Raw genomic sequence first — 72,089 nt, 5'->3', positions numbered from 1 at the left:
CATGCTTAAATTTGATTGGATGTAGACTGGTTGTATTGTAAAACCTTGTTGTTAGGTTGATAATCAAAAAAGTGTATTCCATGTTGGACTATTTTGTCTTGCTTCAAATATGTTCCCTATATCACAAAAAACCTGCACCACAAATTTAAATATTTTAAATTTTGATAGATATAAAGTTACCTAGATATATATAAATTCATATATGTATGTGGACATGTATGTATAATACCTAAGGGGAACAACATCTCATCATATTCATCAGGATCATATAACTTTGTCCTCTCTATAATACATCACAATAAATAATAACTGACACCTTCATGATTTCTAGGCTCAATAATCACTGCAAAGACATCTCCTACAGAAAAAGTATACATGTATGTACAATATATACGACAACTCATTGATAATTAAATAACAAGTTGAGATTAATTTTATGATACTTACCCACTTTTACCAATCTAGAGATATGATTATAATCATCAAAAATTTTATCATCTTTATAAAATGTATCGGTAACATTAATTGGTACCAAAATCCATCCACCTGTATACCCACGTGTTTGATTGATGTATTCTTGATAGTCTTCATCAATACAACTGTCACAAAAACATGAGTATTATCTTGTCTTCAATGTCCAACTGTGATTATTTGTACTCATGACCAATTGTAAGGAATGTGTCTTTTCTATCCTCTTGCAACCATGCATGTTTTTTCTCTTAATACCTCAAAGTTCATTACCAAAACATGGACAAAGTAAATTTAAACTTCAACAAATCAAGATAAATTTTAAAACTTAATTGCATAAAATTTAAACAAATGTACACATCCATACCTGTTATCTCCCAAAAGACTCTATATGGTATATGTTGACTCGTTCTTGATGATGTCCCAATCTCATCTGATGCAAAATGTGTCTTAAACCATTCAACAACATCATGTACACTATTTATATGAACTCCCTTATATCATTCATTTGATACTTTTGTAGAGTATGTTTGATGCAAGCTCCAACACCACCTTTTTCATGCCTAGTCTTGAAGAAACTCCAAATGTGTTTTATATTCTCATCACGGTGATATCTACATAATGTATAAAATGGTCTAGATGATTTGAATTATGTGACACATCCATCAGACCAAACATAATGTTTATCAACATTTATGTCTCTTTATTTTAAATAAGAAAAAAACATATTCAAGCAATGTTCTACATAGTGAATCATGTTCGTTATCATCACTTATATAAAAGTGATATTCCTTTTTAATGACTTGTGCTTCAAGTGTACTCTGAACATCATCCGAATCTAATTGTGCATGTCTATAAAAAATGTGTACCATAATAGTGACCTGATTAGAAAAGAAATAATCGGATTATATTTCTTTCTAATGAACAAATGAATAGTTCTCTACAAAATCAATGACTAATAAATTTGTTCCAAATGTGAAGTTATCTCTCAAAGTTTGAAACTATTGTTCTTGCAACTTTGCAAAAAATGCGTGACGAATATAAGGTTGAATCAAATTCTGAAATATGTCCATAAATGTTACAATAGGTAACTCCTCTTCAACATATTCCAAACTTTTAGTCTCTTTCCCCAATTCATTCTTCACATACTTGTAACTCTTGCAATTCACCTTTTTTGTTACATCGATATTTTTAATTTTCAAAGGAAATAGAGCCAATTCACCACATGTTTCACATATTCCTTTAATGCAATTTATTTGACCAACTAGATCATCTATTTTATCACATAAACTCACTTCACCTACTAGAAGGAGCAATGTGGAAATCATATGTGTCTTCTACAAAGTTTCAAAATACCTGATAGTGGAGATCAAACTCAATATCATGATGACAACAACATGTTTCAAATACTTTGTTTGACATCACAAAATATGGCTTCAATATTTCAAACAACATTTGCCCAATTTTTACATTAGGATGTTCACTACAAAATGTCACATATAACTCATGATGTGTTGTGTCCAACCAATGTTTTGTATGATGTTCATTTTGACCGAATGCAATCCTATGCCTAATAACATCTCTACTATTTGATGAAGGATGAGTTTTATCAATCCAAAATAATATGACTAAATTTTTGAATCCCTCATCAATCCTATTAGAATGAGGTGCTCTACACATGATTTCTCAATTTCCTTCCATAGCACTGTCATCCAAAATTAATCTTCTCTTAACATATTCTCTCACTGTTTTCTTACTAAAACCCATTTCCGACAAAATTGAAGATATTTGTCTATTTTGGGTCATATTCTTATTTACAACAAACATCAACATCACTTTTCTTGCCATGGACTTATCTTTAGTTTGAGACTACTTTCCTATGTTTCTCAAACCTCATTTAACATTTTCAATCACATCAGTTTGCATGTTAGAAAATCTTCTCTTCTTTGATGTTGTGTCTACACCTAACAATTTCAATGCCTCTTGCAACTTCTTTTGTGTAAGCAAAAGTAAAAGCAACTGAGCTTGTTCAAGTATTTCAATGTTATCAAATTTAGTCATTAGTTCTCTTATCATCTTATTCATTGACCTTTTCTTAGACAAAATTAAGGGTTGAATAGTAGCTACAAGTATTCTCAGTTTATTCATATCCATTTTAAGTAAATGATCTAAATTTTTATGAGAAATTCCATTCTTTATAGATTGAGAAATATTTATGAGTTCATCCATACTAGTTCTTGTATCAGTTCTTGCACATGATCCCAACCCTTCTCTGACTTCTATTATTTGAATTTCTATAGGAAAAAATCTTGAGCCTTCTCCAATATTCATTGTTTGAGATTGTGTAGGCAAATATTTTGACCCTTCTCTGACTTTTGTTACTTGAACTTCTGTAGGAAGTGATCTTGAACCATTGTCAACATTCATTGTTTGAGATTCTATTGGGAGTGATCTTGACCCTTCTCCATATGCACTTCTTCTACTTCTGTTGAGCCTCGATCAACATTTTCTTCACCTTCACCTTGTTGATTGTCTACAACATGTTTATAAGTGAATCAAATTCGATAAAAAATAAGATTGATACATAATTAAATTAAAGACCATGAAAATAAATAAATTACACAAACACACACACACACACACACACACACACACACACACACACACACACACCTTGTCTATTTTGATGATAACATGTCAAATTTTTTTGAAGATCTCTTTGTTCTACTCACGAGATGTCTTCCTTGCATGTTTTTTTTGTCTTTTTTTCTTGTTTCCCATCAAAGAATTTAAAAAAAATACAAAATTTTTCATTGCCTTAAAAAAAACACATTTACTTTATAAAATTATGCTTCACTTTCAAACATTTGTCCTCAATGCTTAGTTGACGAAATCAAATGATCTTGAACCTTCTCCATATGTCTCCATATGCACTTCTTCTACTGATGTTGAGCCCCCTTCAACATTTTCTTCACCTTCACCTTGTTGATTTTCTGCAACATGTTTATAAGTGAATCAAATTTGATAAAAGATAAGATTGATACATAATTAAATTCAAGACCATGAAAATAAATAAATTATATATATATATATATATATATATATATATATATATATATATATATATATATATATATATATATACCTTGTTTGTTTTGATGATAACATGTCAAATTTTTCTGAAGATTTCTTTGTTTTGCTTCACGAGATCTCTTCCTTGCATGTTTGTTTTATCTTCCTTTCTTGTTTCCTATCAAAGAATTAAAAAAAATAAAAAAATTGCTGTCACCTTAAAAATTTCACATTTACTTTATAAAATTCAGCTTCACTTAAAAAAAATTTGTCCTCAATGCTCAGTTGACATCATCAAATAATTTTTAAAGCATGTTCACCCAAACCCAATGTTTTCTATATGTTCATGTAAACACATTAAAATAAATTTTGGATCACTAGATTGTTCCGGCTCATGTGTTCATGCAAACATATTCAACATGTTCATGCGAAAATAGTGTTTGTGTGAACATATGATTTTACAATTTTTTTTGCTATTTTCTTACATAATTTTTTTCTTATGTTTTGACTTTAAAAGTTGAGATCAAATGATCTCCTACTGCAAATGAAAAAATGTTAATTTGTGTTGCTCGGAACAAGCTTTCCAAAAGCTATAATTTTAATACATATTATATTTATTAAGACTTTCAAATATGAGTTCAACTCATTATAGGTTGATTAATGATTGAACATCAACTGACTTCAACACTTCAGGAAAAATTGTAAATTAGGTGAATGTTTTCTTTTCGAAAAATAGCTAGGAAATAGGTTACTGAGATAGCTTTCTATTAAAAAAAGTAAAATTTGATTTATGATAAATTGAGTTCAAGTTATCCCTATCAAAATGAACGTATGTCTGAATTATGATTGATATCACTTCAAAACTTCATAAACTAGATACAATATTCAACCAAATTGAATCAAACCAAATGCATCCTCTAGATATTGATGTTACAAATCCAACACTGGAAGAATTACCTTATTATCATTTCTATATATATATATATATATATTCTTGTCAAAATGATTGTCACTCTTTAAAATATTGGTTTTTCATATGTACCCCTTTTCAGGGGAGAAGAAAATTTTGTCTTAAATAATTTATTTTTAAATTAAAAAATATGGTTACAAAGTAGGAATAGAGTACTAGAAATCACTAATTTACGCCATCTTTAAATTATTCATAGTTCTAGAGATATAGTCACTTGAATGTGAGTTTTGTTTCAAAAATATTGATTTCAATGTCAAAATTAGTCAAAAAGTGGCACCCACTATTATGGGATCACCCACCTCAAAACAGTGCATTGTCCCTACTACCTCAAAATAGTACATTGTCCAATTCCATGACCGAGGTCTCAAATTTGCCTCTATCCTTCATGAGGAGTAGGGTAAATTAATAAACTTATTAGCATCAAGGACATTCATAGCATTATAAAGAAAGCCATAGCAATCCATAGATCTTTATTTGATATCGTATGTGATGAAATGAAAGGGCTTATATAAATTGTTATATTTTATGTTTGGATGTCTTTTTGGCCACTTCATTTACATTCAAGTTGCGCTTCTTGTATACTTGCAAAATCTTTAACTCTGCAAACTTTTATATTAACTACAAATCAAAGTTAGCTACCTATGTTTCAATCATATATTTTATTTTTTGACGATTGGCATTGATTATAATAATCTTCAAGATGTATGAAGTTTGTTTTGATTTTTTAATTACATTTAAGTCTAAAAGAAACATTATAGAGTTATGCATTATGATTTGTAATCTCCTTAACAAATTCTATTTTTTGTACTAAAAATCTTCTATTATGATCTTGTTATAACATTCAATGTGACTAGACCCTAGATTACATCTTAAAGCACTATATTTTTTTAAGACAACTCTCCTACAAATTTTACCAACACCTAAAATTGATAAAGAGAAGTAAACCTTTATAACTTCAATGACAAAAGATTATCAAATTGAATTAATATATTTAATAGTCTGCAAGTTTTTTTACATTTATAAAATGTAAAACTTAACAAAAATTAACATAGTAATATACTTTTGTCCTCACTACAAGACCACTTCCGAGGATATTGCTTCCTTGTACCCATTAATATTCATGCTTCTAGAGAAAGTCATCGGAAAATATCAAAAAAAAAAAATCGAACTAAAGCTCGACAGAATGAATTGCAACTTTGGTTTTAAATTAAAATATAATGTTCACATTAAATCAAGTGCTGAATTCAGTAAGTAATGAATAGTTTTCAAATACGTGTATTTTGATTCACGCGGACAGAGGTCCCAAATAAACAATGTGTCCAATAAAGTTGTTAGGGGAGAGGACTCAGTAGTTGGGCGTGTATCAGTTGTTGTGATGGTTGTTGTGATCTTTTGATCCAATTATTTTAACAATACAACCTATTGATTGAGCAAAAAAATATTGACTTTTATGTCTTTATTCATCAGTATTTAACAGACATTAAATCATTACAAATTTACAAAGCATATATCATTGATTTACTAAATTTGAAACAAGTTCTGCACAAGGTACATTCTTTATATACTTCACATCAAACAATGTAAAATGATAGTTTTCAAACATAAAATTACTTTATACACAATATAAAGAAACAAGTTCAAAATATTATATTAAAATGTGTTCAATTTTACAAAAGAAAATGCCCAAACATATGAACAAGACAGAACTAATAACTTGCTTATAAGTATGAAGCGATGTGCCTTTTTTAATAACTTCCAATACCATTACAGATATAATCGTATAAATCAATGTACACTTGGAGTACCTACGTTCAAAATATGGAGTACCTGCATTCAATATATGGAGTCATGTGAGCTCATCAATCCAATCAAATTGAGAAATGAATGAAACACATTTAAAAAATAAATCTGAGTCATATCAAACAATTAATGCAAGAAATCAAAATTCAAACTGAGAATGTCATGGATCAAGAAAATTTTACAACCAATCAAAATGTAGACTGAGAATGCCAGGGATCAAGCAATTTCCAAAATCCAAACCATTAATGCAGATTTCTACAAAAAAGACACCGATGAAAGCTCTTTCCAAAATTCAAATTCAAATTCTTGGAGGGAATAAAAAATCTATTAATATGGCATTTCATGAAAGAGATATTTTACAATGCCAATTACAATCTCTGTGACCAGAAAGACTTGCAATGACATCTGTTGTGAGCAATCTGTGAGCACAAAATCCTTGTTTTAACATTGTGTTAGCATTCTCTCTGTGTCAACATTCTCTCTGTGGACTTATTGAGAAATCTAAGCACAGTTGTATTAGCATTCTCTTTGTGGGCTTATTCTAGAATATCTGGCAAGGGCTACATAGAGGAACTGGATAAAGGAAAATATCCAAGTAGTCAACATATCAAGGCTTAAGATCACAGTCTAGGTATTATACCAAATAATCATAGATCTATTTTTCAATGTAGTTACTGAAGTAGTTTATAAGCCACATACTATATAAAATCTATCATAATCCATAATATAACTTTGTTATAATCCACATATAGTATGCTATTATCTCTGAAAATATAATCCATTCTATAAAATGCTATTATCTCTAAGAATATGATCCATTTTATAAAATCTTTTATAATCTATATAGTTTGCTATTATTTCTAAGAACATACTATTGTTTGCAAAAAGAGGGGTACAAATTTATTAAGACGGAAAGGAATACAACAAGGAGAGCTCAACAAGGAGCTCGATCTTGAGCAACAAGATCATCAAATTCTTGCACCATCTCAAAGGACAGTTGCCCCCTATCCGTAATATTCCAACCCGGATCATGACTAGAAGCCTATTTGGCTAAACAATCAGCAGGTCTATTCCATTCTCGCAGAATATACTTGAACCTAATGAACTGAAAAGAGGAAGAGAAGAAAAGAATATGCTTAACAACAGTGGCCAGCTGCCAACTAACATCCTCAATCTCTTGCGAAGAAAGCATGTTCACCACCACCTGGGAATCAGACTCACAAATAATCTTACTCCATCCCCACAAGCAACACTATTCCACAGCATATAAAATAGCCTAAGCTTCCATGAGATTGTTAGTATAATCACCCTTATGAATTGAGAAGAAAAATTTAACATTCCCAGAACTACAACGAGCCACTCCGCCAATACCAGTCGGACCAGGATTCCCACGAGAAGAACCATCAGTGTTAATTTTAAGAACTCCATAGGGAGGAGGAGTCTAGTGCCCATCCTGGTTAACCCGAACCTTCCTCTGATGGTAAAGCTTCTTGGACATAGAAGGAAAACTATGAGCCGCAACCCCATCCTGCAGATGAAAATTGAGGCGATTACAGATAGCAAGATCAACCAGATCCATACCCCCATCAAGCTCACACTTCACAAGAATAGTTTCCTAGAGAGAATGTGATATTTTCCACCAAAGATGCAAAACACCAAGCCGAACATCTTGGAATATGCGACGATTCCTCTCCAACTAGATATGCCAAAGCACGAAAGATGGGCCAGCAATCCAAGCAGCATGGAGAGAAGAAGACTTGGAGGGAGCACTACCCAAGCGAGCCCAGAACTCAGGCAAAGAGGAAGCATGCCGACAAGAGCAACCCCAAGCGCTCCACCAAAGGTGCCATATCTGAGTAGAATAGGAGCAATGGAAGAATAGATGGGAGACAGACTCCTCTCCATTACCACACAAAACACAATAAGAGGGGCCCTGAAATCCACGTTTGCAAATATTATCCTAGGTAAGACAACGATTGTGAGCCACTAGCCACATGAAAAAATTGCACTCAGACCAAGAAACTTTATTCTAGACTTGCTTCCACCAAGGGACCTCAGCATCCCCAAATAATTATCTAGTTATCTCCTGATACCCAGTAGAGACATGATATTTACTAGACAAGGTACTGCCCCAAGCCAATACATCTGGACCAAGCAAAGAGGAACACTCTCTATAGGCCAGAATTTGAGAAAGCTCTTGACGATCCATATCTGTACCTCCAAGAGGCCAATCAGAGGAATGCTTCCATCTATAACCAACAACAGGTCCCAATTGATAAGGATTCTTGTAATGAGCCACTTTATCCCATCCAGCGGCAAGAAAAGAGTCACAAAGAGGCTGAAGATGAGGGTATATGGATAAAATGGAAGGGAATCCATCCCAAGCATCAGACCAAAACAAAGCCTGAGAACCTCCTTTACATATCCAGAACAGACCCCTCTTCACCAACATCGCACCTGTCTTCAAAGTATGCCAAACCATTGATCCACAACCTTCAAGAGGAAGTGTAGAAACAGAGCAAGGATCAGCACCATGAAAATATTTATGAGTGATAATACGAGCCCAAAGTTGATGCTGTCCAAAGCACCATCACCAATAAAGTTTAGCAGCCAAAGCTTGTCTACTCAATAGAGCAGAACAAAGACCAAGACCACCCTCCTTTTTAGGCCTACAAACAGTTGCCCAATTAACCAAGCTCCATTTAGTACTACACAAATTACCACTCCAAAGGAATTGTTGAGAAAGAGCATCAAACTCCTTGAGAAAGTAAATAGGTGCAGCATGAACCATGCTTCTATAAGTAGGAAGAGCTTGGATAACAGCTTGAAGAAGAGTAACCCGGGTAGCAGTAGAAAGCCATCTATGAGTCCAATGATTTACCTTATCCTAAAGCTTGGTAATCAAATTTTGCCAGAAGAGATGTGGCTGCCTAGAAACAACAATAGGAATGCCAAGATAAGTCAAAGGAAGTGAACCTATCTGAAACCGTAGGATACCAACAATCCTATGCTGAATAGAATCAGGAGTGTTAACAAAGTAAATGAAAGATTTGTGCTCATTAACTTTCTGTCCTGAAGCTGCCAAATAAACGTCCAAAGCATGTCGAAAGGCTTCAACTTGCTTGATCCTAGCAAGATCGGCAAGAGCAGAATCATCAACAAATTGAAGATGGGAAAGAGAAGGTAAGCCATTACCCCACCGCTAGCCTTGAATAGAATTTTGGGACACCTGATGCTTAATGAATCTGCCCAAGCCTTTAGCCATGATGATGAATAGATATGGGGAGAGAGGGTCACCCTGGCGGAGGCCTCTAGAAGCACCAAATAGTTGTGAAGGTTGACCATTAATAAGAATAGAAAAAGAGGTTGAAGTAACGCAACTCATAATCCAACTCACCTAGGTAGAACTAAATCCAAAAGAAAGAAGAATACTCCTTAGGAACCTCCATTTAACTCTATCCTAGGCCTTAGCCATATCCAGCTTAACAAACATGGCTCTCTCCCTTGAAGTAGCCATAGAGTGAATAGCCTCAGTAGCAATAACCACCCCATCCAAAATTTGTCTTCCAGCAACAAAACCACCTTGTTCTTCTGAGATAATAATGGGAAGCCACCATTTTAGTCTCTCAGCAATCAGCTTAGTAATAACTTTGTAGACCACATTACATAAGGCAATTGGTCTAAAAAACTCCAATTGATTATCACCCTCTCTCTTAGGAATAAGAGTCAAGAATGTAGAGTTCAAAGCTCGAAGAATCTGCTTGCTAGCATAGGATTCTTTAACCACCTCCAACAAATCATGATTAATGATGTCCCAAAATTCCTGAAAGAATTCAATTGGAAAACCATCAAGACCAAGAGCCTTCCCCTTAGGCATGCCAAAGACCACCGCCTCCAGCTCTTCTAAAGAGATAGGATGCATGAGATAATCATTCATTTCCTGAGTGATAAGGGAAGGAATACAGGACAAAATAATATTTTCTTCATTATCAGCAGGAGGAGAGTCCTCAAAGAAGAGGGTAGAGAAGTACGAAATAGCCTCCTGGAACAAAGCTGGCAAGGAATTCAGTTGGATACCTTGAGAATTAACCAAAGAAGAGATAGTGCTCTAATTCCAGCGAGATTGCACTGTTTTAAGGAAAAAGGCAGTGTTTCGATCACCTTCCTAGAGCCAATCAACTCGAGCCTTTTGCTTCCAAAAAAATTCCTCTCGAAGTTCCCATTCTTCTAGAGCTTTAGAAGCAAGGGATTCAGCCTGGCCAAGATCCTCCGAGAAACCTCGATCTCTAATCTCCCTTGTGATGACATCAAGATTTTCTTGAGCAAGCCTCTTCATAAAGTGAAGATTCCCAAAGCATTCCCTATTCCATATCTTGAGCTGCCTTTTAACATATTGAAGCTTTTTAGAAAATGAGAACATTGCAGTAACATATGCAGGGGCACCATCTTTCCACCAACAAAAAATAAAATCATGAAGAGAGGAGTCACGAAGCCACATCAACTGGAACTTAAAAGAAGGATGCTTCAAAACATAAGCCCCTATAGTGGAAAATTTGATTGGCCAATGATCTAAACCCCTCCAATCAAGGATTTTTGAAGAGATAGTAAGGGTGCCACTAAGCCAAAAGCAAGAAACAAGAAATCTATCCAGGCATTCTGAGATAGCAGCAACACCAGTCCTGCGATTATTCCAGGTATAGAGGCCATTAGAAGGCTTAACATCAGAGAGATGCAAAAGAGATATGTGTTGCCGAAGAAGAGCAGAAGAAGACCCCAACCTAGCCAAACCACCATGCTTCTCTTCCAGACTTAAAACTAAATTGAAGTCCCCTGCTAACACCCAAGGATGATAAGGATGACAATTTCTAACATATTGAATATGTTCCCAAAGTTCCTCCTTTCCCACAAGATCAACAGGTGCATACACATTAGTAACCATGATTATCTCTCCTGAGTCTAGAGAAGAAGCTACCATAGAGAGAGCTGAGCAAGAAGACATCCAGCCAAGAGGAGAAATTTTTTGAGGATCCCAAAATATAGCTAAACCACCAGCACTGCCTATTGCCCCAACACACTGGCATTGGCCATGAGACCAAATACTAGAGGCATGTTGGACCATAGACTCCATAGAGAGCTTAGTCTCTTGGATACAAAAAACATCAGGACTATGATCAACCACCAAGTTATGAATAGCCTTTTGTCTAGGGATGCTATTCAACCCCCTTACATTCCATGAGAGAATAATCATCATTGGGTAGATTTGGGAAAATGAGAATCCAAAGGTTTCACTAAACCAGACTCAATCAATATATCTCATGTGAGTTTAATCTTCTCTTGGTCTGTTTTGCGCCCACTCCTTAGAGGGGGAGAAGAAGAAGCCTGCTTAAAGGGTCGAGGTAGCAACCCCAAGGGGAGAGGAGATCCCTTGCCCTTACCTGATGGTAGCACATCCTTAACCAAGTCAGCCAAAACAACATCATCATCTTCCAACACTGCAGGAGTCACCAGAGCCGCTGTCACAGGAGCTACAAGAACCTCACAATTCTGATATACTACAACTTGAGATGCCCCACAAGCATCATTAGGAATAGATCTCTCATCTGGGCAAGCTAGATCAGAAGAGATAGGAGGAGGAATACCCTCCTCTAGAACCATACTATCCAACACCTCAAAATGGTTAAAACCTGAATCCGATAATCTTTCTTTCAAAGGCCTCTTTTGACCACATCCCTTAGCTCGAGGATGAACAGGGGTAAATCCATCCTTATCCTGCATTGGAGCCTTACCCTTAGCTATAGCATCTTGTGGATTCATCCCCTTGGTAGTATTAACCATTTGAGATTGTCCTTTCCCTGTAGTATCTGCCAAACCACCAGCATTTCCAGCTGTAGACCGATCCACTCCTTTGAAACTCGAGTTACGGGGGCACTGCCGCAGTAAATGACCATACTCATGACAAATCCGGCAACGGAAAGGGAGGGATTCATAATCTAACTGCTGCACCCAAGAAGAATCCCCCAGACAAATTTCCAAAGAATCTGGTAATGGGTTATTCAAATTAATTTCAACACAAATTCTAGCGAAAGAAATAACCTTTTTATCGAGGGTTTGATGTGCGATCGCAGCTGGCTTCCCCAACAAAGCAGCAATTTGTCGAAGGATGTCTTCACACCAAAATTCCAAGGGAAGACGAGGCAAGCGAACCCAAACTGGCACTGTTGAAGGGAGATCCTCAGCAGAATTAAAACCTGAATGCCAAGGTTTGACAAATAACCCCACATTGTTGTAGAAATAAGGGCCTCCTTCAAAAACATGATCACGATCAGACATGCAAGAGAATACAACAAAAAAAGAACTATTCCCTACCAATATAATCTCCATATCGCCTTCCACCTGCCAAGAGCGGTGGATCCATGCCTCAAGAGCGGATAGGGAAATCCGGATTCCAAGAAATTTGCATATCAAAGCATGTTTGGTCCAATAATCAATGTCCTCCATTACAACCATTGGAGGAATAACCAGAACAGGGCGATCATGGCTACGTGGAAGACAACCATTAACTTTTTTCAGCTTGGAGCTCTCCCCTGAATAAAATGATTCAGATCGCATTGCATGCATAGTTGGAGAAGAACCATCTGTTCTCACCAACAGAGAAGAAATCCCAGGCCCTGCCATGCAAACAATAAAACCCCCAATCCAAAATTGACTACAGAAGATCTCCGAAAACACCGACGCAAATTATGTCCAGTATCTAACAATCCAAATAGAACAAAAAAATAGTAAAGATCAAACACCAAGAACAGGCTAGGGGAAAAACCCTAGCCCAGCCGGCAGCCAACGCTTCTCAGAGACTCCATCATTCCTCCTGAGCACCTCTATCTTCAGGGATGAGATTGAGCATCCGAGAACATACTATTGTTATTGCAACTATAAGTTTTGAATTTTTCAAAAGTGTTGTCAATAATAGAAAATGCTATTATTGTTGCTAAAAATGTTATTTCTTCCAAAAATAACAACATAATATATAAATTATGCCACAATCTATTTTATATATCTGTTGAAATTCATAAGCCACATACTATAAAATCTATCATAATCGATAATATAACTTTGTTATAATCCACATATAGTATGCTATTATCTCTAAGAATATAATCCATTCTATAAAATCTATTATAATATATATATGTTTTTGTCCATGTACCATATCATTGTATGCATGCTCCAGATTTTGCAAATTTTGCAATAGCATATATGAAAATGCCAGCAGAGTCCATTTCTGTGAAAAATGATAGCAAATTACATTTCTTTGAAAAATGACAATAGACTACATTTATGTCATGTATAGTCCATTGAATATTTAGATGATTAAGAATTTTTTGAGTACAAAATGGATTATGGCGAATCTATGGATATTAGTGTACTATTGTTCCCAAAAATAATAGCATAACATATCATGGAGTATAACTAAAAAAAATAGCATAATATATGATGGATTATAACTGACCATATGATGGAATATAATAGAACTGTAACAATTTCATTTCTAAGAGAGTTACTAAACAATTATCTTCTCTCAAATGATATGTTAGTCCTGCCATATGGTGTAAGTGTAAACATATCATTTGTATGCAAAAAAATTGTTCAGTATATCTCTTAGACATGATATTTTCTTTGCAAAACTATATTGAATAATTCAATCAAATATTGAAACTTTCCATAATATTTTTTATGCTAGTTAATATATGATGTTTTGTATTCAGACATTATGACAATAGGAAAGAGAAGAAGCAAAAGAACTACTCAAAAATTGAAACCTCGCTATCCATGATGTGTTAAATTACATGTGGTTGACTCTAATGATGGGGACCATTCTACCAAGCCAACTCTTGTTAATGCAAATCATGATCTTGTTGCCCAGAATATAGATGGTCATAATGGAGCTGTCAAATCTTCTCAATGTCACAAAAATAAGAAAAAGTGCCAAGAAATTCAATGGACAGAAGAGGATATGGAGCATGCCATTGAAAGATGTTGAAGATAATTGTTTGTCAATAAGAGGGGCAGCAAAGAAGTGGGGCATCCCTATGAGCAGCTTATCATATTGGTTAGCAGGGCTCACCACAACAAGAATTAGGGGACCACCAACGATTCTCTCCTTGGAAGAAGAGCTAGAAGTTGTTCAGTGGTGTAAAGATTTAGCACAATTGGGTCACAAATTAGAGGTTATTCATCTTAAGTCACATGTGGCTCACATCTGCCAAACAAGGCCAAATCCATTCAAAAATGGCTTACCAGGTAGATCATGGTGCGTTGGATTTTGTAAATACCATCTAGATTTGACAATAAGGACTGCAGAGGGTCTAGATAGGGATAGAGCAGTGATGCTACGACCAAGTATTGTGGTAGATATTTATGATAACCTATCAACATTGTATGATTCTAATCATTATGAACCAACACACATATGGAACTATGATGAAATAGGGGTTCAAGCAGGAAGAAATTGTGCTATGAAAGTGCTTGCAAAGTTGGGAAGTAGAAGTGTGCCTCAAGTCTTATCAAAAAGGAGAGAATGGATCATAGTACTCTGCTGTATAAATGCAGCTGGTAATAAAATACCAGGTTTCTATCTTTTCAAGGAAAAAAGAAAAATTAAAAATTACATTGCAAATTGTGAACCGGGAGCTTGCATGGCAGCACAAGAACATGCTTGGATGACAAAGGAGTTATTCTTCAATTGGCTACATCACTTTGCTAGATTTGTTCCAGGTGGTGCTTCAACTACAAATAGGCATCTCCTCATTTTTGATGGACATGGAAGCCATATTGCATTTGGTACAATTTAAGAGGCAAGATCTCTAGGCATTGATCTTCTTACACTGCCTGCTCACACTAGTCATCGACTTCAACCTTTAGATGTAAGTGTATTTTCTCCATTCAAAGGATATTTCAAATCTGAAAGGTCAAAATGGATGGCCAAACATCCACACATAGAAATAAGGAGAATGGAATTAGCAGAACTTGCAAGCAAAGCTTTCAAACTAGCCCTTATGCCTGATAATATTACGACTGGTTTTCAAAGGACTGGAATTTGGCCATTGAATAGAGATGCTCTTTGTAATGACATGAAGCCAAGTGATGCATTCAATGTTGAAGATGAAAATGATGTTGCAAACGATACTGCAAATGATATTGCAAATCATGCTGCAGGAATTGAAAGCATTTTACAAATAGCTGGTTATGAGGGTGATGCCATTGAAAAATGTGTGGTAGAAATGATACAAAAGCAAGAGAATCCAAATGCAAACACAAGTTCAACAGTAGATGATGTGATGACAAAACAGAAAGAGCATCCAAATCCAAACACAAGTTCAGCAGCAAATGATGTGATGACACAACAACAAGAGCATCCAAATGCAAACACAAGTTTAGCAATAGATGATGTGATGACACAACAGCAACAGTGTCCAAATGCAAACACAAGTTTAGCAGCAGATGCCATGATGATACAACAGCAAGAGCATCCAAATGCAAATACAAGTTCAGTAGCAGATGATGTGTTCTCACCAACACATATTAGCTAGACACAATTTAAAAATGATCTGCATGATGAAATGAGTTTGCCAACACAGTTTGATCCACCTATTTTGATTAAAGAGGGAGCAAAGGAATTGGGACTGCAGATTGATTTTCAAAATGAAGACATTTCACTATCCATTCCTTCTCCACTTCCAATGCCAAGAGATGAGGTGGTTCATTATTATGCTAAAACAAAAAATTGGGAAACTTCAGATTTGGAACCTAATGAAGATGAAGATGGCTACGTTGAACATAATGTAGATGCATTTAAGACACCTGTAGCTTTTGAGACAAAAGATGAAAAAATGTTATGTAGCCAAGGATCATTAAGAAGTTTTTTGAAGCTACCAATCGAAAGGGTTGTAAAGAGATCCATTCCATCAAATAATTCTACTCTTAGATTGGGAAGAAAATCTCAAATACTTACATCTAATGAGTACATAACAATGCAAGAGCAGCAAGAAACAAGGAAGGTTGAACTTAAAGAGTTGAAAGAAAGGAAGAAAAAGTAATTGGAGGAAAAGAAAAAGAATCAAATTGAGTTGAGAAAAAGGAAGGATGAGCAAAAAAATGAGAGAAAAATTATTAAAAAAAGAAAAAAAGAGGAAAAGGTGCAACAATAGAAGGAGAGGGAGTTGAAAAAGAAAGAAAAGTTGGAGTGCAGAAAAGGTAAGCTAGGAAAAGGCAACAATGGACCTACAAATATTGGTGAGGGGAGTTCATTAATGACTTCTCTTGAACACCATCAAATTGTAAATGAAATATTCAATAATATATCCCATGTATACCCTACTCTAGATAACCAACAGCTTGGTTATGACACCATTTCAAAATCAAATGCAAATAGAGTAGGGAGTACTATATCCCATGTATACCCTACTCTAGATAACCAATACCTTGGTTATGGCACCATTTCATAATCAAATGCAAATAGAGTAGGCCAACATAGTACTCCATCAACCCCCTTACCTGAGCATCATCAAATTTTGAGGGATATGTACAACATTTTATCCCCTCACTATGCTGCCCTTCAGAATAACGAAGCAACTAGTAGTGAAAGCCCCCCTCATTCTCCAATAAAACAATTCCAAATTGGTAGACTATTGGATGAAAATATGTTTGGACATTTGATTCCTATCACCCCATAGGTTGATTCAGCTAGTCCAAGGAAGGATAAAACTAATAGTAATGAGGAGGAGGTAGAAAATCCTACAAATGATAGTACTGAGGAGGGACCAGATGCCTTTCCTGGCTTCATGGTGAACTAGTGATGCTGCAATGACAAATGAAGAACAAATTTTTTTGTTTGTGAGCTAATGATGTTGCAATGCAGAGAGAATTGTTTTGGATAGCAAAACAATTTTGCTATAGACTGGTCATTTTGCTATAGACTAGTCATTTTTCTATAGACTAGTCATTTTGCAATGTACAGACAATTGTTTTGGACAGCAAAACAATTTTTCTATAAACTATTCATTTTGCTACAGACTAGTCATTTTGCAATGCAGAGACAATTGTTTTGGACAGAAAAACAATTTTGCTATAGACTAGTCATTTTGCTATCAAACTAATTAGCACTTATAAATTGATTGTAACTCCATATAATTGTATCTTGTCAAGACTGAAATGGAAATCTATAGACTGGTTATTTTGCTACAAACTGGTGATTTTGGTATTAGAATACTTAATGCTTAGAAATTGAATATAGCTCTATATAATTGTATCTTATCAAGACTGAAATGGAAATCTTTTCATAAATTGATACTTAATGCTACAAACTATTCTAGTAATTAGAAAACCAAAGTATATTGTAAATTTAATAAAAGAAATAAACAATACTTATTCTGTAGATTGCAAGACTGGACTCCAAAAAGAATTTATCAAACAAAATCCTTTGTAGCAAACTTATAAATTCCAAAAAGAAAGAAAAATCATGGATGAGTCATTGCCCAGTAAGGTCTTGTAGACCTTACCTGCTCAGAAAAGCGTCAAATTCTTCACAATTTTTGTGTCTATAGACACATTTTACAAGTGAGTGAAACCCTCATCTTTCTGCAACTTGCATGTAAACAAAAAACATAGTCAAAACATGTCAATGGATAATAAAATTAATAGAATTTCAGTGTTCAAACCCTACCTATTACAGTCTAGAATACAAACCCTACTAAAATTCACTTTTAAGATCAAACACTACCTATTCCAATGGCCACAGGCAGCACACCATGAATCTCTTCCAGCTCTTCTTTCGAGGCAGGGTAGAAACATCCCACAACGTTTTTGTATTGTGATTCCAAGAAGATTAAGATTAAAGAGAGCACAAGCTTGGAATCCTTAATCCATGTCATTTTGAGCACTAGGCAAGATTACTAGAATTACAATTTTCACATAAGCTATTGAACCAAATAACACACGCACAACACCCAATTGTAACACCCTCTAAAATGCTAATGGACCTGACCATTGATGAAAATATAACATTAGTGCTCGAGAAGAGCTCAAGCATTAATGCCCCTGAAATTTATTTAGAGGAAGTGGAGATTTATGCCAACAATTCACCAGACCTGATTTTGGTACTAGTTTGGAGGCATTGTCCTAACCAGAAATTCTTGTAGTACATTGCTTACAATTTTTCTTAATTGTGCTTCGATTTTTTTATAGTAATCTGCTCTGAACTCTTGTAATCCAACAATTTTTCTGTTTGTTTTGAAAGCCTTATGTATTTTGTAAACAGTCTTTTCTAGTTCTATAAATCAAAGGTGTAGATGGGAGAGACCTTTTACATAATCATATGAATTGTAAGGATCTGGGATTTGAGACAAAATAAGGCTCACGTTGAATTCCTTGATCTTAACTTTCTGCTTGGAATTTAACAACACATTTGAAGACTATGAAAGTACTTGGGGCCATGGAGGATCTCGGCGACAAAGGTACTAGGAAGCCACGATGTAGGGCACTTGCCAAGTGAATCTGCAGATATAAGTCAAGATATTTAGGATAGAGATATTTATGTTTAACTAAGTAAGCCAAAACGTGAGAAATTCAGAGTTTGATTTCTTAGATGTTCAAAGCACACAAAAATAAAGGCACCATTACAGAGGGCTAAAAAGAAACCGATTCAAACACAACTCATGTACATAAATTGAAATATTAACTGACAAGCCCAATCCGCCATTAAAACCCTAATCCACCAATGGAGATGATTTACGTTACTACTTTATATTTGAAACCCTAATCTGCCATTAAAGACTATAGAAGAAAATAGTTTAATCAAACCCTAATCAAAACTCACATGACAAGAAGTGACATTTTAATTTTTTTCTTACCCTGCACAGTCGTTCTCATCATGGTATGCTCGAAATGCTATGCATGCGTGTCTCACTTTGTGTGCGCCAACGCTGTACATTGTTGAAACCAGTCCTCAGTAAGATAATGATAATGCCACCGCACCGCCACAAATAATAAGCATGAGATTCGGCCATGGATATGGTAGTCATGGGTGAGAGACAACATGAACTAACCTTGTGATGGAATTGAAAAATTGAACCCTTAATATGTGATTCTACCTCATGAATCCCAAGAACATCTTCTCCAATTTCTCCAGTTTACCTGTAACAAGGTCCGAGATCCACAAGCTCATAGACAACACTGCTTTATCTATAACGAGTGGCAACAGCTCACAGACGACATGGCGGCGGCTATCACAGATGGCATCATTGTGAAACGACGATTGGGAATATAGGTTTAGGGTTAGGTCAACTCCAACCCAATATAAAGAATCATATAATTAATTATTACATTTAAAAATGTTAATATTGTAATAACATATGTTTAATAATTAGATAGTTAGCAATTAAATTAGGAATGTTTTCATATAAATATATATGGTATATTGTACTTAATATGAATATTATTTATTCATATATTACCTCTATATGAAAAAATTAGCATTATAAAATGTACAAGTATTGGGACGCACTATATCAAAGATGGGGGGTAGTAATTGACTACGATAGGTAGGACTTTCAAAAAATGAGTTTATGGACCATTTTTACTACGAGACATACAAATGATACCAATTTTGATGGTGATGAGTCCAAACCTTAGTTATAAGTTGTTAACTAGGTGAAGAAAATATTTATAAAAAAAAAAGTAAATTTTATCATCGTTATGATAGGTTTTGAGACGTCCAAAGTTAGGGTGCACAACTACTGGGTCCTCTCCCCTACTATGTTGTGTTGGCTCCTTCTGAAGCTGCCGGCTCCTTATTTAAATTTTCTGTTATTTCAGCAAGGTTTAAATCCAATAATAATAAAAGATTCTTTTCTATACATTGCATGTCAAAATTATGTTAATTGAATATTAAACTTAAAAAGATAAGACCACACCAACATATTAAAAAACATATCTTCAAATATGTGAATTTAATAATAAAGACAAGCGACAATCTTTGTCTGCTGTTGTCTTCGTATATAACTTTAGTATTTCTGGTACTTGCTGTGATTTCTAAATTAGATTTTTAATCTATTCTTAAATAATAATTTTATCTATATTTTTTTAATATAAAGAATAACGGTTACAAGAAGGAGCTGAGGGAGAAAAACAAGATAATGACAATGATAACAATCGACTTTATTGGAAAGTAACATAACAAAACACATTGCACGGACGGCTGAAATGAACTGAAACATAAATATAAATGGTAAGTTAATTCATTTCAGAAAGGGAATTGATTAATCTGCGTGTGTCTCAAGCAGACATTTTGATCGAAACCACAACTATTATAACAACCGGCCATCTAGTGTTGATTCCGATGGCTTCAGGAAAAATAATGTACTCCTTCTGTTAACACATACGGTGGAAGGCCGTTGCCCTAATTCTAATTTGTTTCGCTTTGGTCACCCCTGGTGTTGGACAATGCAATCCTGAATGGTGTGGATCCAAAAATGTAACTTTTCCATTTTGGATATCCAATCCAAGTTGTGGTCTCCCCGGTTTTCAGATCAAATGCTTGGAAAAGAGGAATGGCAATTGGAGTCTATTTCTTGGCACTTTTGTAAATTCAACAAAAACAGATCTTGAGATCCTTGATCTGAGTTATAATGGCTCTCTGATAATAAATTCCACTGATCTGAAAGCCATGTCCTGTAGCAGAACAGACGACGTCTCTGTTGATTTCGTGCTACCTGCAGATGGGCCCTTGGTGCAGGGCACCTTGACAAAGACATGCAAAGTGGTCACTTGAATGACTCATGAAGAATGAATGATTTAAAGATCAAAATATGAATGTAATTTGACTTGAAGTCAATTTTTTGAATTTGATGAATGCAATGTAATAAGCCTAATGTATAAAGGCCTAATAATATTAATGAATGTAATAGAAGTGATATAGGCTTGAATTGTTTAATGGTTTCCAAATTTGACAATGGAATTGTCAACTCGGAAAACCAAATCCAAATCCATATATAAAGCTGTTAAAAACCAAGGATAGGACAATTTGAGGTAGTTTGGAGTTGGTAGTCGGTTCTAATCAGTTTGTGGGTAGTTTCAAAGATAAGTTGGTTGGTTTCTGTGGTTGGGACAATCATAAATACATTGTAAACAATTCCAAAAGAAAAGAGAGGAGTCTTTGGAGTTTGGGAAGGAGTTGGTGATCGAAGGAATAGATGTATTGAAGTTTTGGAACAATAAATAATAAATTCCTTGCAAACAGTCACTTCTCTGCCTGTGAGGACACAATATGGTGTTTGTATCGTTAAACTCTTTATTTCAATGAAATATTGACCGGAAATGTATTAGATTGATGATATTATAAGTCTTTTATTCATTCCATACAATTGTTACATTGTTTTGTTAACGTTTGAAGCAAAGAAAGACAAGTTTATTGCTGACTGTCGTAGCAGAGTGTTTGTGAAACCAGTCATTTGTTTTGAAGACATCATGAAGGTGAAAGACTTCCCCACTTACTGTGCTTAATGCGACTTTTATGGAGAGTCGAAAAAAAACATGTATGATATGTATCCATATGTGTTTAGTTTCATATGAATGCAAGGATGTGGTGGCAGAGAGGAGTTTATGGAAGAAGGTTAAAGATGACTGTCTCAGAAAATTGCAGTCTAGTGCGAGGGAAATATCTCCCAAACTCACCGTTGGATTTCTCTCAGATTTTTATATGTTGTTTGGGACCACATTATGCCACATATCAACGGTTGGATTGAGCAAATATTTCTGGTTCAAAAGTTATACATATCTGTTTGCGGGTCTATCCAGGAGACAGCAAGAAGGGATGTTTTTGAGAATTTGTTTCCAAGGTTGTGTTTAATGCATGAAAGGAATATGGTATGCTTGGATAGGGTCTAGAGACATTGAATAGAGTATTAGGGAGAAGGTAAGGTTGTCTCAAAACATTAAGGGTGATAGGGGAACCAATGTCTAGTTGTGATCCAAGGTCGGGTCCAAGGAAGTTGATCCATTTGAAAAGGCTACTAGCTTTAAGGGCTGAATGTGAGTCTTGGGTACAAGATTGGTTGTCCTGATCAAATGGGTTGTTGGGACATGGTAAGTAGGCCATGAGAAAATGTTTTATGAATTTAAAAATGAAGGTTGAAGTCTTGTGTAAAGATATGATGTTTGGACGGCACTAGGTGTACTTGGGTAGCCTAGAAAGGAAGCTTTGAAAAGAATTTTGTAAAGAAGAAGTTGGTAGATTTTGAAGTAGATTGTTGTCTGATATGATCAAGGAGATTACCATATATCACCTCTACATCAGCCCTTCACAATTTACTCGTCCAATAAATTCGTGGCGATCGGTTGCAACACAAATGGTTCTTTCAAACTAGAAGGCGAGGGAGGTAGATGTGAATTTGCGTGTGTAAGTCAGTATAATCCAAGCTACTGCAACACCTATGGATGCTGTGAAGCTGGTATTCCTAGCAATGCGAAAGTGATAAATATCACGGGCGGGGGAAATTGCAGGTTCTCAACAATTTTGGAACCAGAGACTTGGGATTTACCCCAAGGCGATTTTGGTTTGTATGCGAGGGATCATTACGACATCTGCCTCTAGTGAGGAATCAGCGATGGGGATTGTGCGTTGTGCGATGGCTAGAGGAACATACAATTACTCTTGCGCCATTGCAGCCCAATGTTTAAACGCAATGGAGGGAGCCCATACATGAAAATGCCTTATGAGCTATCAAGGGAGTTGAAGATTAATGTTGCTGTTCGGGGAAGAAAGAAAACTAAAATAAGCATGCAGCTTCAGCATTGATTGACTCCACTTCAAACTCTAGCTCCACTACTTCATCTCCACCACATCACAAATGATTTCTAATTTACCTTAGTTCAGGAGTAGTTTAATTTAGTGTTTAAGAAAGATATGTGCTTTCCATATGGCATGCATTAGATTATAGTTTTTGATGGATAGCTTACTTTCCTCGCATAATAGTGTTCAACAGTTTGAACTACCATAGTTTATTATTTTGTGATAAATCATGCTATCCTTGCATATATTATGTTGTGCATGAGTTTGTTTGGTTTGGTTTTGTTTTAGTTTTCTTAGGAATTAGAGCTGAAGTCTACGGTGATTGTAGACTATTAAATAAGCTTCCATTTTGTAATTTTTGATTAGCTATGAATAAAATCTGTGTTGTCTCTCCTAAAAATAGAGCACCCCTATTTTGAGTATTAATTTTATTGTGTTACTAGTGTTCTTTAAATCCTACATTTGGTATCAGAGCAGAAGGTGTTTGGAAGATAGCAACATGGTAAATAATTTGCAAATTCCAGAGTTTGATGGAGTTGATTACCAATATTGGTCAATCAAGATGAAGACTTTTTTTATTGGGAAAGATTTTTGGGAGATCGTTGAATCCGGATATGAAGAGCCTGCAGATTGGAATACTCTCCAACCTAATGACATGAGATTGAAGAAAGAAGCTGAGAAGAAGAATGCAATGGCATTGTTTCACATTCAGATGGCTCTTGATAAGAGCTTGTTTCCTTGAATTGCTCATGCACAGACATCAAAAGAGGCATGGAAGACTCTAAAAGATGCTTACCATGGCAATGAACAGATCAATGTTGTGAAGCTACAATCCTTGAAAAGAGAATATGAGAACTTGAGGATAAAAGAGACAGAGAGTGTGGGAGATTTTTGTGTGAGAGTGAAAGATGTGACTCATAAAATGGCCACTTTGGGTGAATCTATTGCTCAAGAGAAAATAATACAAAAAGTATTGAGATCTCTAAGCCCAAGATGGAATACTGTAGCAATTGTCATAGAAGAAAGAAAAAATTTAGCTACCATGGAGTATGATGAATTGGTTGGATCTCTTATATCACATGAGGATAGAATATGAGACACATCTACCAATGTTAATGAGAAGGATTTTTCTTTCGAATTGCAAATTTTAAAGAATGATGGTGCTAGCAGCAGTAGTAACAACAACAAAGGCTCGGGAAGGGGACAAAATCATAATTTTTCAAGAGGATCTAGAGGAAGAGGAGGTGCTCAAGGAGGAAGAGGTAGAGGCAAATTTGATAAAAGGAACATCCAATGCTATCATTGCAATAAGTATGGACATTTTGAGAGAGAGTGTAGACTGAAATCAGATAACAATAATGCAAATTATGCCCTACAAGATGAGGATCCTTCCTAAGGTAATTTATTTTTGTGTTATGAGAAAGGTGAAAGTAATGTGAATGTTGTTTGGTATTTGGATTCTAGATGCTCTAAACATATGTCTGGTAACAGAGAAATATTTTTAATGCTTGATGATAGTTATAGATCCAATATTACCCTTGGTAATAACAATTCGGTGGATGTTGTGGCCAAAGGAGCCATGGATGTTCAGAAAAAGGAAGGTATGAAAAGTGTTCAAGATATTTATTATACTTCCAAGTTGAAGCATAATTTATTGAGTGTTGGACAGCTATGTGAGAAGAATTATAGAGTGGTGTTTGAGAACATGGAATGTACTATCTATGATAAGAATCAAAAAAATAAAGTGATTACAGTTGTTCCTATGACAAAGAATAGGATGTTTCCTTTGAAGTTTGGTCAAAATGACAACCAGCTTGTCAATATGGCTTATGACGATAAAAGTTGGTTGTGACATCTCAGGTATGGTCATTTGAATATCAATAGTTTGAAGAATCTAACATCAAATGCATTAGTTCTTGGATTGCCTAAGGTTGAAGAGCATAAACATATTTGCGAAGGGTGTGCAAAAGGGAAATATTCAAGGGAATCATTTCCAAAAGGCAATGCATGGAGGGCCCAATACCCACTTCAGCTTATTCATTGAGATATTTGTGGTCCAATGCAAACACAAAGCTTGGGTAAGTCATCATATTTCATTACTTCTATTGATGATTACTCACGCATGTGTTGGGTATATTTTTTGAAGACTATGGATAAAGCCTTTGATACATTCAAGAGGTTTAAAGCTCGTTAGAGAATGAGAAAGGGAACACAATTAGATGTTTGAGAATAGATCGAGGAGAAGAGTTTTGCTCAAACGGTTTTTAAAATTTTTGTGAGATGAATGGCATCAAAAGACAACTCACAACTGCATACATGCCCCAATAGAATGGAGTGGCTAAAAGAAAGAACCATACTATGGTAGAAATGGCAAGGAGCATGTTACAAACCAAGGATTTGAACAATTCTTATTGGGCTGATTTAGTTGCTATAGCCATATATATTCTCAACAGGAGTCCTACAAGTGCCCTACACAAGATGACTCCATATGAAGCATGGTATGAGAAAAAGCCTAACGTAAATCATTTTAAAGTTTTTGGTTGTTTGGCTTATGTTCACATCCCTGATTAGAATAGACAAAAGCTAAATGCTAAAAGTGAATCATGTATTTTTGTGGGCTATAGTAAGGAAAGAAAAGTTTATAGATTATTCAATCCTATTACTAATAAGATTGTTGTTTCAAGAAATGTGATTTTTGATGAAGGGGGAGTTTATTGTCATAAAAAACATGTTGAAAAGCCAAAATCAGTTTTGGATGATGATGATATTGCTGATAATGATAATGAGCAGCCAGCTAATGGTTCTATTTCAAGATCACCAAGCCCACCAAGAAATCCCTCACCAATCCCAAGAGCAAGTCCATTCTCAAGTCCTCCAAGAAAGGTAAGAAGATTGAGTGATATCTATGACAGGTATCAAAATCAAGCACATGAAGAAGATCTAATAGGTGAGACAATAAATTTTGCATTACTCGCTAAAGCTGATTTTGAGCCATCATGTTTTGAAGATGCGTGTGCTAATAAAGTTTGGATGCAAGCAATGAATGAAGAGATGGATTCCATTCATAGGAATGAGACATGGGAGCTTGTAGATCTTCCACATGAGAAGAAAAAGATTGGCACAAAATGGGTCTATAAGACCAAGTATAATAGTGATGGGAGTGTTGAAAGACACAAGGCAAGATTAGTAGCTAAAGGTTTCACTCAAAGGTATGGCATTGATTATGAAGAAACTTTTGCACCAGTAGCAAGACAAGAAACTATTAGAATGCTAATCTCTCTTGCAACTCAAAAGAAATGGAGTATTCATCAAATGGATGTGAAAAGTGCCTTCTTGAATTGGTACTTAGAAGAAGAGGTATATGTGGGATAGCCACAAGGTTTTGAGATTTCAGGCAAAAAAGATTATATGTACAAGTTGAAGAAGGCTTTGTATGGCCTCAAGCAAGCACCATGTGCATGGTATGCAAGAATTGATGGATATTTTCAGCAGAATGGCTTTCAAAGAAGTAAGAGTGAACCTACCCTTTACTACAAACAAGAAGGTAATGATATTCTCATTGTGAGTTTGTATGTTGATGATTATGTTATATATGGGTAATAGTTCAAAGATGAAAGATGAATTTAAAGTTGCTATGATGAATGAGTTTGAGATGAAAGATTTAGGTCTCATGAAGTACTTTCTTGGCATGGAGGTTTATCAAGGTAAAGATAAAAAAATTATTTGTCAAGAAAAGTATGCAAAAATATATGTTGAAGAAATTTGATATGGCTGATTGTAAACCTCTTTCCACTCCAATTGCTCATGGACTTACATTATGTCGAGATGATGGTGCTGAAATTGTTGATGAGACATTATATAGGAGAATTGTGGGGAGTTTGATGTTTTTAACTCACACAAGGCCTGATATTGCTTATTTAGTTTCATTGGTTTCAAGGTAGATGACAAATCCATCAGAGGAATATATGAGGGCAGCCAAGAGAATTTGAGGTATGTGAAAAACACAGTAGATTTTGGCATTCACTATTCTTCTAATAAGTTTGAGCTTGTTGGCTTCAGTGATTCAGATTGGGAAGGTAGCTTGGATGACCGGAAATCTACATCTGGTAATTGTTTTTCTTTGGGTTCTGGTTTAATCACATAGAGTTCGAAGAAGCAAAGTATGGTTGCTCTTTCGTCTACAGAAGTGGAGTATGTTGCCATTACTTCAGCTGGTACACAAGCTTTATGGCTTAGAAAGCTTCTTGAAGAAATTGGAGAGATACAAGTTCAGCCTACTCTGATATTTTGTGACAATATAAGTGCCATTGTATTGGCCAAGAATCCGGTTCATCACAGCAGGACTAAGCATTTTGATCTTAAACAACATTTTATCAGATATTTGGTACAAAATAAAGTAGTTGAGTTGAAGTACATCATCTCAAAGGAGCAAATCGCAGACATCTTCACAAAGGTAGTTGCAAAAGATCAATTTTTGGTACTCAGAGATCGAATTGTTAGTCCTCTCAGCATCAAGGAGGAGTATGAAGATTAATTTTGTTGTTCGGCAAAGAAAGAAAACTAAAATAAGCATGCAACTTCAACATTGATTAACTCCACTTCAAACTCCAGCTCCACCGCTTCATCTCCACCATTTCACAAATGATTTCTAGTTTACCTTAGTTCAGGAGTAGTTTAATTTAGTGTTTGAGCAAGATGCGTGCTTTCCATATGGCATGCATTAGATTATAGTTTATGATGGATAGTTTACTTTCCTGAGATAGTAGTGTTCAGCAGTTTGAACTACCATAGTTTATTATTTTCAGCAGTTTGAACTACCGTAGTTTATTATTTTGCAATAAATCATGCTATCCTTACATATATTATGCTGTGCATGAGTTAGTTTGGTTTGGTTTTGTTTTAGTTTTCTTAGGAATAAGAGCTAAAGTCTACGGTGATTGTAGACTATTAAATAAGCTTCCATTTTGTAATTTTTGATTAGCTGTGAATAAAATCTGTGTTGTCTCTCCTGAAAATAGAGCACCCCTATTTTGAGTATTATTTTTATTGTGTTACTGCTATTCTTTAAATCCTACAGGAGTGGGTACTCTAAAGGCAGCAGTTGTATAGGTATATTATTGATCTTCGCTTTTGAACAACATATGATGACCTGAAAATTTATGACACTTCAGATTATTAATTAAATGCCACTATTGAAACATAGTTTCATCTCCTATTTTCGTGGTCTTTTCTATTAAAATCTTCCCTCTCTCGTTGATGATAACAACAATGAATGTACAGATGTGGATGAATGCATTGAAGAAGACTTGAATGAATGCGTTGAAGCATCACAGGGGGTTATGTGTCATAATCTGCCTGGCACTTACAATTGTTCATGTGCAAAAGAGCACAGGGGAGATGGCTTCCAAAACGGGACATGATGCCGACTGCCAAGTTCAAATAATTCCATAAGATCTGCAATTATAGGTACCTCGATTAGTTTTATAGTTTTACTGAGGATCTCAATAAAAATTTCTAACCCAAAAATTAATACTTAGAATTTTGTGCTCCCTGGTTCGACAGCCTCTGTTTCTTCATTTGTTGGAGTCTCATTTTTAGCTTAAAGACTATTTTGGTGCCTGAGGAGGCAGCGGTTGAAACATGTTGGTGACAAGAATTTCATAGACAACAGGGGTGTTGAGATGCAGCAACGTATTGCGGCCATGGGAAGAAGGAAAATCCTGGCAATGTTTTCTGAAACAGAGCTAAAAATAGCCTCCAGCAATTACACGACAGAGTTAGGGAAAGGCAGCTATGCAACTGTGTACAAAGGAATTCTCTCAGATGGAATGCCCATGGCGATCAAAAATCCCAAATCATTTTCTCCCGAGTTTATTAATGAGATTGTGATTTTATCCCACATCAATCACAGAAACGTAGTGAAATTGATTGGTTGCTGTCTCTGCACTCAACTTCCTTTTCTTGTCTATGAATTTGTGCCGTTTCTTTCAACATCTACAGTCTCAAGAAAAGCACTTGCCTTGGGAAAGAAGGTGGAAGATTGGAATAGAGATAGCAGAAGGCATAGCATACGTCCATCATGAAGCTTCTCAATCCATTTTCCATCGTGACATAAAATCGTCCAACATTCTTCTGGATGACACATTTACTTTCAAAGTGGCAGACTTTGGAATTTCTCGTCTGCAACATTCGAATAAAATGCATCTCAGCACACTTTTTCCCTCGGGTACTCCAGGATATGTGGATCCCAAGTTCATAAGAAGCAACCAGTTTACAGAGAAGAGTGATGTTTATAGCTTTGGTGTAGTTTTGGTGGAGCTTCTCAGTGCTCTAAACCCCCTATTGTCTCGGCAAGGTGAGAGGTATAATTTATACGACCATTTCCTATATGCAATTAATAATGGCCACTTAGGGGAGATCTTAGATGCAAGAGTAGTGAATGAAGAAAATCGAGTGCAGATGGAGTATATGGCGAATTTGGCCAAGGCATGTTTGCATGAGGAAGGAAGCGAAAGACCATCAATGAGAAAGGTAGTTGAGGAGCTTGTTTGGATAAGAGAAGCAACAAACCAAGCTGGAGTCTTGAATAGGAGTGCGATTGTCCCTGTGGAAAAGGTTGGTTCCCCGCAGGCAACACTTGATAATTACGATGGTAAGGTACCTAGTGAGACTACTTCATGTGATTATGATGCATCTCTCCTTCATTTCGATTTTCAGAACCGTTCTACCTCTTTGATTCAAATGTCTAAAGTGAAAGGAAGATAATCAAAAGAAGAGAATGTTAGGGAGCTAATTTCTTCATTGTACTTTCTTTCTATCTGTCAAAGCAATATTTATTTTGACTTAATTAGAACATTCAAAGCAATCTTATTTAACTCAAATAAGAGGACTGTGCTATATATTTATCTCAATGCTTGGTTGTCCTTTTAATTCTAGAAATTTCTTGAAGAAATGTTAAGCACTTAAATGAATTTATTAATTACATGTATTAGAATAGTTTTATAATTTTGTTAAAATTATATGAGTTTATATATACTATCTAGAAAAAATTAGAGAAAAAGTAATTCAAAGTGAAACATGTGTTTAAAATTAGTTTTTAGGATAGGTTTCCTACACGTTATTTATACAAATATTAAAATGTCACGATTTACATTCTATGTAATTTCAAATTAAATATGCCTTCTTGTTTAGTTGTAATTAGGATACTTATGTGCTTTAGTTTTAATCATAATCCAAAACATACCTCATCACCTCACATCTTTTAACTTTCTTGACCATTAGGTCCAACATTCAAGCATCCTTTAGAAATTTATGATTTCTTTTGTCAAAGCCCTTTCATTTTAGCTATGGGTGATATTTTTGAGCTTGATACACAATATTTTTACTCTTCCTCTTGCATTGTGTAACTCCACTCTTGCATTGAACAACTCTATTCTTGTATTCTCTCATGCAAAATACTTTACATGATCTATTTCTCGACCATTATTATTTCTATTGTGATATCTTGTCATTACACTACCATTTCCTTAAAAATATAATTGTCAATTTAAGGTTTCTTTACTCTTTCTCGTAAAGGATTCCAACTTCTTAACCAAAAATCATAAGCCTTAAGTCTAAATATTGAATCTGGCATCATGTCAATGAAACTTTTCTCCATAAATGCATAACAAAAAATTAAAAAATGTTATAACAAATAGTCTCACAAAATTCTTGATTCCAATATCTTCCTATTCTATAAGTTCTTATAGATGATATACTTTCTCTAATGTAATTTAGAAAATTTACTAGGATGACAATAAAGGGATGTAGTGTGGATGGTTGATGCAAGATGGTAATTATAGAAATATCATATAACTAGGATGCAAGAGTTATCCAAATAAAAACTATGCTATTATGCATAAGATCATTGGGATTTCAACTAAGAGGATTTTATTTTAGAAGTCTTCATGAAAATCAAGGGTAGAGATAAAGAGATAAAAGAATAAATGGATAAGATAAAAAAGAAGGTAAGGATAAACTGAGAGATGATGAGAAATAAGGAGATTAAGAAGCCAATTAAAATGAAGGAATAAGATTTAGTGGTAGGTAAATATTTATTTACATTTTATATGACATTCTTAACCACATATTGAGTAGAAAAGGACAAATGAACAAATAAGTGATATTTTTCACATGACTATGAATTTTGAGTTGATCTATGTGAGAAATAATTAATCAAAATAAAAAAACTAAGGATTATGAATCAATAAATAGTGAAAAAATAGTGTGATTAAATAATTATATAAATAAATAGGCATGCAATAAAATAATAGAAAGAAGAGTAGATAGTAATAGAATAAGAGAATAATAAATAAATTAAATAAATAATAAATATTATGTAGACATATACACTTAATAGTAAAAAAGATTTCCAAATTATTTTATATCTCTCTTATAATTTTTGAATTTTATTATATTAAGTCTACAATTGAGATAAATTTTTAAAAATTGACGCATAAATAAACATGTATGTAAGAATATTAAATGAAACTTGATTTGTAAATGAATAGGTTTCTCATATATAAATTTTATTAAAGTTATGATAAAGATATATGGTAGATTAAATCTTTTATATATTATTTAATGAATGTCATTACATAATATAGATAATTTGTAGCTGTGTAGCTTTATAATGTCAATTGGGTAACTATTATATGTTTTTTATTAAGAAAAATAGGTTTTATAAGGATCCTGAAACCCAAAAGTTCTTACATAAAAAAGGGCTACATTTTAACAAAAAAAGACCAGTAACAAAACAATAGCCAACAGAAAGGCCAGAACAAAAAATAGGCAAAAAGCCAAAAAGAAAGTAACCTATAAAGACAACAGAATCCAAAGACAAAACTTTGAAAATTCTTCACTTACTCCCTCTCCTTCCTTTCAAGGTCCTAAATGGTCTCAGCCACTTCATGAATTCTTTGAATCTCCACCACCAAGAGCTCCTAGTTCTTCTTACAACTCTGATCCATGTGGCTCTGGGTTATGTCCATTACGATGTCCTCTTCCATCATGTCTTCATCATTGTCCTTCACATCCTTCTCCATGACAAGCCCCCTGGCTTTTAGCTTTCCACTAAGACTAGCAATAATTTCATTGAGAGAATTTAGAATAGTAAGCATCTGGTTAGCCATGCTATGGTTGAAGTTCTCCATATTTTTCATCCTTTCTTCGACCATCTAGATTCGATCCCCCTTGTCTATCGGGATCCCTTGCTCATTCTTCTTCCCTTGGCTTTCCATCTGTTCCATTCTTTCTTTTACCTCCTCCAACTCATGAAAAAGTCATTTTATAGATTGGAAGTTATCAATTATGTTGTTTTTTGCATTGTTGATCAAATTCATGCCCACCTCCCTCTCATTGTTGGTGATGGCTACTAGCACTAGTTCTATTAGTTCTTCCAATTAGATCTTTCCTTCTTTTTCTTCAAGGATTTGGTGCTTTATAACTTCTTTGACAATCCCCATTTTAGAGGTTCTAGAATTGAAGTTTTCCCAAGCCATATGCATATCTTTTATTACAACCTCACCACTTATGTTTCCCTCCTTCATTTTCTCCTTATCTTGCTCCTGTGGGGGAATGGGAAGAGGAGGGAGCACAGAGATCTTTGGGCCCATATCATTTTGCCCCTCCAGTGGCATGTCCTCCACTTTATTCCCGCTCTGCTTCTTTTTGGGGTTACTAGTCAGCTCCTCTCTAGTCTCTACATCCTCCCTCTTATTCTCCTCATTCGTGTCCATGTCTTCTCCTTCTTCATTGTACTCTTTTTCCCCGTAACTAGTTATTTTGGGCACATGACCCCTAGGGCTTTTCCTACAAGAAAATTTACTCAGAGTGGGAGTTTCCTTGGCTCTCCCCCTACTCTTCTTCCCTAATGAATAATATTCTCCCTCCTCCTCCAAACTCAATCTCTAGATTTCCTCTATGTTTGAGGAAAAATTGGAGCTCCCAGTCTCCTTAGAAGTAGCCACAGTTTGAGGCAGGGGTTTACTTGTGGACTGAGCGTTAAAATATTCAAAGAGGACAAGAAGTAAACCCTCATGTAGGTTAGGGTTAGCACTAGGTTTTTTATTATACCCCAAAATATTCTTGTTCATGGAAGAATACAAATAATAAGGAACCTTAGCTCCATAATGGAAATGCTTAAGCAAAAAAAAATGATGGGTTCTAATCCTATCAAACCTTATATCAAGAGAAATAAACTCAATGATGGCCCTCAGAACATACCTCTAGATCTTTTTAATAGAGTCCATCTCATAGTAAGTCTCACTTTTCACTAGCTCCTTCTCTTCCATGTTCTTAGCAAAATCCTTCATCGCATTCGCAAAAACCTTTTTGTCTCTATAGAACTTCATACCCTCATCAGGGATTTCAGTGACATGGGCGATCACCTCCACACTGACATGATGCAACACCCGATCAATCTTAACCTTGCCATCCTTCCAAGAATCTACTATGAGATTGGTAATTGCAGAGTCATACCCATGAAGCTTGGCTATGCAGTTAGTGATGCCACCCTTTTCAAGTTTCTCCCATACCTTAGTTCTTTGTTTCCATTTCTTTGCCTCTCCTACTAGTTCCCTTCCACTCCTTTCTGCCACCATTTCAGTAAGTTTAGTGATAGCCCTTTGCATAAACACAATCCTTTCTTCACCTTTCTTTATCCTCTATTTTCTCTATCCAAAACCACCTTTTCTTTCAATTCTAGAGAACTAGAAAAGAAAATAAGCAACCCATAAAGTGTGGTGATTGGACACTAAATACGTCATCTGCAAGTTCCTCCTGTATTTTTCATAAATGCACTTGTTACCACACATATTTGCATTAGTTTCCATAATTAACTGGGGATTTCACCTATACCTCCTAGATCCTCTCTTGATCAATTAGGCCTTTTGTGACTAATAGAATAATGCCTTCGATGGTCCATATTGTCATCATTTCTTTCTTGACTTCCTCGTTGGCAAACCAATCAGCCACCAAGTTGGATTTTCTATACTCATAGCTAACATGTATACTCTCAAATTTGATAAGGCTAGTATGGATTTCTTCCACTATGTTTGCAATGGTCCAGGAGGGTCGGAGGTCACCTTTTATGCATCTAATGATATTTTTTGGGTTCCCCTCTAGCCATAAGTTTTTGACTCTCACTTCTAACACTAGTTTATTAGTGTAGAAAGCAACACTGACTTCAACATAGTTATTTGTCTAGATTACCAAGGGGTGGGAGAGAGCTCAACAATACCCACATCATGAGTATTTCTAATGTTGTCCCCACATCCTAAAGGACCAAGGTTTTCTTTAGTTTCTCTATCAAAGTTGGCTTTATGCCAAATTTCAGGGAGGAGTCTCCACTTCACCCCCTATCTTTTCATTCTCCTGTCCTTCTCGCTTTCCTTACTATTACTCCCTTCATCAAGATCTCCACCCTTCCTGATAAGAAAGTTTTCTCTCATATTGATATTGATTTTATCCACAAGTACATTAGCAGGAGCCTCCCTATCTCTAAAAATTTGATTGTTTCTCTCCTCCCATACTCCCCAGCAGAAATGGGGCAAAGTTCATATTTTTTTACTATGTGAATTTGCACCTTTGTAGATACTATCCCATTGACAAAAGAAGCCCAAAATATATCCTGGCTTGCACCAACTGACCCCATAGTTCTTGGTGAGATATTCCTAGACTTCCATGGAATAAGTGCAATGGATGAAGATATGATTAACCATCTCCAAGTGATGCTTACAAATAATACATCTGTTAGGCATATATTAAACTCTTTTTTCCAAGTTCTCCTAAGTAAGAATTTTATCTCGAAGCATTAGCTAGAAGAAAATGTTAATTTTAGGGGTAAAGTCAGGTAGCCAGGCCTTAGGCCAAAGACGTTTCCCCTTCAGGCTCCAAAGGGAGTTTTACCTCAAGGCCACAGAATAGGATCCACTTGGATTACCTTCCCATATCAATTTGTCCTTATTATTACTCAAAATCAAAGAGTTCAACATCACCATTATTTTCTTGAGATCATTCAAAATCAAAGAAAAATCTCTCCATCCATGGTCCATTCTATACTATCTTACTTTCATTTTGAACAGCCTTATACAGGTATTGGCCTAGTTTTCATATGTGGGGTTATTAATGAGAGGGCCTTGAATTAGCCAATTATCATGCTAGAAGAGGATGTTCTCTCCATTTTCCACCTTCTATTTGGCCTTAGAGTTAGCTAGGGTCATTTTCTTTAAGATCTTGTTCCATATAACCAAGCCATCCGGGATATTAGAATCATTGAGAATATATCTTAGAGAAGGTCCTCTAATGTACTTATCCAGCAAAATATCTCCCCATTCCCTAGTACTGTTAAATATGTGCCAGACCTACTTAGCTTGAAGATAATTATTGAGATGCCTAAGTTTTCTAATTCCCAAACCTCCATAACACTTGGGGAGACATACATTATCCCAAGCCACTAGGAGGTATCTTTTATGTTCTTCTAGTCTAGACCACAAAAAATATCTCTAGATCTTTTCCATTTTCTCAACATATTTGACTAGAATACCAAAGAGACTCAAGGCATACATTGGAAGATTATGAAGAGTGGACTTCATCAGAAGACATTTACCAACTTGGTAAGAGTGGTTCCTTTCCAACCTACCAGCTTCTTTTTGAACTTGTCAATAAGCCCATTCTAGAGTCTGGCAGCTTAGTCCCCAATCAAAGTCCAAGATAGTTTGTAGGTAGACCTCCAACCCTACACCCAATAATACCTGCAATCATCCTTTGTTTGTCTATATGGGTTTTGATAAAGAATACTAAGCTTTTTTCCCAATTAAGAAGCTATCCTATTCCCTTGGTATACATATCCATTAATCTCTTCATCAATTTGGCCTCTAGGACCAAAGCTTCTCCTCCCATTATAATATCATCCACAAACTATTGGTGAGTGAAAGATACATGCCCTGAAGAAGGCTTGATTCCTCTCAAGGACCTTTCCTATCTTTTTCTCTAAATCAATCTACCTATACACTCAGCCATTATGATGAATAGGATGGCAGACAAGGGATCTCCCTGCCTTAAGCCTCTCAATAGTTTGAAGAAATTAGATGGAGCCCTATTAATAATGATAGCAAACAAAGAGGTAGAAACAAGTTGGGAAATGAGTTTACATACCTGATGGTCAAAGACAAAAGCCTAGAGAACTATTCTAAGGAAGCTTTGGTCCACCCAATCATAGGCTTTGGAGAGATCAAACTTGAGGAGAAGGTCATCTCTCTTCCCAGCCTCTAGAGAATGAATGACTTCATGAACCAACCTAATAGAATCTAGGATCTATCTACTATGGATGAAGCCCATCTACTACGGAGAAATGATCAAAGGAAGAACCTTGAGGATTCTAGTCATTAGAACTTTCAAAATGATCTTATAGAATTAATTGTAGAGACCAATGGGCCTGAATTCATCCATTGTATCCACCCAAGGGGTTTTGGGAATAAGAACCAGAAAGGTAGAGTTGAGCTCTTTCAGAAGATTCTTGGCCCCAAAGAATTCCTACACCACCTTGACAACATCCACCTTAACCACCTCCCAATAAACCTAGAAGAATAAATTTGGAAAACCATCTAGCCTTGGGGCTTTATTAGTAGGCATAGAAAATAGAGCTTGTTTTACTTCATGACAATTTGGTATCTCCCACAACATTACAATATGGTGAGGTTATATCAAATGGGGTAGAGATGAAACAATTCCCTTCTAGTCCTCCCTGGATAACATAGGATCTTAGGAAAGAAGAGAAGAGAAAATTAATAGCCTTAGTAAAAATGTCATTATCATTAGTCAAAAGGGACTGGCCCTTTTTGATACTTGTAATCCTATTATTTCCTCTATGCTTAAGCATGGAGAGGTGGAAAAACCTAGTATTTTGATCTCCCTCTTTGAGCTAGTTAAATCTAGATCTTTGTTTCTAGAAATTCTCTTCTCTGTTGTTATGAAGATTAGAGAGAATCGTTATCTCTATATTCTTGTTATGTTCATTGTATCCTTCCTATTGAATTATGTCTTGAATGGTACATAGATGATTAGACATCTCCTCCTTAGCCTAGAAAATATGACCAAAATCCATCTTGTTCCTAATTTTGATATTGTGTTTTACATTTCTCAATTTCCTAGCAACCTTGAACATAGCAATCCCTTCCACCTCAATGTTCCACCATAAGGAGATCCTAGATAACAAGTTTAGATGGGATATCCACATCTTTTCAAAATGAAAATGAAAGTTCCACTTTTTTGCAAGAGGGACTATCAAAAGGGAAATAGGGGAGTGATCAGACCCAACTCTAGGGAGAAGGGAGAGATTGCAAGAGAAAGAGTTCAACCAATCAGGAAAAATGAGGGCCCTATCAAGGTGGACTTGGATACATTCACTCCCCCTATGTCTATTGGACCAAGTAAAAACCCCACCAGAGAGATCAACGTCCAGGAGAGCCAAACTATTAATGAAATTAGAAAGATCAAACTTGCTATCTAGGTTTAGGGCCAAACCCCCAGATTTTTCCTCATCAGAAAGGGGAGTATTGAAATCTCCCATTATTATACCTTTATTAAGGTTGCAGTTCTGGATGAGAGAAGAAAACTTGGTCCAATAAGCTTTCCTTTCCCACTTAGAGTTAGGGGCATGTACATTCAATAAAAACTAGGAATCATTGCTATTAATATGCAAAACTTTACATAAGAGTGAATTACCTTCATTATGAATGGTGGTGACTAGGAAATGCTTATTATTGAAGAGTGTGAGGAACCCTCTAGATGCTTCCTTAGAATTGGTGGCCTCTCCATCCATGCTATTATTAAAGGAAATCTTACCCACCAAATCCTTCTTCATTTTAGTTTTTTGGATCAACATAAAATTAGGTCTATGTTCTCTAATCATGTTCCTTACTACCTCCTGTTTATGGGCTCCATTTACCCCACTTATATTCCGAGATATTATCTTTATTTATTTTTAATAGAGAATACCCCCTTGATGGTCTTTTGGCTCCCGTTAGCCAAATTCCTTCTATCCTCCTCTTGAATGGTTTAGCTTAAACTCTTTATGCTTGGTGTCTTTGGTTTAACCCCAACATAAACTTTCACTTAGCTCCTAGTTGCTGCTAGTGATACCGGGGAAGGGTCTATACTTTCTTTATCTTAACCATGGTCCAAGTCCCCTTATTTTCATTTAAACAGTTCTTGAGCCCTGCCTCCATTCTTGAAATCTGTCCAAGGGATGAATTTCTCACCAATTCCAGAATGGGAAGCTAAATGATTCCCAAGAGTTGATGAGGGAGCCTCCTTGGTTCCTTAAGGAACTTGAGTTTCTAACACAATCTCCTCTTCATCTATCCTTCTTTGCTCCTCCCCCATCCTCTTTGAGGAAGAAGTCTGACGAAGTTCTTCAAGGGAAGTATCACAATGACCCCTTTCCCCTTCAGGAGGTGGTTTGATACTTTCCTTGTTGAGTTCTTTTTCTCCACTAGTTGGTCCTCCCTCCACCACTTTGATCTGGGAATGAGCCAAATCTAAGACTTGCACTTCTTTTATAGGGATTTCCACAATTACCTCCTGATTATCATGGTCCAACTAGTCTTAGGACCCATGTAATTCTTTTGTTTCCAAACCTTGTTCCCTTTCTGCTAAGTTCTAGATTTAGAAGAAGTTTTCCTCGTATTCTTTTCCTCTTTAGCCTTCATGCATTGATTGGCCTTATGGCTCATTTTCAAAAATTGAAAGTAGGCAAAAGGAACACTCTCATAGACTAGCTTCTGAACATGTGTTCCAATTTTAGAATGGAAGCTCATTGCCTCCAGCATATCCAACCCCTACCTAACTCTAATACAGGTACAAACATACATTAATATTTTTCTAGAAGCTATTATTGGGTCTATGGAGAGAAGCTCTCCAAAGGAACTAGCCACTCCCATGAACACATCCTCATCCCAAAATTCTGGTGGAAGCTCTAAGAGTCTACTCAAACCAAGTATCGCACAAAAAATGAATCATTCAAGTTCAACTTCGATGTCCACTTCTAGAGGACCAAGGTTGAGTGACCTATAACCCAAGGCCCTTCACACAATATGTTTGAGAGGTCCTCATTGCAAGAAAAATCAAGAGACAAAAATCCTTTGGCCATTACAGTAACTATGACTTGACCTTTTAGACTCCATTTTTTCTTCATGAAAGATCTAACAATGTCAATATTTGGACATTACCCAATAAACTTACTTTTTAGGGTAGAAGCCATAGAGGCAATGATGTGGTCAACAAGCTTTTCTGGAATAGCAATTACACAAGTTCCTTTATCTGAACCGAGAAGCACTTTAATAGCTTGAAAAGAAGACTTATCAGTTGGTTTAACTTTGAATAGAGAAGACCATTTGGCATACTATGCACTAGGAAATCCCTCCTTAGGGACCAAAGGTGACTTTCCTATAGCCTTTCAAAGGGCACGTGGGTCCCTATTTCCATTCTCTATCGATTCTTTGATCGCTAAATTTTCCTAACATTCTCTTACCCCTCCCTAGGAACTATGACCTAGATCATGATTTTGATCCTGGCCAACCAAAGGAATCCCACCCAAAATAGGATTCTAATTTTGAAAATCCACCATTCCCCCTCTACTTCTGCTCACCATCCTATCACATGGTAAATATTATATGTTTCTCTAAAGTTTTAAACTCATTTCTAACAATATATTGTGATTATGATTATGCCAACATTCTCCTCCTTAATACTTTGATTCTTAAAAAATAAAGTTGTCTTTGGACACTCCAAAAGGTGTAGTCTTGAGTTGTGTTCTCATCCCTAAACTAAACTTCTTGAACTATTCAATAATGATTCTTAAGAGATGCAACTAATCTATATCATTGTCTAGTGAGCATGAAGGGGTATAATTCTCAATCATAAATCATGAAGCTTGCTTGACAATAATCTATGTTGAGCACAAGAGAATGTCCCAAACTTGTCTCCAAAACTAGACAATACAAAACATATATTCTTTAAACTTGCTAGCATTAGAAAGATTCAAAACCCTAATAAGGTCATATAATGAAGAGACAACTATAAAATGACATACCTAGAATAGTTTGAAGGTTGTTCAAAAGGTTGTGAAGTTTTTGTTCTTATTGTTGTTGTTTTGAATCCATAAAGGAAAGACTATTATAGATAAAAGGTATCTAGAGTAGTTTTAGAGATCAGAGATTCAAGAAGTACAGAGAAGATTCAAAAATCTATCACAAAGGGTGATAACTAGTGAGAAAAAGAGGGATCTAATCATGAAAAGTAAGTTTCTATATTAAATATCACTTACCACTACTTTCTAATTGCTATAGTAATATCTAAATCTTTATAAAAGGTGGACCTAACAGTCTTTTCTGTAAATATCTTAACCAAGTACACACTTAAATAGTATTGTAAAATCCTTGAAAAAGGTAGATCCTTGCAGATCTAATTATATATTCCTAATTGAGTGAGTCACCATAAGTGACAAAACATATTAGCTCTAAAAAGACACCTTCTTACTGTAGTAGTGATGGATTTATGGGTACCATCTCCACCTTAGTTTTCACTTTGATCTAGGGTTTGTGTGATAAAAAATGATTTTGTTATGTGTTATGTTTTATGTGTTTAGGAGTTTATGGTTGATGAATGCTAAATTAGTTATGTTACTTTATTTTACAAGATATTAAGGTGAACTTCATGTGATTATCAAGTTATTGAAGGAAAGGGGAAAGTACTAAATTTGTTTAAAGGTAAAAGTTTTTGTGGATTCTAATACACTCCCCTCTCCCCATCTCAACATCCTATCTCTCCTAATAATTCAAACAAATGACAATTATACTTAAATAATAGTTAATTAAAATTAATTATGTATGCAAGGATGAAATGTTATATGCAATGGATTATAAATATTGACTAGGATACATAGTAACATAGATGTGTGTGTAATTAAGTAATATAATAAATCACTTAATAGGATTAGTTAGCCGACATAGGACAATGAAGGTAACCTAGGTGAATTAGCTTAAATAACCTAAATAATTTATTAAAGCTAATATGAGAATACTATTAATTAAATATATACATATTTAATTTATTGATAGACGTAAATGAACTTAGTAAATTTAATTTCCACCTAAGATGACTGCTCTTCTTTATCTTCTTCATTCCTCTTATTTTTCAAAGGTGCATCAATGATTTGAATTTGATCTTGATCAATTTCATCATCATTAGTCTCAACCTCTTCCCAATGCTCATCTAATTCAACATCAGCCATCCACTTATCAAAAAGTGTGTCATCTGACCAGTTAAAATGCATAATATCATTTTTCTTCTTGGTTAAAAGTTCAACCTCCTTATCAATGTTAACAAATTCTTGTTTCAAAGAATCAAAGAATAACTAGACCTTAACTAGTTCCTCCATTGTGGTTGCCCACCATGCATGCCCTTTTTCATTTATGACTTTATTTATTCTTAAACAAAATAAATCATCTAAATATTTTCCTCATTCTTCTTTATTCTTCAATTTATTCCTCTTATCCAAAGAAAATAGGAACAAGTCAAATTTTTCACTTTTGTACTTATTCAAATAACTAACAATCCTCCTCTACAACCCAACTCTTCTGTCATCAAATTCTGGGAGATCATTAGTAATATCATAAGTTTTCTCTATGTGGTCATGTGAAAATTTTATTATAGAATAACAAAGAAATGTGACCTCTTTTCTCCTTTTATTCCATTTATTGACAATGGGTTTCAAAGTCTCTTCATTTGCTTTGATCTCTTCCCATATGTTTATTGCCCTTGCTAATTGATCATAGAACAGTGGCCATTCAATTTTGTCAACTAGATACATGAGAGCCTTTCTCAATTTATCTTCATATTGCACATTCGGCTCTACATGTAGTGCCTAGAGTTTTCTCTTATCTTTTTCAAAATCTTCTCCTGTATAATATTGTGGCCTTTGTGGTTTTTCAGGAACTTCAATGAGGGGAGTGGATTTGAAAGGCTCCACTGGTGGGCGAGGGTATGTGATCCTAGGCTTAGAGGACTATCCCATCACTTCATTTTCAAGTTCAATCCTTTTCTAAACTTCTTTATTATAAGCCTCCAAAACTCTCTCATATTTAACCTATAATTATAACCTTTCCCTCACATCTCTCTCCACAGTGGCTAAAGACAAGTTGGATGTACATCAACATTGAAATGTACAGCCTCCACATTAGTTGTATTTGCTATCCTTTTGACAATTATATTTCCCATCAATCCAATATTGTATGAATGTGAGGAAATAGTTCTGGATCCCTTTGTTATGGACTGAATAACTAAGGCAGCATGATCTGCACTAAATGTAGTACCTTTGATTTATTTCCTATTTTGATCCTGTATGTATAATTTATGAGAAACAAAATTGAAAACTAAAGCATCTGATATACCCCAATTGGGTAGCAGCAAAACACTTGATGCTTTCACCTATTATTTCCCTTCCTCAAGGTTTAGGTTTTGGAGTTCTGCATCATTTCATCTTTTATTTGGCTTTGTATGGTTGCCTCCTCTATTTCTAGGTGCTCAGTCCTCAACTTATTGCACCTTTCCTCATATCTACCTATATTTGATCTCCATGCAAATTGGTAGAAAGCTCTTGACTTAACAAAATTGTCATTTGACAAAAATTCATGGCTAGCTTGTTCTATTGCATGGACCAATTCCCTTCCTTTATAATCTGCCACTGTCAAATCAAGGCTTGACACTAGAGGCTCTTGAGGTTTTCCCTCATCTAGCTCTACTTGGGTAATAAATACTCTCCCTTGGGACCCTAGCTATTCAACTTGCTCCCTAGTGAGCTACTCCACTCCAATCTGCAAAGGGGATTGGGTAGGTGAATACTCCTCAATGTGAAGACTTTGATCTTTTATTATTTTCTATATCTTAGGGGAGGGATCATTAGGATTCTCTTCCAAGACAACACTAGTGGATCCTATTAGTTGTTTTCCTTTTTCCATAGTGGTCTTCTTATTTTGAATCACATTTTAACCTGACCTTTTTTGGACAATCGATTGTCCTATTCCCATATTGGGAGTGAATGCCAATCTTTTCATAATCTCTTTGGCCCTATCTAGATATGCATTAGTAAAGAATTATTTTTTCTCATTCATGGTTTCCATTGTTTGAGGAAAGGTAATCATGAGTTTATTGATTCTATCTACCTTTGTTTCTACATTATCAAAAGGCTTATAATTCTTGTCAAAACAATGAATAAATTCCAAAACCCTCGAGAAAACCCTCCACTTTTCCTTCTTGGTCTCTTGCTCCTACAAGGAGAACTCATTTCTAATTATATCCTTAGGGTAATATGGTTCATGTTTTATGGAACTAAATTGAACCCTTATTCTTAAAAAATGCTCATAAAAAGCCCTCTGTATCACAAAAATGGGCATGAGACACTGCCATCTTATAATGATCTAAAATTCTATCTAAAAATAACTAGCCTCCTTTTGTAATAACAAAATGATGGGCTATAGTATAATTGGTGAAAATTGAGCCTCTTTGTCTTTTTAATAGATAGGTTTCTTCCAATCCTCCCAGATGCCACAACACCTCATCTATTCCTATTTTTAGCACGACTTGGCAAGGAAAAACATGAGGTGTCCCTTGAAAATAATAAACTCTAATAATAGTAGAAGCAGAGTATGGTATAATATCCCCCCAATTATGTGATATTTTCAAACTAGAAGGTTTATCCATGGGCCTGATAAAATCTTTTAGTGCCTTCGAAATCTTGGGATTGTCCTTGAGTAATAGGCATCTTAGCTTTGAGGCAAAATACCTATCAAATTTGACAAGACTAGCCTTCTCTACATCCCAAGTCATATCTGCACTCCATAATTGAATTGGCAGAGTCTCTCCTTCATGTTCTCTATTTAAATCCATTTCTTTACCAAAATATGTTGCCCCTTTAACAAAAACATGTGCATCAATAGAGAATAATGACCAAAAGTTTTTTCAATCTTTCCTTTGATAATTCCAACTAGGCCTATATGGATTTCTTCTACTAAGTAGGAGGCCAAATCAAAAATAACATCAACACCAAAAGAAGAAATCTGAGCTAACATATACATGAAACTTATAGGCATAGTATTTTGTTCATCTTCACCAAAAACACTACATAGAGTCATATATATTTCTATAGTCCAGGAAGTGAAGTATTCCTTTTTAAAAGGTTCCCTAGAAGATGTTGTAATCACTGGCAAGTTCCCAATTGTGCCTATATGTGACCTCAGTTCACCCTACTTGATCGTATCCTTTTGAGAAAAATATTCTTTTTCTAAACCTTGTAGGTCGATGGATGTATGATAATCTGATAGTGAATCTAGAAAAAATACAACTCGAATTTCCTCAGGCAATAGTCATTAATAAGTCAGCATCCATGAAGACAATAGGGACCACTAGCTTTCCCAAGTCAAAGTTCTAGATATTTACATGAGGAGGAAATAATTCCCTTTCTAAGAACCATTTAAACAAAAAGAAAAAGCCATGTTTGAGAAGTTCTAGCATCCCTAAACTAGTTTCCCTTATCAAACAATCCGCCAGCAATCTTGAGTCTAGGGTTTAGGGAGAATAAATATTTCACCTTGACAGTCTTGTTTGTGGATTCAGGCAATAATTTTAGAAGATAATCATGAAAATTTCTAGCCAAATAATTCTCTTGACCCAAAAAAAATTTCTTTGGAGGCATGGTGAACGACTTTGCAAGAAACTAGAAAAGTTTAATGTATATGGTGAGAATAGAAACTTACTTTGACTCTCTACTATCTCTGACAATTCTACAATATGCTCACCTAGTACAAATTCTCAATAGCTTTGAATTCTTTGAAGGCCTAGAGATTTTTTGTTGTATGAAAGAAATGATGAGATTTTCTGCAATATACTTTGTTCTTGGTTCACACAAGGAGTTTTAAACCTTCATAAATGAACTGTAAGGAGAACAGAGTGACACCACCTTCTAATTTTTAAAATACACTATTGATCTCAGAAAAATCTGACAATCTAGGAATAAAAAGAACAATCACTCATTTTCATCTTGTCAAGCTGGAAGTCAACCCAATTAGCTTTCTCCATATAAGCTTTTCTTTGACTACTAGCAATTTAGACTAGTCTCATTGGTACTTCGTGGACATGTGTCAACTTCTCGTTATGTCACCATGCTTAAATAGTGAGTATATTCTTTATGTGACATAATGATCATCATCGGTTCCATTTCAATCTGATGATGTGTATTTGATCAGTGATTTAATGTGACTATGGTGGGTCCCTCCTTTTCTTTCTAAGTTCACTATGTCACTACCCTTAAAAAGTGAGCAAGTCCTCATAACAAATTAATGACAATCATTGATTAACTTTGATCTGATGGTCTTGAATCTTCATTTTCCCTTTTCTTTAGTGCGTTACCATGTCATATGTGACTTGGTAATATTGTGACAAGCTAGAAAACCATATAATATTTTCATCCTTTTTGTAACACCATAACACTAAGCCTCATCATGTTTAGTCTTTTCCAGTAAAGCGCTATGTTTCTATTAACACTCAACATGGATTTTTTGGTCATGACATAGCAACCTCCAGCATAGATGCTTTAACTAATGCCAACATGTCACACTGTATACCTGATTCATCACTAACTAGGAGGCTCTTGGGACCTGTCCTTTAACTGTTACTACATTTCCTTTTTCCATCAAGGCGTTATGTTGCTACTGATAGGATTCCTTCATTTCCTAGTTGTGACATAGTGACCTCCTTTAGAATTTTGAAATTCTAGTACTGAGAAAGTTCACCATGTTTCCACCATTATTGCTACATTCAGTGCTTCTAACAACACCTCATAAGCATATATCCTCATTAAAAAATAGAATGACTTTATGGTGCCTTCCTGTTTGCGAACCTCATGCCTTTTATTTTTTTTAGCAAGGCACTATGTCACTGCTAGGAGGGCTCTTGTATTTTTTAGTCGCAACATAGCGACCTCCTGGAATTTACCCTTACCGATGATGGAAAATAAAGAGCCTTCCACCCATTTCCTTTCCTCGATGCTGACACTTATGACATCAACCTAACCCCTGAGAACTTTTAAAATAATGAAAAATTGTCGCCCCATTTTCTGTTTCCATCCTCATCTTTTTATTTACAATGGTCACCATGTCGCGTAGGATAAAACACTTGCAACTTTGCTATGCAACATGACGACCACCATAGCTTTAGGAAAAATATGATGGTAGGAAAAAAAATAGGAAGAAAAGACTAAAAAGTTTGAATTTTCAAATGATTTCCCAAAAAGATATTTTATTTTGAAAAAAAATTGCCCATCCAAAAATGTTTGAAAAATACAAGCAACAAACCTAACATGTTTGTTTGGGACATGAGATTTTATTTTAGTATGGTTTTGCCTAGGGTTAAAGTTACACAACAAACCAAACCCTTATCTAATTTTTTACACCTAAATTTAGAAAAACTTTCCCTTGTGAAAAAAAATACCACCACACTCGGTTAAGATTTTAAAGCTTGATATACATTCATAGCTTGACAAAATCATTATCTCATGGTAGGGTCTTTAACAACTTAGTGTCCACATACAATACTTTAGTGTATCTCAACCTTACTTGGTAGTGTATTGTGACCTAACCTAGCTTGGTAAGGTCTTTAATTTCTGTGACCAATTAGTGATCCTTGTGTATCTTAAATGTTGATATGGATGTCTTCTTCTTGCTCACTAGAACTAATGATAGATGTCTACTTTAGAGTCTTAGTTCTGGTTATTTCCATAGGGATTCAAGTTGAAATGCTTTAGTCAGCCAACTCTTGAGTGACATCTGCTTCATGGCTCGGTCTTTCATTCTTAGGAGATTTTGGTATCCATTGTTGCTTCATCTACTTTTTGATATTTTCAGCCTTGGCTTTTTTTCAATCTTGAATTCTTCCTATGTTCATACACTTCTTGGAAAGATATCCAAGTTCTGTATAAATGAAAAATCTTTTAGTGGTATCTCTTTTCCTTATGTGATGTTTCACACAGTTTGCTCCAATGTGCCCAAATTCATCACAGTAGTGGCATCTACACCATGTGTTGTAGTCCCATCCAAATATTGCTTTCATAATATGTTATGCTGGATTCAACATCTTGGTTTTGCATTTAGAAGATTTGTGTCCTTGCTTCTTGCAATTGTGACATCTACCTTCAAACTTAGGTTTCTCCTTGCATTCACTGGCTCTATGACCATGCTTATTGCAGTTGTAATAGTTGAACCATTGAATTTTTCTTTACCATTACTCCAATGTCTTTTTGATGTATGACCTATCTTACCACAATGATTTTAAGTAAGCCTTTGATTCTTTAGAGCTCCTTTTCTGGATGATTTGCCTTCTTCTGTATAACCTAATCCTGCTTTGCCTTTGTGTTTATACTAATTTTTCTCATTCAACTGATTTGAGCTTCCTTGAGATTTCATCATCCTTTTTTCTTCTTAGTGTTTAGATCATTCTATAGTCTTTCATTTTTTGACATAAGATTTATAAGTTCTTCATTTGCATTTGTGATCTGATCAATGAAGTTTGTTTGCTAAAGGGATAAATGTTGAATTTCATTGTTCTTTTCTTCTCTCTTCTTTGGCTTTTTCTTTTTATTCCATGATTTCACATAATCTTATTGATTGGATTTCTTGTTCTCTTTTCATATTTCTAAATTCTTCTTGAAGATTATAATTCTTTTCTAATAGGTCTTTGATTTCTTCATCAGCTTCGTCTGAGTTTCTTTCTAGATAGATGTCTTCAATTCTTTCTTTAGTGTAGATATTGTCATTCATTTGTACTATAAGATCCTTCCTTCTTTTTAATGATTGAGAGAGTTGCTCCATTTCTTTCTTTAGTTGCCTAATGGTTAATTCAAGATCCAAATTTTCATTATCAGTAGCCTTATCTAGCCTATATACCTCCATTGCCTATGATCTTTGCTCAAGTTGTTAAACTTCCTCTATGAGAAGCACAATGCTCTGATACCAATTGTTGGAAATATGAGGTAGGTAAGGTTACTAAGAGGAGAGGGCTTAATCAGGAACCAATAAAACTTAATCTTATTTCACCAATTAACCCTTTATATAATATTCTAATCTAATTACATGCATGAAAGAATGAAATCAAATAAACATTCATTGTAATTTGACACAAGATACGATGAGACAAATTGACCTTAATGTCAACAATAATAAGTATAAATTTTATAGAGGTGTAGAGGCTTGGGAGGTAGCTATCTATATTCACCTTAATTTTCCTCTTCAAGGGGATTTTGGTCAACTAATGATGAATATATGTGGACACCCTGTAAAGAAAACTAATATAGATGGTTATTAGACCCCTCTACTACAGGTTAAATTTTAACATTAACAGTGATGAATTTTCTTGATGGAATCCTAGTCATGAAGGTATTGGTAGGGTTTTTTGTAATAGTTTTGAGGTCATTCAATTATTTTAATTCCTACAAAGATATTCAAATAAACAATCTTATGAAGGCTTAGGTCATTTACTGTGGTATTGAATATAGTTGTATTCTTGGCTAGAGATGGATAAATTGTTAGTCTAATTCTTAGGTGATGGTATATTTTCTTAGTGGACAATAATGAGATGTTGTTGGATGACACTTATAACTATTTATTAGACATAGTCTTCAATCGTGTGTCACTCTAAATTCTGTTGTTTATGTCATATTCCTAAAGAGTGGAATAAGATGGCTGATTATTTGCCCAAATGGGCTTATGTTCAAATTTAACCTTGGAATGTTGAGGATAAGTGGTAATTTCTTATTGATGTGGATTTTGTGTTAGATCATTTAGTTGATAGTGCCATGGACCTTTAATATCCCTATCGAGAAACATGCCCTTCTTCTATGTAACTTTCTTTTTCTTGGATAAATATTTGCCCCTCTTTTAGTTAAGAAAGTCAACATTTTTAATTATTTTTTATCCCTTAATTATAGCCTACGTCCTATTGATTTTCCTCCATCTCCTAATTTTTCCCATTCCTCATACATTCTAGCAATCATCTTTTGATGTAGTGCAATGCAAGAAAATCCCCAAATGAGACATTCTAGCCCGCAGTAATTAACCACACAGCAGAAACACAATACAAGACACAATATATGATACCAAATAGAACTTTTCATTTATAAACCAACTAGTTACATGCAATGTGCTAGGCTATAAGGCCTTTTGGATTATAGGTAAATACAATTCAAGTAATAGTTATGATGCAAGAGCATCCTAGGGTAGTTAGAAATCCTACATGTTGGAGGGATTTTGGCTTTGGAGTTGAGGACTCATGCACCAAAGGAGTGGTGCTTGGTCATTATTGGGTGTATTGTTGACCAAGGAGCTCTGTCACTGAAGGGGATTGTTTGGTGAAGGATTAATCAAGATCTACACTATTCCTTGGGTTATATTGCATTTCTCAACCTCTACTATTTTGTTCATCATGTCTTTCTTTCTTGACATCTACTATTTCTTGGTGATGCTTGTGGTTTTTGTTGATGCTTGATAGTGTGGCTTGCAAGATGGAGTTCTTGAAGAATGAGATCATGAGGGCTATAGTTGGTGTATCTCAGCATGTGGGTACCAAAGATGGTTATGAGGAGGTCATTGAAGACTTAAAGGTTGCTGGATTAATTGATGAACACAGAAATGATCGAGTTGAGAGATCTATGGAAGACAAAATTGGTCAACCAAATAGATTTGGTGCTCGGTTCAAACTAAAGAAGAGATGGAACAAGGGTAAGAGTGTGCAAGTTGAATACTTGGAGGATGTGTATGTGAAAAATTAGTTTGGAGTTTATGTGTTGAATCCCAAAAGATGTTCTTCTAGCTACTAAGAACATTTATTTCCACCTGAAATAGTGCAATGTAGGATAATATCTAAAGGAGATGTCCTAGCCCTCGACAATTAACCACACAATGGGATAAAAACAATAACATAAATATTTAGATCCAAAAGAATGACAATTTTTGCAATAGAATCATAAGGGTTTCATTTAGCATGCCCAACTATAAGGACTTTTAGGTCATAGCCAAATACAAGGGAATTACAATAGTAATTTTGTAAGAACTAGCAAGAACCAATCTCCTCACTAGTCAAGATCCACAATCTAATAAAAACTCCAATAAGAATCTAAACTTGTGCTCACGAACCACGAAATGACCTTCCTATTTCCCAAGCCACAGTTACTAAATGTGATAACAAAATTTTCTCTCTCAACTCATCCTTCTCCAAGCTAATTGACAATGATTCAAGACTTCACAAGACACTCTACTTATACCCAACTATGTCACAAGTTGGCCTAGTAAGTTACAAATTAAATAAACCCTTTCATTAAATGTATATTTAAGCCACAACTCAACCTAAAATAGATATAAAATACTAAATTTCTTAAAAGTATTAAAAAACTCATTATATACACCTATGGAAGATAATCATGAACTCCTTGCTTTGATTCATGCTCAAGAACTCCTCTCTCTATTTCCTAAGAAGAAAGTCATAGGTTCAACCCCTATTTGGTGTGGCCCACTTGATTCAATGCAAAGTAGGAGAATATCTAAAGGAGATGTCCTAGCACCTCATAATTAACCACACAGTGGAATATAAATAATAACACAAAGATTTAGATCTAGAATAAAATCAAATTTTTCATAATAGAATCATCCAATTTTCATTCAACACGCCTAACTGAAATGCCTTATTTATTACAACCAAATCAAAAGAAATTACAATTGTAATTCTACAGGACCTTGCAAGATCCAATCTCCTAGCTAGTCTAGATCCACAATCTGATAGAAACTCCAAGAAGAATCTAAACTTTTTCTCACAAGTCACCAAGAAACTTTATTGTTCCCCAAGTTGTAGCTACTAGCTTTGCTAACAAATTTTTCTCTCTCAGCTACTCTTCCATGTTGAATGACAATGATTCAAGACTCCACAAGATGCTCTACTTATACCCAACTAAGCCACAAGTTGGTCTAGTAAGTTAAAAATTAAATAATCCCTTACATTAAATGCATAATTATGAGACAATTCATCCTCTAAAGATGAACATAATTAATTAAGCCTCACAAACCCTCTGCATGATTAAATAAACCCTTACATTAAACACACGCTCAAGAACTCCTTACTTTGATACATACTTAGGAACTCCTTTCTCTATTTCCTAATGTAAATCATCACCCATGACAACCTGATTATCAGATTGTGTATTACAAGGGATGTAAATCATCACTAACAACAACCATATTATCTATGACCAAGTGCTCTCCAATTTCCATGCTACAAAGCATCTTGTTGTGAGAAATGAGATCACTCATGTCATGAGTTTGGCATGTGTTGGTATGGTTGGAGATGTACATGTTTCTCTAGATGTACTTATTATTGATATGGATGGATGTGATAAGTTGCATGCTTATTGTTTACTGGTGATTCGGGTGATTGGAGGAATGATGTAGATGTTGATGCTTTTTATATTGGATCTCTTATTTGTGATGGATTGGAATCCTTTGGTGAAGAATTTAGAGTATCCTAGGTTGGTTAACAATCCTCCATTTTGGAGGTATTTTAGCTTTGGATTTAAGGATTTGGTCACGAAAGGAGTAGTACTCAGTCATTATTAGGTTTATTATTGATTGAGGATCTCAATGACTAAATGGGCTCAATAGATTAAGGTTTTCTCAAAATCTACACTATTACTTGGATTATACTACATTTCTCATCATCTACTATGTTTCTTAGTGTGTGTTTCTTGCTTCACATCTATTGTTTCCTTAGTGATGCTTGTGGTTTTTGCTGACACTCGGCAGTATATAGATTGCAATATGGAGATCTTGTGTGTTGGTTGGCCGACTTAGTGGATTTAAGGGATGTGATCATGATTTGGATTGATTTGGAGTTTGTGTGGACCTATTTGGGTCTTGCTTATTTGTCCTAGGTCAATTTAATGACTATTCTAACCCAACTAAGGCATTTGATATATATATATATATATATATATATATATATATATATATATATATATATATATATATATATATATATATATATATATATATATATATATATATTATAGGTTGACTTGTAACTCAAGTATGAATTTAAGGTAAGGGTTTATTTAATTTCTAATTTAATAGGCTGATTGGTGGCTTAGTTGGATATAAGTAGAGAGTCTTTTGGATTCTTGAATCACTGTTAGTTAGCATGGAGGAGTAGTTGAGATGAGTGAAGTTTGAGCAAAGCTAGTAGCTAAGTGTGGGTTTGGAAAACAAGAAGGTTTCTTGGTGGCTTGCAAGCACAAGTTTAGATTCTTCTTGGAGTTTCTATCAAATTGTAGATCTAGACTAGCTAGGAGATTGCATCTTGTGAGGTCTTTAAAAATTACTATTGTAATTTTTTTGTATTCAAAGGTAACTCAGAAGGCCTTACAACTAAGCATGTAGAATGAAAACCTTACTATTCTATTATCAGAATTGGCTTTTTTGTGGATCTAGATCTATGTGTTATTATTTATATTCCACTATGCGGTTAATTACTAGGGGCTAGGACATCTCTTTTGGAAATTCTCTTGCATTACACTGCATTAGGTGGTATCAAATCAAGGAGTTTCAAAGCATGTAGACCTATCGCCAAAACTGAGGTAGTTTCCACCAAGACTCGGGGTGAAGATTATCAAAGAAAAGGTTGAATCTAGTTATTTTCATATATTTTTTGTAGAGGGTTTACAGAGATCTTGGAAGATAACTCTGAGAAGAATGGGCCATAGGGTGATTGAACATCTCTATTATTCTCTAGAAGCAAGGATCTTAGAGAAGGTTAAAGAAAGTTTTAGATCTGAGATGGATTCGATGAAGAACAAGATTATGAGGGTTATTGCTGATGTACCTTGGCATGTGGGTACTGAAGATGGTTATGAGGAGGTAATTGAAGACTTTGGGTATCTTTGATCAAGTGTTAAAGATAGAATTGATCAAGTTAATAGATATATGGAAGAAAAAAATGATCGACCAGATAGATTTGACACTTGGTTCAAGTTGAAGCATAATATGGATGTTTCTAATTTTTTAGGTACTTTCAATCCTATGGACCTAATTGATTGTATTGGTGAATTGGAAGACTACTTGGAGGTAGAGGATAGTAGAGATCCACCACAGTGAGGTTGGCACATACTAGGTTGAAAGGACATGTTTCTCTTTGTTGGAAAGAACTACAAAGAGATGAAGTAGAAGAAGGTGTAATGATGATCACTCATTGGAAATTGATAGTGACTAAGTTGAAGGCTAAGTTCATTCCTAGAGATTATGAGATTAAATTATTTAAGAGGTTGTAAAACCTTTTTTTTTTTAAAAATGGACATGTCTGTGAAAGATTATACCCAAGAATTTTAAAAGTTTATTGTTTAGTTTGGACATGGATGACTTTCCAAGGAGAAGGTGACTTGGTACATTAATGGCTTGAGATTCAATAATCATGATTAGATTGGTATGTTAAATATTTCTTCAATTACAGATGCTTATCAATATGATTTGAAGGTAGAAGATAAGTTGAAGAGAAGAAATCAAGGAAGTTCACATCGGAAAGAAAATCAAGATCACTCGGCAAAGTATAAATCGAGTGAACTTGTTGAGAAGAAGAAAAGATAGGTAGATGAACATTTAAGGATACTTGCTATAGATGTGGTGAAGTTCAAAGCCTTTGAGTGTATACAGAAAGCTGGTGATAGAAGAGATGCTATGGTCAATGAAGTTGAAGACCATATCATTGAACACGAGGAAGGAGAGAATTTGCTAGCTCAATGAGTACTATTTGGTAAGAGGGTATTGGAACCTTGTCAAAGGATTAATTTGTTTAGGAATTTTTCTAAGTCTAGTGGTAAAATCTATAATGTGATTGTGGATAGTGGTCGTACTAATAATCTCATTGCTGAGGATATGGTTCATAAACTTGGTTTGAAGAGAATGAGAAATTCTTGCCCTTATAGGATTGGATAGCTACAAGATGAACATGCTTTGGAAGTGAAGGAGCAAATGTTTTGTTGATCTTTAGATTGGGTAGTATAAGGATCAAGTATTGTGTGATATTGTGGACATGAGTACTTTTCACATATTTCTTGGTATACCTTCGTTGTATGATTGTAGGGTTGTGCATGATTATGTTAAGAATATAATTATAGTTGAGAACAATGACAAGAAATATTCCCTAATTTCTTTGGAAAATGAAGAAATTGGTAGGAGGAATCAGAGTATTGTTAGCCAAGTTGATTTGAAGGATTATAAGAGGGTTAGAGATTAGCATAAAAAAATAACCTATGGAACACTAAGGATGGATGTGAAGAAGAAGAAATGGAACAAGGGAAAGAGTGTGCAAGTTGAAGATCTGGAGGATATATATGTGAAGAACTAGTTTGGCATTTATTTGTTGAATTCTAGAAGATGTTCTTCCAGCTACCGAGAACAACCTTTTGCACCTAGGGTGTTTGATGCAGGAGAACTATAAGGTAGTTAGCAATCCTACATGTTGGAGAGATCTTGGCTTGGGAGTTGAGGACTTGGTCACCAAAGGAGTGGTGCTCAATCATGAATAGGTATAGTGTTGGCCGAGGAGATTGATCATGAAAAGGGCTCGGTTGTTGAAGGCTTGCTCAACTTATAATGCATTGCTTGACATGTGTTTCTTTCTTGACATCTACTGGTTCTCGACGATGCTTGTGGTTTTTGCTAACATGTAGTAGTGTGGTTTACAAGATGTAGTTCTTGTAGATAGGTTGGTTGACTTAGTGGATTTAAGGGATTTCATCACAACATGGATCGATCTAGAGTTTGTGTGAACCTATTTGGGTCTTGGTTGTTTTTCCTAGGTGTATTTAATAAGTGTTTTAAGTCAACTAAGTCATTTGGTATTTTATATTTTTTGTAATCTAATTTGTGGCATAATATCACATTTAATGTAAGGGTTTATATAATTCATATCTTACTAGGCTGACTTGTGGCTTAATTGAGTATAAGTTGAGGGTCTTGTGGAGTCTTGAATCATTGACATTCAACATAGAGGAGTTGCTAAGAGAAATGTTTGTTAGCAGAGCTATGAGTTGCAGATTGGGAAACATAAATGTTTCTTGGTGGCTTGTGAGCATAAGTTTAGATTCTTCTTTGAGTTTCTATAAGATCGATGATCTGGACTAGCTAGGAGATTGGATCTTGTGAGGTCTGTTAAGATTAACCATGGACAAAAATAACAATTGCATACAAATATGACCAATATTGAAAAATAATAAATCACATAGAAGAGAACACAAGACACCATGATTTAATATGGTTCACCCAATCGTTGGTCTACGTCCACCAAAAAATGAGTCCAATATTATTATTATCCAGCGATTGTAACTTAATTATGATCTGTAATCCCTTACAGCTCAATACCACTGCAAGATTCAATTATCACATCACACCTTATCAAATCCCTAAGCCTAAGCCATTTTATACATGATGTGGGAGCATTTTGCACCATAAAATAAAAGGGGAAATAATTTTGTTTTTGTGTTTTGTAAAAAAAAAAGAGGGAAAAAAATAAAATTGGAGGAGAGAGAGCACGCCAAAAATTAGAACAAAAAAAAGAATTAAAAAATTTAAAAAAATTGAAAAGAGGGAAAAGACTTTTAATAGGTGACATTATTAAATGTAACTTGTTGCTAGAGGGTTTCTTTAATGTAACTTGCTAAGCCAACTTGTGGTTTGAGGGTTTATTAAATGTAACTTGTTAGTGGCCAACTTGTGGCTTGAGGGTTTATTTAATGTAACTTATGGCTTGATTTGGTATAAGTAGTGAGCTTTGTCTTGTTGTTATTCATTCATTTGGAGAAGTGAGTCTGGAGAGTAGCTGAAGAACAAGTTTTTATTGAGTTTGTGGATAAAGCACTGAATGTGAGGTAATTTATAGTAGGATTGTGATTAATCATCTAGCTTGGAGAAGAGTATGAAAGATGGAGTAGTCGAGTGAGAGAAGTTTTCCAAAGTTTGTAGACAGAGCACCAAATGTGAGGCAGTTTACACTTGGATCTTGGATAAAGTTTGAGAAAGGAAAGTAGCTGAGGCTTGGAAAACAAGGAGATTTCTTGGTGGGGTTGGGAGCAAAAGTTTAGATCTTTTTTAGAGCTTTCTACTAGAGTATGGATCTAGACTAGCTAGTGTTTCGATTAGATCTTGAGGGATCTTGCAGAACTATTACTTGCTTTGTATTTGGCTATAACCAAGAAGGCCTTATAGCCTAGTACATTGATTGTAATCAGTTATATCTATGAATAAATTATTATGATTTGGCTTCAAATCTTGCATTGTTATTTATTAATTCGCTATGTAGTTATCAGATTGGGGCTAGGACATCTCCTTTGGGGGTTCTCCTTCCTTGCACTAAATCAAGTGGTTTTAGAGCAAAGGTTGTTCCTGAGCATGTAGAAAGATCATCAAATTTGAAGCAATTTGCATCAATACCTTGGGAGGACATGCAAATGGATCTATGGTTGTGAAGGCAGAAGGTTGATCTTGTTCGGAAAGATTGATCTATTGGTGATTTTTTGCAGAGGTTTCACAAAGATCTTGGAAGATGGCTCCAAGAGGATGGGATTGTGGGATGATTGCAAATCTTTGTGATATAGAGGAGAGGAGGATTAATGAGACAAAAGCTCAGGTGGATGATGTTGTTGATGTTGGTTTTTCTAAAACAGTTGAGAAATAGAAGAAGGAAGTTCTATATTGTTGGAGTTGGAGTTTATTGATCTGGAAGAGAGTTGTTTGGCTAGTTAGATGACTTGTTTGAGAGAGAAGATGGTATAGCAAGGTCAAGGTGAAAGAGGTTGGTTTTGTTGATCAGATTGTCGAGTCTAATATAAAACCTGTAGAGCAACTGGAGCTTGTTGTTGAAAGTATTCCTAACCTTGTTGATGTTGAGATGGAGATTGTTTTTGATGATCATTTGGTTGAGTCTGACATGGAGATTGTAGAGCACTTGGTCCTAGATGATTCGATTGTTGTTGGTGGTGAGTTGTATGTTGTAGAGCATCTTGTTGTGAACAATAAGACCACTAGTGTTGCAAGCTTGGAATGTATTCATGAAGATCTACATATTGTTGTTGATATGGAGTTTGTTGTTGCTAGTGTGGATGAACACTAGTTGCTAATGTGGATGAGGGTTTTCTGATGAAGCATTATGTTCAATTTGTTCTTGGGAGCAAGCATGCTGATTGGATGGTTGAGATTTTGGTGTTTGATAGAGTGATGATGATGTGAATGATTTGCATGTTGGTTTTGTTGCCTCTGTTGGAGTGGAAGCCTTTGGTGAAGATCAAGATGATTGTAGATATTTCTTTTGGCATCAAAGTGTGGGACACACGTTTCTATCTACTCGAGGAGTCTAATGCATGAGCATCTTGCATCATAAAATAAAAGGGGAAATAATTTTGTTTTTGTTTATTTTTCAAAAAAAAGAGGAAAAAAAAATTGGAGGAGAGAGAAAGTGACAAAAATTAGAAGAAAAAAAAAATTAAAAAAATTGAAAAGGGGGAAAAGGCATTTAATAGGCAGCATTATTAAACGCAACTTATGGCTAGAGGGTTTATTTAATGTAACTTGCTAAGGTGACTTGTGGCTTAAGGGTTTATTTATTGTAACTTGCTAGTGGTTGGCTTGTGGCTTTGTTTGGTATAAGTAGAGGGCTTTGTCTTGTCATTATTCATTCATTTGGAGGAGAGACTGTGGAGAGTAGCTGATGAGCGAGTTTTTCCTGAGTCTATAGATAGAGTGCTGAATGTGAGGCAGTTTACAATAGGATTGTGATTAATCATCCGAATTGGAGAAGAGTATGAAAGATGGAGTAGCTGAGTGAGAGAAGTTTTCTAGAGTGCGCAGATAGAGTGCCTAATGTGAGACAACTTACACTTGGATCTTGGATAAAGTTTGAGAAAGGCTAGTAGTTAGGCTTGGAAAACAAGGAGATTGCTTGGTGGGCTTGGGAGCACAAGTTTAGATATTTCTTGGAGGTTTCTACCAGAGTATGGATCTGGACTAGCTAGTGTTTAGGCTGGATCTTGAGGGATCTTGCAGAACTATTACTTGCTTTATATTTGGTTGTAACCAAGAAGGCCTTACAGACCGACACATTGCATGTAATCAGTTATATCTATGAACAAATTATTGTGATTTTGCTTCAAATCTTGCATTGTTGTTTATTCTTTCGATGTGTGGTTATTTGCTAGGGGCTAGGAAATCTCCTTTGGAGATTCTCCTACCTTGCACTGCATCAATACAAGTATTTTTGCCACTTTATGGTTGAAATTAATTACAACATGTCGGTCCAAAAAAGTCGATAAAATAGCCCCAAAAAAATTAGTTACTACAAATGAGAGTTAGCTACCTATTTTGTTTATCAAGATGTATGAAACATTCTTTGATTGTTAAATTACATCTAATTTTACGAGGGACACCATAGAATTTTGTATTATGGTTTGTAGTCTCCTTAATAATTTTTTTTTTCTACTAGAAACTTTCTATAATGATCTTGGCACAACATTTAATATGGCTAGAACCTAAATTGACTCTAAAAGTACTATCAAAATTTACTTTTGCCTCTGTGAACATCACGTAGATCCAATAAATGCTAAGTGTTCATTTATTCTCATGAGAGATGGGTTCATTTGACTCACTATTCATGAAACATGACACAATGAGTTTGATTCAAAAAACTACACAATTAAATTCTGGTAACAATATCACAACCTCTTACAAATTTTACCAACCACACAACACCTATAAACTCCATTAACAAAATATTAAAAATTCAGTTAATGTATTTAATATTCTACAATTCTTTTAACATATATAACATGCAAAACTAAACAAATATTAACATAGTAATATACTATTGTCCTCACTTCGTAGACCAGTTCGGAGAATATTGCCTCCTTGTCCCGATTAATATTCATGGTTCTGGAAAAAGTCATTAAAAAAAAATCAAATTACTGCCGTAAAAAACTAAGTGCAGTCAAAGCTCGATGAAATGAATCGGCAGCTTAGATAAATTTTACTGTTCTACTTAATTCAATTTCTGAATTCAGTAACCAACGAATACTTTTCAAAATACGCTTATTTTGATTCAGCAGCCTCCTTTCACGGGCACAGAGGTCTCACATAAACAATGTTGTGTTGGCTCGTGAAGTCTTTTCCATACATTAGGCCCAGATGTTAAAAACTATTTTAATTGAATATTAAACCTTAAAAAGATAAGTACACACTAACATATAAAATAAATATCTTCAAATATGTGAATTTAATAATAAAGACAAGACACAATCTTTCTCTGCTGTTGTCTCCATATATAACTTTAGTATTTCTGGTACTTCCTGTGATTTCTAATTTTAATAATATTTTAATCCATTCTTAAATAATAAGTTTATATATAATTTTTTTAATAGAAAGAATAATGGCTATAAGAAAGAGCTGAGGGAGAGAAACAAGATAATGACAATGACAACAATTGACTTTATTGTTAAATAACATAACAAAATACTTTGCACGGACGGCTGAAATGAACAGGAACATAAATATAAATGGTAAGTTAATTCATTTCAGAAAACAAATCAGTTAATCTGCGTGTCTCAAGAAGACATTTTGATCGAACCCACAATTACTTTGCCCTCCTTGAGTAGTATTATAACAACCGGCTTCAGGAAAAATAATGTACTCCTCCTGTAAACACATACATTGGAAGGCCGTTGCCCTAATTTGTTTCTATTTGATCACCCTTGGTGCTGGACAATGCAATCCTGAATGGTGTGGATCCAAAAATGTAACTTTTCCATTTTGGATATCCAATCTAAGTTGTGGTCTCCCCGGTTTTCAGATGAAATGCTTGGAAAAGAGGAACGGCAATTGGAGTCTTTTTCTTGCCACTTTTGTAAATTCGAAAGAAACAGATCTTGAGATCCTTGATCTGAGTTACGCTGGCTCTCTGATAATAAATTCCACTGATCTGAAAGCCATGTCGTGTACTGGAAGTCATGATGCCTCTGTTGGTTTCATGCTAGCCGTAGATGGCCCTTTCACCATTTACTCCTCCAATAAATTCGTGGTCGTTGGTTGCAGTTCAAAGGGTTCCTTTGAACTAATTAGAGGGGGAATTCAAAGTGGCGGAGGTAAATGTGAATCCGCTTGTTTGAATCAGTACGACCCAAGCTACTGTAACACCTATGGATGCTGTGAAGCTGGTATTCCAGGAGACGCCAAGGAGATAAATTTCACTGGTGGGGGAATACCATATAGAGATTTTCCTGGCACATGCGGGTTCTCCACAATTCTGGAACCAGAGACTTGGGATTTGCCCAGGGGGGAATTTGGTTATCTTGGTAGGGGTCGTTACGGCATCCGGCTGCAATGGGGAATCAGCGGTGGGGATTGTGCGACGGCCAGAGGAACATCCAATTACTCTTGCGCCGCTGAGGCCCAATGTTTGAACGCAACGGAGGGAGCCCACTCATGCAAATGCCTAACGGGATATCAAGGGAGTGGGTACGCTAAAGGCACCAGTTGTACAGGTATATTGATCTTCACACTTTCAACTTTCTAATTTCAGTACCTTATCTCGAGGCATGTATTGGTTATTTTTCACTTTTGAATGGCATATGATGAGCGGAAAATTTATGACAGTTCAGATTATTAATTAAATATCACAATTCAAACTTAGTTTCATCTCCTATCATCGTGGTCTTTTCTATTATTGCCGCCTTCTAGATTTCGCTCAATGTTCCTATATTACTATAAGCATTTATAGATCATACGATGTAGTGAACTACTTAAAAATCTTTCCTCTCTCGTTGATGACATCAACAATGAATGTACAGATGTGGATGAATGCATTGAAGCATTCTTGAATGAATGCGTTGGAGCATCACAGGGGGGTTTGTGTCATAATCTGCCTGGCACTTACAATTGTTCATGTGCAAAAGGTCACAGAGGAGATGGCTTCCAAAACGGGACAAGATGCCAACCGCCGAGTTCAAATAATTTCATAAGACCTGTCATTATAGGTGTCTGGATTAGCTTCATAGTTCCAGTTAGATTTATGTAGATTTATAATCTGCATACAAATTTCTAACCCAAAAATTAATATTAAGAATTTTTTGCTTGCTATTTCGGCAGCCTCTGTTTCTTCATTTGTTGGAGTCTCATCTGTAGCTTGCGGACTATTCTGGTGCCTGAGGAGGCGGCGGTTGAAATATGCTGGTGACAAGAATTTCATAGACAACGGGGGTGTTGAGATGCAGCAACGTATTGCTGCCATGGGAGGAAGAAAGAGCCTCGTAATGTTTTCTGAAGCAGAGCTAAAAATTGCCTCCAGCAATTACTCCACAGAGTTAGGGAAAGGTGGCTTTGCAACTGTGTACAAAGGAGTTCTCTCAGATGGGGTGCCAGTGGCGATCAAAAAGCCCAAATCATTTTCTCTTGAGTTTATTAATGAGATTGTGATTTTATCCCACATCAATCACAGAAACGTAGTGAAATTGATTGGTTGCTGTCTCCGCACTCAACTTCCTTTGCTTGTCTATGAATTTGTGCCAAATGGAACACTCTTTCAACATCTACAGTCTCAAGAAAAGCACTTGCCTTGGGAAAGAAGGTGGCAGATTGCAGTAGAGACAGCAGAAGGTATAACATACGTGCATCATGAAGCTTCTCAATCCATTTTCCATCGTGACATAAAATCGTCCAACATTCTTCTGGATGACACATTTACTCCGAAAGTGGCAGACTTTGGAATTTCTCGTCTGCGACATTCCAATGAAATGCATCTCAGCACACTGTTTCCCTCGGGTACTCCAGGATATGTGGATCTCGAGTTCATAAGAAGCAACCAGTTTACAGAGAAGAGTGATGTTTTCAGCTTTGGTGTAGTTTTGATGGAGCTTCTCACTGGCCTGAACCCCCTGTTGTCTCGACAAGGTGAGAAGTATAATTTATCCGACCATTTCCTATATGCAATTAATAATGGCCACTTAGCTGAGATCTTAGATGCAAGAGTAGTGAATGAAGAAAACCGAGTGCAGATGGAGAATATGGCAAATTTGGCCAAGGCATGTTTGCGTGAGGAAGGAAGGGAAAGACCATCAATGAGAGAGGTAGTTGAGGAGCTTGTTTGGATAAGAGCAGCAACAAACCAAGCTGGAGTTTTGAATAGGAGTGTGATTCTCCCTGTGGAAAAAGGTCGGCTCCCCGCAGGCAACACTTGATAATTACGATGGGAAGGTACCTAGGCAGACTACTTCATGTGATTATGATGCATCTCTCCCTCATTTCGAATTTCAGAATCGTTCAAACTCATTGATTCAAATGTCTAAAGTGAAAGGAAGATAATCAAGAGAAGAGAATGTTGGGGAGCTAATTTCTTGATTGTACTTTCTTTCTAGCAGTCAAAGCAATATTTAGTTTGACTGAATTAGAACATTCAAAGCAATCTTATTTAACTCTAATAAGAGGACTGTGCTATATATTTATCTCAATGCTTGGTTGTCCCTTTCATTCTAAAACTTTCTTGAAGAAAGAGCTCATCATTATCATCTATCTTATAATTTATTTATTTATAAATTGCATAATCTAAATTATGTAAAGTACTTAAATGAATTTCTTATTTACATGTATTAGAATAGTTTTATAATCTTGTTAAAATTGTATGAATTTATATATACTATTGGACAAAATTAGAGAAAAAAGAAATTAAAAATTGCATAATCTAAATTATGTTTAAGTGCTTAAATGAATTTATTAATTACATGTATTAGAATAGTTTTATAACCTTGTTTAAATTATATGAGTTTATATATATTATGTTGAAAAAATTATGGAAAAAGAAACTGAAAATAAAAAATGTGTTCAAAATTAATTTTTAGGGTAGGTTCCTACAAGTTATTTATACAAATATTAAAATCTCACAATTTACATTCTATGTAATTTCAAATTAAATATGCCTTCTTGTTTAGTTGTAATTAGGATACTTATGCACTTTAGTCTTAATCATAACCCAAAACATACCTAGTCACCTCACATGTTTTAACTTTTTTGACTATTGGGTCCAACATTCAAGCATCCTTTAGAAATTCACGATGATGATAATTTTTGGGATGTTATACTTACCATTTTTTGATAGTGTAATTATGGTGCTAATGTGTAGCAAAGTCGAGAATCAACTTCCTTTGTCAAAGCCCTTTCATTTTAGCTCTAGTGATGTTTTTGAGCTTGATACAATACATTTTTACTCTTCCTCTTGCTTTGTGTAGCTCCACTCTTGCATTCAACAACTCTATTCTTGTATTCTCTCATGCACAATACTTTAGATGATCTATTTCTCCAACATTATTATTTTCATAGTGATATCTTGTCATTACCATTTCTTGAAATATATGATTGTCAATTTAAGGTTTCTTTATTCTTTCTTGCACTATAAAGATTCCAACTTTTATGTTTGAGGATTGACAACTCATTGGAACTATTTATTATATTATCTTAATTTTGGTAGCTTATCATTATTTCTATCTTCTATGCATTTTATTTATATTGTCAATTTAAGGTTTCTTTATTCTTTCTTGCACTATAAAGATTCCAACTTTTATGTTTGAGGATTGACAACTCATTGGAACTATTTATTATATTATCTTAATTTTGGTAGCTTATCATTATTTTGGAGGTGGAAACGTTGAAGCAATAGTTAGATAGAAGAGAACCCTTCTACAACCACTTCACACATTTCATCAATCTATGTGTGTAGGTACAAATGAAAGATAGACTTGAAGGATGTCTATGTACTTGCTCGATATTTCCAATGATAAACATAGGCTCCTCCTCTTTTCATTTTAATCATTTACTTGCACAAAGTACTTTTTTCTTAGTCTCCTTTATTGAATGTTGACATATTTTATGATTTATGATGATAAATTTGAAAAATTAATTGTAACTCTATCTAAAAATCATAACCCTAAAGTATAAAAATTGAATTTGACATCATGTTAGTAAAACTTTTTTGCATGAATGCATACCAAAAAATAAATTTTTTATACCAAATAGTCTCGCAAAATTCTTGATTCTAATATTTTCCTTTTGTATAAGTTATTGTAGATGATATACTTTCTCTAATGTATTTTAAAATTTTTACTAGGATGGCAATAAAGGGATGTAATGTGCATGGTTGATGCAAGATGATAATGAAAGAAATATGGTATAACTAGGATGCAAGAATTATCCAATTCAAAACTATGCTATCACGCATAAGACCATTAGGATTTCAACTAAGAGGATTTTATTTTAGAAGTCCACATGAAAATCAAGGGTAGAGATAAAGAGATAAAAGAATCAATGGATAAGATAAAAGAGAAAGTAAGGATAAGGTGAGAGATGATGAGAAATAAGGAGATTAAGAAGCCAACTAAAATGAAGGAATAAGATATAGTGGGAGGTAAATATTTATTTACATGTGATATGACATTCTTAACCACATAATGAGTAGACAAATAGAAATGAACAAATAAGTGATATTTGCCACATGACTATGAATTTTGAGTTGATCTATGTGAGAAATAATTAATCAACATAAAAAAAACTAAGGATTATGAATCAATAAATAGTGAAAAAATAGTGTGATTAAATAATTATATAAATAAATAGGCATGCAATAAAATAATAGAAAGAAGAATACATAATAATAGAGCAAGAGAATAATAAATAAATTTAATAAATAATAAATATTACAGACATATACACTTAATAGTAAATAATATTTCCAAATTATTTTAAATCTCTCTTATAAATTTTGAATTTTATTATCTTAAGTCTACAATTGAGATAAATTTTTAAAAATTGATGAATAAATAAACATCTATGTAAGAATAATAAAAGAAAATATTAAATGAATCTTGGTTTGTAAATTAATAGGTTTCTCATATATAAATTTTATTAAAGTAATGATGAAGATATATGGTAGATTCAATCTTTTATATATTCTTTAATGAATGACATTACATTATATAGATAATATATAGTTTTGTAGTTGTATGACATCAGTTAGGTAACTATTATAAGTTTCTCTAAAGTTTTAATCTCAATTCTAACAATTTATTGTGATTATGATTATGCCAACACTTTGCTCCGCAATACTTTGATTCTTAAAATATCAACTTGTCTTTTGACTGTGAAAAATGTGTAGTTTTGAGTTGTGTTCTCATCCCTGAACCAAATGTCTTGAACTATTCAATAATGATTCCTAAAAGATGTGACTAATATATCAAGAAAAGGTATAATTCTCAATCATATACTATGAAGCTTTCTTGACAATAACCCATGTTGAGCACAAGAGCATGTCCCAAACTTGTCTCCAAAATTGGACAATACAGAACATGTATTCTTTAAACCTACTAGCATTAGAAAGATTCAAAACCCTAATAAGGTCATTTAATAAAGAGACGAGATAAAACTATAAAATGACATATCTAGAACAAATTTTAGGTTTTTTCAAAAGGTTGCAATGTTGTTGTTGTTATTGTTGTTATTTTGAAGCCAAAAAGGAAAGACTATTATAGATGAAAGTTATAGAGCACTTTCAAATGTAAGAGATTCAAGAAGTATAGAGAGGATTCAAAAATCTATCATAGAAGGTGATAACTAGTGAGAAGAAGAGGGATCTAATCAAGAAAATTAAGTTTTAATATTAAGATCACTTACCACTACTTTCTAATCTCTATAGTAATATCTAAATCCTTATAAAAGGTGGACCTAATAGTCTTTTATGTAAATATCTTAACCAAGTACACACTTAAATATTGTTGTAAAATCCTTGAAAAAGGTAGATCCTTGAAGATCTAAGTATATATCCCTAATTAAGTAGGTCACTAGAAGTGACAAAACGTAGTAGCTCTAAAAAGACACCCTCTTACCCTAGGGTTTGTGTGATACCAAATGATTTTGTTATATGTTATGTTTTATGTGTTTAGGAGTTTATGGTTGATGAATGGTAAATTAGTTATGTTACTTTATTTTATAAAATATCAAGGTGAATTTCATGTGATAAAGGGAAAAATACTGAATTTGATTAAAGGTTAAAGTTTTTTTGGATTCTAATACACCCCCCCTCTCCCCACCTCAACATCATGTCTCTCCTAATAATTCAAATTGATGAAAATTATACTTAAATAATAATTAATTAAAATTAACTATTTATGCAAGGGTGAAATGTCATATGACATGGATTACAAATATTGTCTAGGATACATAGTAACCTAGATGTGTGTGTGTAATTAAGTTATATAATAAATCACTTAATATGATTAATTAGCTAACTTAGGACAATGAAGAAAACCTAGGTGAATTAAGTATTTTATTTTGGTTAATAGAAAAAGGTCATCAAATAAATATTATATAATATTTAAATAATTAAAGTACCCATTTTTTAAGTGTATACAACACCTATTGAAGTTGATGAAAGATAAACTCCACAACTCTTAAAAATTACCTACATCCAAACATCTATCAGAGAAGAGAGAAATAAAAGCTATGGAAGCTACAATTCTCAAATCCATAGTCGAGACATTCTTGATAAGAAAAAAGATAAACTGGTATTATAAAAAAATGAATGAATGTTACAAAGAGAGATCAATCCTTATAAAAGGAGATCACATCTCTAAAATGAATCTAACCTGGGTTGTATGATAATAATTCACAAAATAATTAATTATTATATTTATAAAGTTTATCTTAAGTGAAATAGAGTTAATTAAAAATGATCTAATTACTCCAACAACCCCCTCTAAAATAAAATTAGTGAGTAGCTAAAAACCTAGACTCTACTAATGAAGGTAGATTTGGGTCCCAGCCACAAAGCTTGATGAGGTACCTAAGAACAACCAAATATCTATAAAGAGGAGAAATAGAGAAAACCCTACTCCAAGAAGAGACATGAATAATGTTAAATAGAACTAGTGATGGATTAAAGAAGCCTTCGAACTAGGGAATGCCTCAAAAGATATAGGAACAAAAGGATGATCATGTAGAACACCAATGGAGCATGAATCCCTTCAAAACTCTGTTAAAAGTAATTGATGATTTGAAGAACCTCTATTGAAATAAAGGCTAACTAGGTAGAGAAGACTACAATTTGCATGAGTTCTCATAGAAGACACTACTCATAAGGAAGAGCACAAAGGTAAACAACAAAACTCAAATATATAGATGACATGAAGCACCAAAGCCCAAAGAACTAATCAATCAAAACGTGGAAGATTGCAACCAACATATGAACAAAAAGTGTAAGAATCTACCTTAGGGCAGAATTAACCCAAGACCAAGGAAGTCAAAACACAAGCACAAATTAGACCAGAGTATGATCAGAATAACTGTATAGTATTCAATTCTATGTACAAGTACACTAGGAGTGCCTCAATATAAAGGCCTCTGACATGCATCTAGAATGCATCGAAATCAGCATCATGATAAGTCCAACAACTAGGCACATGTCCACTACATATGTGTTATCCTCCATTATGCATGAAAGTAAGTGTGATGATGAGAGGATAAACCTATAAAGGTGAAACACACACATCAGTGTTGTAGACAACATGTGCAAAATTAGGAGTGCAAAAGACTGTGCTATCTACATGACAACTCAGTGAATGATACAAACTCCTCTGGTGTAGACACCATGTACATAATTAGAGTTGCATACTTATGTGTTATCTACATGACAACTATAGAAGATGCACAAACTCCTAAGTGTCTCATAAAGAGAAATAATAAAATAATGCACTAACCTAAGTAAACTTAAGTAAAGTGTAAATAGTAAATACCTATTTACACCAACACCCCCCCTTAAGTGCAACTTAGGGAGTGTACTTAAGCTCACTAATGTATAATGAGTCCTAGCTACAAGGATGTCTTAGGTACCCATGTACAAAAGCAATGCTAAAATGATGCAATGCAATCTCTCATAAAGCGAAGAAAGAGGGAAAACCTCATGGGAAAAACCCTCCTCCAAAAAGAGAGATAAGTACAATAGAGAAAGAGAGAGAGAGAGAGAGAGAGAGAGAGAAGAAGACCTCATAAGAGGAAAAAATACCTCCCAAAAGAAGAAGAAGAGAGAAGTCAAGGGACTCCCCTATCTACAACATCTCGCACCCCCAAGAGATCTCGTAAATGAGTATACTTGACCTCGGTGAAGGGTTTGGTGAAAATATCAGTGGCCTGCTCTGCTGTAGGACAATACTAAAGTGCAATGATCTACTCGTGTATAAGCTCTCTAATACAGTGCATGTGAATCTCAATGTGTTTTATCCGCTGATACTGAACTGGATGCTTAGAGATTTCAATAGCACTCTGGTTGTCACAATGAATAACTATTGGCTTAGGTAGGTCAAATCCAAACTCCTCCAAGATATGGTGTAACCAAAGATCCTATGTAGCTACATTGGCACCCCCTCGATACTCAGCCTTTGTGGAAGAAAGAGAAACATAGTTCTGCTTCTTACTTTGCCAACAAATAGGGCCGGAACCAAGGTGAAATATGTACCCTAAAGTAGACTTTCGAGAATCTAAGTCTCCTGCATAGTTTGAATCTATGTATCCAATCAACTGAAGGCATGTACCTGCTACATAATGAATCGCATGTGTATATGTTCCCTTGATATAGTGCAAAATGCACTTGGTAGCCTTCCAATGAAGCTCATGAGGTTCTTGCATAAAACGTGAAACCATACCAACTACAAAAGCAATATCAGGGTGCGTGTGTGTCAAGTAGATAAGGCTCCCAACTAACTGTCTATATAATGTCACATCAACAAGTAGAGTGGTACACTTAGCCTCTAGCTTGACACCTGATAGGAAGGGAGTAGGAGCAGGCTTGCAGTCACTCATGTGAAACCGAGAAAGAAAGTCAAGAGCATGCTTGCGCTGTGAGAGTGAAATCCTTGCTAAAGACTGTATGATCTCAATGCCAAGGAAGTAGTGTAGGAAACCCAAGTCTATCATGGAAAATCTATCCTGAAGAGAGGTCTTGACACTGGCTATGATGGATACAGTGCTCCCTGTAATGATCAAATCATCAATATAAAGCACTAAGATCAAGTGAGAGTCATCCTTCTAAAGAATTTAAACATTTGAATTAGAATGACATCTTGTGAAACCTGCTGAGAGGAGGAATGAGTCCATTTTGGCATACCAAGCTCGAGGAGCTTGCTTTAAACCATAAATAGACTTCTTTAATCTGCAAACCATAGTAGAATCTTGTACGAACCTGTGTGGTTGCTCCATATATATCTCCTCATGAAGATCACCATTCAAAAATGTACTCTTAACATCCATTTGGTATACAACCCATCCTTGAGTTGCAACAATTGCTAGTGTCAGGCAAATGGAGTTCATTTTGGCAACTGGTGCAAAAGTCTCTGTATAGTCAATACCTGGAACTTGTGAGAAACCTTTAGCAACTATCTAGCCTTATGTTTATCAACACTTCCATTCGCTGCAAATTTGGTTTGATAGATCCACTTGCATCGAACCACTTTTCTTCCCTTAGGAAGGGGAACTAAGTCCCATGTGTTATTTTTCATTAATGAATTGAATTCTTCCTCCATATATTTATCCCATTTTGGAATCCCTGATGCTTCTTGAAAAGACTATAGATCTGAAGCAATGGCTATATATGCATGTGGAAATGACTTGTGTTGTGACCTAGTCCTCTGAGTATCTAAAGGATTTTCCACCAATGAACCTACTTCATCAAGAGTTTGTTGTACCCAATGAGGTTTAGTGGAAGAATATGAAGGAATTTCCTCAACTATTTGTTGATCCTATGAAGGTGGTGACCTGCAAGTCAAGGTTGGAGGAATTTCATCTTCTGAGTCCCTTTCATCACTATGATCACTATCCATCTTATGTGCATAGGAAGAAGAAAGAGGAGTTGAAGAAGCCAAACTTGGACATGTCTCTTCAAAATGAACACTCCTCTCATAGAAGATTTCACGAGTCTCTGGATCCATTAATTTATATGCTTTGAGATGATTAGGATATCCAACAAATATGCATGGTTTGCTTTGTGGTTCTAATGCCTTACACTTTTGTGGAGGTATCCTTTCCCATACTGGAGAACCAAAAAATTTGAAGTGCTTAACACTTGGTTTCCTACCACACCATGCCTCAAAAGGTGTTATTCCATCTAATACCTTATGCGGACTTCTATTTTGAATGTAGTTGGCATAGCAAATGGCTTCAACCCAAAACACTTGATCAAGAGACTTGTGTTGAAGCATGCAAGTAGTCATTTCCTTAAGAGTTCTGTTCTTTCCTTTAGCTACACCGTTCTACTGTGGTGTGTATGCAACTAAATGTTGAAGATCTATCCCCTCATGTGTGCAATAGGCTATAAGTCTAGAGTTGACATATTCTTTTCCATTATCTATTCTTAGTATCTTGATGGCTTTCCCATATTTTTTTTCAACTTGAGCTTTGAATGTGATAAAGTTGTCAAAGACTTCACTCTTATGACCAAGGAAAAATACCCAAGTGTACCTTGAAAAGTCATCAATAAATGTGAGAACATAGTGGGCCTTACCAAAAGAAGGTACTGGAAAGGGGCTAGCTACATCACTATGTACCAATTCTAGAACAATAGTTGCCTTCCAAGACTTCCCCTTGTCATATTTCTCTTTGGGATGTTTACCTGCTTCACAACTTGGACATACTACCTCTGAAAACTTGACTTGAGGTATACCAATGACCATTTCCTTGCTGCTTAATTATTAAAGGTAGTGATAATTAAGGTGTCCAAATCTTTCATGCCATAGTTTACTTTAAGTGTTTGAATGAGTCAACAAGGCAAGATATGTGGACTTAGGCACAAAATGTGAGAAAGAATAAAGTCTAGTCTCGTGGTTTTCCTTTCCAATTGCCACCATTGAATCATCTTTGAGATTCTTCACCACTACTGTGTCGGGGAGGAACTATACTTTGTTGCCACATTCATAGTGAGTGATTTGATAGATGGAGAGAAGGTTGGTGCTAAGGCTAGGAACATGAAGTACATCCTTGAAGATACCATTCTCTAACTCAACATTCCCTTTACCTTCTACTTCAATTTGAGTATCATTTCCCACATAGATGAAAGGTACATTTGAAGGTTTTAAAGAGGAAAATTGTTTCCTTAAAGCACCATATGATGAGTTGCTCCTAAATCTAGAATCCATTCCTTTGCATTATTAGTACTTGCAACTAGAGCTTGGCCCTTGCCATTTGAAGTGGATGAAGAACCCTTGTCTTTGTATGCATTTGCAACATCAATTTTGTGTTTCCTCATAATGTCTACCAATTCATCAATCTACTTATCTTTGCACTCATGTTCTTCATGTCCATTCTTCTTACAATAGGAACATGTTTTCTTCTCCTTCTTGTTGGAATTGTTCCCCTTTTGATTGTTCTTGGAAGAAGACTTTCCTTGTTGTGAAGAAGAATGTTGAGTGGAAGAAGTTTTTTTGGAGGATGATTGTTGTTTTGAGGAGGAATGTTGTGTGTCATCTTATGGTTTAGCCTTCCATTGCTTCTGCTTCTTGTTTGAGTTTTTTCTACTTGAATTACCTCCATTTGCTACCAAGGTTTTAGTTTTGGAAGACTTGAGAATTCCCATTCCTACTAGATTGTCATGTTCAAGGATCAACATTTCTGAGAATTTCTCAAATGAAGGCTTACCATAGGCTCTACCCATTGTTAATTTGTGTTTATTAAAGCTAGAAACAAAAGGAGC

The 72,089-nt window shown here is 35.0% G+C and overlaps 2 protein-coding genes and 1 pseudogene across 2 annotated transcripts; all 3 read left to right on the top strand.

The window, feature by feature from the left end:
* Positions 1–14,247: 14,247 nt before the first annotated feature.
* Positions 14,248–15,159, top strand: LOC149554333 (uncharacterized). The gene has a single exon (XM_089828423.1). It carries the CDS (start codon positions 14,248–14,250, stop codon positions 15,157–15,159), a length of 912 nt encoding a protein of 303 aa, XP_089684549.1.
* A 768-nt stretch (positions 15,160–15,927) lies between these two features.
* Positions 15,928–29,918, top strand: LOC149554332 (putative wall-associated receptor kinase-like 16; annotated as a pseudogene).
* Positions 29,919–60,002: 30,084 nt separating this feature from the next.
* Positions 60,003–62,550, top strand: LOC149554331 (wall-associated receptor kinase-like 2). Its single transcript, XM_089828422.1, has 3 exons — positions 60,003–60,858; positions 61,165–61,350; positions 61,463–62,550. Exons 1-3 carry the CDS (start codon positions 60,003–60,005, stop codon positions 62,548–62,550), a joined length of 2,130 nt encoding a protein of 709 aa, XP_089684548.1.
* Positions 62,551–72,089: the final 9,539 nt, after the last annotated feature.

Source organism: Cupressus sempervirens, chromosome 5 (assembly GCF_028749045.1).
Source record: "Cupressus sempervirens isolate cs-2001-9-10 chromosome 5, ASM2874904v1, whole genome shotgun sequence".
NCBI lineage: Eukaryota > Viridiplantae > Streptophyta > Pinopsida > Cupressales > Cupressaceae > Cupressus > Cupressus sempervirens.
Note: the sequence above shows the minus strand (reverse complement) of the source record. Positions and strands in the feature narration are given on the sequence as shown.

Bases quoted from the DNA above. Each gene is read 5' to 3' on its own strand.
- LOC149554333 (XM_089828423.1), top strand. From the start codon at position 14,248: ATGGAGCTGTCAAATCTTCTCAATGTCACAAAAATAAGAAAAAGTGCC.
- LOC149554331 (XM_089828422.1), top strand. From the start codon at position 60,003: ATGTACTCCTCCTGTAAACACATACATTGGAAGGCCGTTGCCCTAATT. The intron at 60,859-61,164 runs GTATATTGATCT...ATGAATGTACAG, and splicing joins TAAAGGCACCAGTTGTACAG to ATGTGGATGAATGCATTGAA. The intron at 61,351-61,462 runs GTGTCTGGATTA...CTATTTCGGCAG, and splicing joins CATAAGACCTGTCATTATAG to CCTCTGTTTCTTCATTTGTT.